The sequence below is a fragment of the Mus caroli genome, unplaced genomic scaffold (genome assembly GCF_978045245.1).
Source record: "Mus caroli unplaced genomic scaffold, Mus_caroli_1 scaffold_18, whole genome shotgun sequence".
Taxonomy (NCBI): Eukaryota; Metazoa; Chordata; class Mammalia; order Rodentia; family Muridae; genus Mus; species Mus caroli.
Window position 1 is genome coordinate 74,042,703 of NW_028227273.1, and position 63,335 is coordinate 74,106,037.

The 63,335-nt window shown below is 40.2% G+C and overlaps 1 protein-coding gene across 1 annotated transcript; it reads left to right on the forward strand.

Annotated features, from left to right (window-relative positions):
- The first annotated feature begins 31,555 nt into the window (after window positions 1–31,555).
- Window positions 31,556–59,274, forward strand: LOC110288782 (vomeronasal type-2 receptor 116-like). The gene is made up of 6 exons (XM_085832732.1): window positions 31,556–31,885; window positions 37,031–37,325; window positions 37,652–38,443; window positions 39,148–39,363; window positions 48,814–48,937; window positions 56,810–59,274. Exons 1-6 carry the CDS (start codon window positions 31,593–31,595, stop codon window positions 57,736–57,738), a joined length of 2,649 nt encoding a protein of 882 aa, XP_085688858.1. The 5' UTR covers window positions 31,556–31,592; the 3' UTR covers window positions 57,739–59,274.
- Window positions 59,275–63,335: the final 4,061 nt, after the last annotated feature.

The window sequence follows — 63,335 nt, forward strand, 5'->3', positions numbered from 1 at the left end:
CGTAATTCTTCATAATATTGGGGGGTCTGAATTAAGGCAGCGGTCCCTGTACCTACTCCCACTGCTACTCCCAATCCTAAAAGTACTGCCAGAGTTAAGGTAATGGGTTCTCTTTTCCAGCGGACCCGATGATCAAACTTGTCTAAAAAGGAGCTATCATCATGATACAGGAGTCTAGGAATAAGTTGAACTAAAATGCAGAAATCTTTGGAACTATTAAAAACAGATATAGATACACAAGGATTGAGACCGGTATTGCAAGCCCATACTGTATCTATGGGGGGCACCAGATACTGACCACTTTTGCTAGACTGGATGTTCTGGGTCTGATTACAAAGGTGCCGTTTATCCTGAGGCGCCTGGCCTAAACAGAGCCCACTTCCTGAAACTGCTGCCAGAGTCAGCTTTCTGTTTTCCCCCCAAAGGCATTGAGAATGATCTGAAGTAGTATTATAAGTCCTGATCTGAGCAATTCCTTCATAATAAGGGGGCCTAGAGGCATAGCATAACCAACATGATTGAGTCATATTAGGATTAGTCCTATTCAACACCAAAAAAGCTCCTTGGACTAGACTGACCAGACGGCTCTCTGTGTCTAGGGGCGATGGGGAAACTAAGGTCGTCCTCATGAGGGAAGTATTAGTCCCTAGGGAAGGTCTTGCTGTGTTGGGCTGTGGAGTTGGTGGAGCTGGTACAGCCGGGACTTGTGGGGGAGCTGGTACTATTGGGGGGCCCTGTTCTGTAAGGACTTTGTTGGGCCCTATGGGGGTTACCGCTAGGTCTCTCACTGTTAATCTGATCGTGAAAATGAACCCAGGGTCTCTTGGTGGAATGTATATGCGCAAACCCCACCTATTTCCTTTAAACCAACTCAAACAATTTTGTTTCCCTTTTTCGGTGAATTTTATAAGTAAGGGGTTGCAGTATTTACCCTTGCATGGTCCTGGGGGGCTGTTTTTAAGAGCGCACCCACTCTCTGGATATTTATAGGAGTTCCTTTCTCCTTGGTCTGGCCTATCATAACCACTACCTCGTTTTACCGTGATTAGGTCCCAGTCAGAGGAAGGTTTCCAGTAGGCTTCCCCTGTCGTTTCACATGTCCATTTACCACAAAAATAATCTGATGCCCCTCCACATTCTTGTTGAAGCCTTCCGCTCCGACCCTGACCAGGGCAATCATAAAAATGTGCAGCTCTAAGATTAGCTCGGTAGAACTGCCCTGAACATCCATAGTTGCTCCCTATCCCACTCGGAACGCACTGCTGTTCAGGGGGAGGTTTAACAAGATCAGTATGATCGGGGAGGTCCCAATTGGGAGATCCTGCTGCTAATCTACAGATGTCGGGTGTGAGATCAGGCCACCAAGTCCAAAGGGGAAGGACTGCAGTGATTGCCCACACAATGTTTCCCTTTTCATTAAGCACTTCCCAAGACTGTTGAATTGGGGCATGAGGGTTGTGGTTCCCTAGGCTTAGGGTGGCCCATACGACACAAGCGAAGTTTAAGAGGATTGTCAGTAGTTGCCACCGTCCAGTTGTCTTCATGGTTGTCTCTACCCTGGCTAGGAGCCTTCTTGACGTGGGAGGCGTGGATCCAGGCGGCGATTCCGTCTACTTTTACTGCCGTTGGAGTTGTTAACAGTACCAGATATGGTCCTTTCCACCGAGGTTCAAGAGTGCCAGTGCAATGTCGTCTGACGAGGACCGAATCTCCAACCTGGAACCCGTGGGGCACTGCCGTGGTCCCCGGTGCATAAGCTTCTTTGATCTGGTCCCAGATCTGTGTTCTGACAACTTCTAAGGACTTTAAATGAGTAAATAGAGCAGAGGGTGAGGAAGAGTCAACACAGGGATCCAATATCCCGTCAGACTCAGTTAAGGGGGGCGGTCCCCCATGCAGGATTTCATAAGGGGTGAGACCGAAACGTCCAGGTGTGTTTCGGACTCTAAGGAGCGCAAAGGGAAGGAGGGTCACCCAGTCTTTACCGCCGGTCTCAATAGCTAATTTAGTTAGGGTCTCTTTTAGAGTCCTATTCATTCTTTCTACCTGTCCTGAGCTTTGGGGTCTATAAGCACAGTGTAATTTCCAATCAGTCCCCAATTGTGTGGCCAATCCCTGACTTACCTGGGCAACAAATGCGGGCCCGTTGTCTGAGCCAATTACCTTAGGGATCCCAAACCGGGCTAGGATTTCTTCAAGGATCTTCTTGGTTACTACCTGAGCAGCTTCAGACTTAGTGGGAAAGGCCTCTACCCACCCTGAAAAAGTGTCTATAAATACCAGCAGGTACTTGTTACCATACATTCCTGGTTTAATTTCAGTGAAATCCACTTCCCAGTAAACTCCGGGGCGATCCCCTCGTTGTCTCTTTCCTTGTTCTTTATAAGGTCGGGAAGCGTTAGTGAGCGCACAAGCCCGACAGGACTCCACTACCTGTTGTACCACCGTATTCAATCCTTGGATCTGATATCTGGAATTTCTAATAAGTTTCAAGAGTTTGTCAACCCCTAGATGAGTGAATTGGTGTAGTTTCCGGACAAACTCTCTTCCCTCTTTAGCAGGTAGCTTGATATGCTCTTGGGAAAAATAGGGGAGCCGGTCCGCAGTCCAGATGAGCTCCCTGATATCATATTCTTCTTTTTGGTCCTGGCGTGCTACTTGATGTGGTCCTGGCGTGGGCTCGCCTCCCTCCACCAAGACTGCTGTTTCTAGAGCAGCTTGCTTCTGGCAGAATATACAATTAGGATGAGTCACTGGTGAGGGTCCTGACGAGGGCCCACTTTTTCCTGCCAAAGCCATCACCCCCTGGGCTGCCTGCTTTGCTGCTACATCAGCCATCTGATTTCCTTGGGCCACAGGATCCTGACCTTTTTGGTGGCCCGGACAATGGATAATAGCCACTTTCTTTGGCATATGTATAGCTTCTAGGAGGGCTAGAATTTCTTCTTTGTTTTTAATGTCTTTACCTGCCGAGGTAAGTAGCCCCCTCTGTTGGTAGATGGCCCCATGGATATGGGCTGTAGCGAAAGCATAACGGCTGTCAGTGTAAATGTTGATCGCCTTACCTTCAGCCAACCGCAGGGCTTGGGTTAGTGCCATAAGTTCAGCCTTCTGAGCCGAAGTTCCTTCTGGAAGACCACTCGCCCAGATTACCTGCTTTCCATCTACTACTGCCGCTCCTTTTTCCCTCCACCACAAAGCTGCTGCCATCTGTGTACCAGGCAGGCACACCCGGCCAAGGCTGATCAGTTAGATCTCTCCTTGTTCCAGTTTCCTCAGCCAGGACATCAGCACATTGATGTACAGGAGTGGGGTCGTCCGCCAAGGGGAGAAGGGTAGCAGGATTGAGGATGGCAGGTGGAGCAAAAGTTACTCGATCATTTAGCAACAAACTCTGGTAGTGGGTCATCCGGGCATTAGTCATCCACCGGTCAGGGGGCTGACGTACAATACTCTCCAGAGCATGGGGGGCGATTACAGTCACATGCTGCCCCAGAGTGAGCTTGTCAGCGTCTTTAACAAGCAGGGCTACTGCAGCAATGGCTTTCAGGCAGGAGGGCCAGCCGCTGGCAACTGGGTCGAGCTTTTTAGATAGGTAGGCCACTGGCCGCTTCCAGGGCCCCAGAGTCTGAGTCAAGACCCCACGGGCTATTCCAGCCCGCTCATCAACATATAGGGTAAAAGGCTTAGTCAAATCTGGCAAAGCCAGGGCGGGGGCTGCAAGCAAGGCTGCCTTTATGCTGTCAAAGGCTTTTTGGTGTTCCTCAGTCCAGGTGAATGGGACTTTTTCCTTAGTAAGTGGATATAGAGGGGCTGCCAATGTTGCGAACCCTGGTATCCAGAGTCTGCAAAAGCCCGCCGTCCCCAGAAACTCACGTACTTGGCGCGGGGTGGTAGGGGTTGGGATCAGCATCACAGTCTGTTTTCTGGCCTCGGTGAGCCACCGCTTTCCTTCCCGAAGGGTGTACCCTAGGTAGGTCACCTCAGTGCGACATAGCTGGGCTTTCTTAGCCCATACCCGGTACCCCAACTCACCCAGTTCATTCAGGAGCCTCTTGGTTCCTTCAAGGCACAGTTCCTGAGTTGAGGCTGCAACCAGTAAGTCATCTACATACTGTAAGAGAGAAATTTGAGGGTTTTTCGCTCTGAAAGGCGCAAGGTCACGGTGGACCGCTTCATCAAAAAGAGTAGGGGAGTTCTTGAATCCTTGGGGTAACCTTGTCCAGGTTAGCTGGCCCGTATATCCTCCTTCTGGGTCCCTCCACTCAAAAGCGAACAGTGGCTGGCTATTAGGGTGTAATCGAAGGCAGAAAAAAGCATCTTTTAAGTCTAAAACAGTGTACCAAGTCCGCTCTGGCGGGAGGGAACTTAGTAGGTTGTAAGGATTTGGAACCGTAGGGTGAATGTCCTGCACCCTCTTGTTAACTTCTCTTAAATCTTGCACTGGTCGATAATCATTAGTCCCAGGCTTCCGTACTGGCAGGAGAGGAGTGTTCCAAGGGGATTGGCAAGGCACTAGAATTCCTTGCTCTATCAGTCTCTGAATATGTGGCCGGATGTCTTCTTTAGCTTCCTTACTCATAGGGTACTGTTTGACCGAGACTGGGGAGGCATCGGCTTTTAATTCTACCACGACCGGAGGCACTTGTTTAGCTAATCCCATCCCTGCCTGCTCAGCCCAAACTCCAGAAAAAGCGGATAGCCATTCAGGGTCTGGCAATTGTTTGGGACCCTGCTCATGGAGGCGATACTCTTCTTCTAAATTTAAAACCAAACATGCTATAGGGGTCTCTCCCCAGGTGATTTCTGGTCCCTTTGAGGTGAACTGGACTTGAGCTTTAAGTTTGGTCAACAAGTCTCGTCCCAGAAGGGGCGCAGGGCATTCAGGAATCACAAGAAAAGAGTGAGTTACTTGATTTTTTCCTACTTCCAAAACTCTCTTAGTAGTCCAGGGGTAAAATTTACTGCCAGTAGCTCCTATTACCATCGTCTTTTTACTTCCTAATTGTCCTAACAGTTTAGTCAAAACTGAGTGTTCTGCTCCTGTGTCTATTAAAAAATTAACAGGAGTCCCCTCCACAGAAAGTGTTACCCTAGGCTCAGGGAGGGGATCCGAGCCCCGACTTCCCTAGTCTTCCTTCATAGTCAACACCTTGGGTTCTTTTAGCTTCCTTTTGGGGCAGTTTCTGGCCCAATGTCCTCTTTCTTTACAGTATGCACACTGGTCTCTTTCAAGTAGAGGTTTCTGTTCTCCTGGAGGTCTTCTTGCCCTGTTGCCCAGGTACCCTGACTGTCCTTTTTCTAACCTTCTTTCTCCTACTACTGTGGCCAAAATTCTAGTTAAGTTTTTCTCCTGGCGGTGATCACGCCGATTTTCTCTCTCTTCCATCTCTTTCTTTTCTCTCTCTTGCTTTTCCTCTTCTGTCTCTCTCTTGTGATACTTTTTCAGCTTCCTTTACTAAATCCTGCAAAGTATAATCTTGGAGCCCCTCTAGTCTCTGTAACCTTTTCTTGATATCAGAGGCAGACTGACCAATGAAAGCCATAGCCACGGCTGCTTTTTGACCCTCTGAAGAGGGATCAAACGGTGTATATCTCCTGTAAGCCTCCATAAGTCGTTCTAGGAAAACAGAGGGCGGCTCCACTGGTCCCTGAAGGACCTCTCTTACCTTGGCCAAATTAGTAGGTCGCCGTGCGGCCCCTTTGAGCCCCGCCACTAGAGTCCGTGAGACGCTCCCTACCTTCCGCAGTGTTATAGTCCCAGTTAGGGCGAGTCAAGGGGAAGGATTCATCTATGAGATTGGGGAGATTAGTGGGGGTCCCATCTTGTCCCAGGACATTCTTCCTGGCTTCCAGCAGAATTCTTTCTCTCTCCTCCGTGGTGAAGAGGACCTGCAAAAGCTGCTGACAATCATCCCAAGTGGGTTGATGGGAGAACATAAGTGATTCAAGGAGCCCAATAAGCCCAGAGGGGTTTTCTGAGAAAGGAGAGTGGTTAGTTTTCCAATTATATAAATCAGAAGAAGAAAAAGGCCAGTACTGCAAAGGAATGAGATCATTAGGTCCTGGCGCTGGCCCTCCCACATGTGCTCTAAGTGGCAAGGCGACTGTTGAATCCGGTCCCCCCTCTTCCCCTGGGCTTCGGCCTCGGCGGCTCCTAGTTCCCCCCGCTGGTCCCTGAGCCCCTCTCGCTATTGGTCCCTGCGGCGGGGCAGCTGCAGGCAGCTGCTGGGGTGGGGGGTAAGGGGGAGGTTGGGAGTCCATCCAGAGGAGGTCGTCAACCTCTGGATAAATCTTGGGGGTGCTGAGGGACTGGATTTTTCGGCTGCATCGGACTGGACAACCGCGACCGTCAGTTTCAAAGAATTTGGAATCCAAGGCTTGACCCATGGAGGTGGGAACTGAACAAGATTCTGCCAAGTCACAATGTAGGGGATCTGATCAGGGTGACCTCCTTCTTCCTGGAAAACAATTTTCCTGACGGCGGCGATTAGTGACAAGTCAAAAGCACCCTCTGGTGGCCAGCCCACTCCAAATGTCGGCCACTCGGAGGTACAGAAGGTCTGCCAAGGACCCTTTCTAACCTCCACCGACTGGTTGTGAGCCCTGTCTCTCACCTCTCCCCAATGCTCCAGGGTTAGAGACAGGGGAGAGGAGGCAGATTGTCCCATTTCTAGAATAATAGCAGACACAACAAGAGCAGACACGAGACTAAGACAACAAAGAAACCAAAAACGGCGGCGACTTCGCGTCGCCCACAGGCAACTTACAGAATCAGATGGCCTTCCAAAGGCCGACAGATTGAGACCTACCTGGTCTCCAGAGGGGTCCACTAAGCGTCCTTGGTCCTCCCCTTGTCTTCCTGGGGCGTCCCCCAGGGCGAGCGGACGGTGGACACCTGGACACGTCTACCCTTATCCACCCCGCGCTCCTACCCGGAGCACGGTCTCAGGTACTCGTACCGAGCACTGAGCGTCGCGCAAAACCGAAACTGCGATCGCACCAGATACAGAACGGCCTACCTGGCCTCCAGATTGAGACCTACCTGGTCTCCAGAAACAGAACACAGACACCAGACCAAGACAGAACAGAAAATCCTACCTCTGAGTGAGTCCAGGACTTCTGGGTGGTCGCGCTGTTTCCCGGCCAATGCACCAAATGAAAGACCCCACGACTCCCCAAAGGGAGACACTCACTCAAGCCTCGGGTCAGCCGCGCACCCAAGAAGACACTGAGACAGAACTCAAGACGTAGAGAGTAAGATTTTATAAAGCAACAGCAAGCAAGCACATGAAGCACATGTACCAGAGCTCTGGGGTCGAAACTCATACACCAAGCAAGGTGCAGAGGAGAATCGACAACCGGCCCAAATTTTCACAGGCTTTTATGGGAGAAAAGGCTAGGGGGGAGCAGGGCAGGGAAAGTACAAATTTACGTCACTAAGGGGTTCTGCCAAGGGTTATTTCAAGGGATTTTCCAAGGGGCTTACGTAACCAAGGGGTCGTGTCCTATATTTTGGCAATGTACTTGATTTATTGGAACATTCTGAGGTTCGTTCAAACCCTTATCTCAAAAATGTTCCTGGCACAGTCCTCAGTTGGGAGGGGTTGGACTGGGTTTGTTCCAGGAGACCCTTATCTAAAAAATGTTCTTGGAACAGTTTTCAATTGGGAGGGGGTCGGACTCTGGGGTGAAGAGTTCAGAAATGTACTCTGGGGTGAGAAGTTTAGGAGTGTTCCGGGAACAATCTCCAGATGGGAGGGGTAAGAGGACTTTGAGCTGAAGAGTTCATGGAGAGTTCAGTAATTTTCTTCTTTCATTCCCCCCTTCTTCTAGTGAGTAGCTCTAATCTTAGAGTGAGGTTTCGGCCTCTTGGAGGACCCGATATTGTTGCCTTAGTACCATAACTTGCACTGCATTAATTCTTTCTCTAACAAAAGCTACTAACTTATTAAGAATGCAGGGGCCAAAAGTGAGCAAAAGCATAAGTGTAATTAAGGGTCCTGCTATGGTGGAGAGGAGAGTGGTGAGCCAAGGGGACTTATTAAACCAGCTTTCGAACCATCCTTGTTGGCTTTCTCTTTCCTTTTTACGCATATCTAGGCGTTCTCTAAGTTTGGCCATAGAGTCTTTGATTACTCCTGAATGATCAACATAAAAACAACATTCTTCTTTTAGGGCAGCACAAAGTCCTCCTTCTTTAAGGAATAATAAGTCTAATCCTCTCCTGTTTTGCAGCACTACTTCAGACAGGGAAGTTAAAGATTCTTCTAATTTATTTATAGACTGTTCTATAGTTCTAAGATCAATATCCATAGCTGTACGTAATTCTTCATAATATTGGGGGGTCTGAATTAAGGCAGCGGTCCCTGTACCTACTCCCACTGCTACTCCCAATCCTAAAAGTACTGCCAGAGTTAAGGTAATGGGTTCTCTTTTCCAGCGGACCCGATGATCAAACTTGTCTAAAAAGGAGCTATCATCATGATACAGGAGTCTAGGAATAAGTTGAACTAAAATGCAGAAATCTTTGGAACTATTAAAAACAGATATAGATACACAAGGATTGAGACCGGTATTGCAAGCCCATACTGTATCTATGGGGGGCACCAGATACTGACCACTTTTGCTAGACTGGATGTTCTGGGTCTGATTACAAAGGTGCCGTTTATCCTGAGGCGCCTGGCCTAAACAGAGCCCACTTCCTGAAACTGCTGCCAGAGTCAGCTTTCTGTTTTCCCCCCAAAGGCATTGAGAATGATCTGAAGTAGTATTATAAGTCCTGATCTGAGCAATTCCTTCATAATAAGGGGGCCTAGAGGCATAGCATAACCAACATGATTGAGTCATATTAGGATTAGTCCTATTCAACACCAAAAAAGCTCCTTGGACTAGACTGACCAGACGGCTCTCTGTGTCTAGGGGCGATGGGGAAACTAAGGTCGTCCTCATGAGGGAAGTATTAGTCCCTAGGGAAGGTCTTGCTGTGTTGGGCTGTGGAGTTGGTGGAGCTGGTACAGCCGGGACTTGTGGGGGAGCTGGTACTATTGGGGGGCCCTGTTCTGTAAGGACTTTGTTGGGCCCTATGGGGGTTACCGCTAGGTCTCTCACTGTTAATCTGATCGTGAAAATGAACCCAGGGTCTCTTGGTGGAATGTATATGCGCAAACCCCACCTATTTCCTTTAAACCAACTCAAACAATTTTGTTTCCCTTTTTCGGTGAATTTTATAAGTAAGGGGTTGCAGTATTTACCCTTGCATGGTCCTGGGGGGCTGTTTTTAAGAGCGCACCCACTCTCTGGATATTTATAGGAGTTCCTTTCTCCTTGGTCTGGCCTATCATAACCACTACCTCGTTTTACCGTGATTAGGTCCCAGTCAGAGGAAGGTTTCCAGTAGGCTTCCCCTGTCGTTTCACATGTCCATTTACCACAAAAATAATCTGATGCCCCTCCACATTCTTGTTGAAGCCTTCCGCTCCGACCCTGACCAGGGCAATCATAAAAATGTGCAGCTCTAAGATTAGCTCGGTAGAACTGCCCTGAACATCCATAGTTGCTCCCTATCCCACTCGGAACGCACTGCTGTTCAGGGGGAGGTTTAACAAGATCAGTATGATCGGGGAGGTCCCAATTGGGAGATCCTGCTGCTAATCTACAGATGTCGGGTGTGAGATCAGGCCACCAAGTCCAAAGGGGAAGGACTGCAGTGATTGCCCACACAATGTTTCCCTTTTCATTAAGCACTTCCCAAGACTGTTGAATTGGGGCATGAGGGTTGTGGTTCCCTAGGCTTAGGGTGGCCCATACGACACAAGCGAAGTTTAAGAGGATTGTCAGTAGTTGCCACCGTCCAGTTGTCTTCATGGTTGTCTCTACCCTGGCTAGGAGCCTTCTTGACGTGGGAGGCGTGGATCCAGGCGGCGATTCCGTCTACTTTTACTGCCGTTGGAGTTGTTAACAGTACCAGATATGGTCCTTTCCACCGAGGTTCAAGAGTGCCAGTGCAATGTCGTCTGACGAGGACCGAATCTCCAACCTGGAACCCGTGGGGCACTGCCGTGGTCCCCGGTGCATAAGCTTCTTTGATCTGGTCCCAGATCTGTGTTCTGACAACTTCTAAGGACTTTAAATGAGTAAATAGAGCAGAGGGTGAGGAAGAGTCAACACAGGGATCCAATATCCCGTCAGACTCAGTTAAGGGGGGCGGTCCCCCATGCAGGATTTCATAAGGGGTGAGACCGAAACGTCCAGGTGTGTTTCGGACTCTAAGGAGCGCAAAGGGAAGGAGGGTCACCCAGTCTTTACCGCCGGTCTCAATAGCTAATTTAGTTAGGGTCTCTTTTAGAGTCCTATTCATTCTTTCTACCTGTCCTGAGCTTTGGGGTCTATAAGCACAGTGTAATTTCCAATCAGTCCCCAATTGTGTGGCCAATCCCTGACTTACCTGGGCAACAAATGCGGGCCCGTTGTCTGAGCCAATTACCTTAGGGATCCCAAACCGGGCTAGGATTTCTTCAAGGATCTTCTTGGTTACTACCTGAGCAGCTTCAGACTTAGTGGGAAAGGCCTCTACCCACCCTGAAAAAGTGTCTATAAATACCAGCAGGTACTTGTTACCATACATTCCTGGTTTAATTTCAGTGAAATCCACTTCCCAGTAAACTCCGGGGCGATCCCCTCGTTGTCTCTTTCCTTGTTCTTTATAAGGTCGGGAAGCGTTAGTGAGCGCACAAGCCCGACAGGACTCCACTACCTGTTGTACCACCGTATTCAATCCTTGGATCTGATATCTGGAATTTCTAATAAGTTTCAAGAGTTTGTCAACCCCTAGATGAGTGAATTGGTGTAGTTTCCGGACAAACTCTCTTCCCTCTTTAGCAGGTAGCTTGATATGCTCTTGGGAAAAATAGGGGAGCCGGTCCGCAGTCCAGATGAGCTCCCTGATATCATATTCTTCTTTTTGGTCCTGGCGTGCTACTTGATGTGGTCCTGGCGTGGGCTCGCCTCCCTCCACCAAGACTGCTGTTTCTAGAGCAGCTTGCTTCTGGCAGAATATACAATTAGGATGAGTCACTGGTGAGGGTCCTGACGAGGGCCCACTTTTTCCTGCCAAAGCCATCACCCCCTGGGCTGCCTGCTTTGCTGCTACATCAGCCATCTGATTTCCTTGGGCCACAGGATCCTGACCTTTTTGGTGGCCCGGACAATGGATAATAGCCACTTTCTTTGGCATATGTATAGCTTCTAGGAGGGCTAGAATTTCTTCTTTGTTTTTAATGTCTTTACCTGCCGAGGTAAGTAGCCCCCTCTGTTGGTAGATGGCCCCATGGATATGGGCTGTAGCGAAAGCATAACGGCTGTCAGTGTAAATGTTGATCGCCTTACCTTCAGCCAACCGCAGGGCTTGGGTTAGTGCCATAAGTTCAGCCTTCTGAGCCGAAGTTCCTTCTGGAAGACCACTCGCCCAGATTACCTGCTTTCCATCTACTACTGCCGCTCCTTTTTCCCTCCACCACAAAGCTGCTGCCATCTGTGTACCAGGCAGGCACACCCGGCCAAGGCTGATCAGTTAGATCTCTCCTTGTTCCAGTTTCCTCAGCCAGGACATCAGCACATTGATGTACAGGAGTGGGGTCGTCCGCCAAGGGGAGAAGGGTAGCAGGATTGAGGATGGCAGGTGGAGCAAAAGTTACTCGATCATTTAGCAACAAACTCTGGTAGTGGGTCATCCGGGCATTAGTCATCCACCGGTCAGGGGGCTGACGTACAATACTCTCCAGAGCATGGGGGGCGATTACAGTCACATGCTGCCCCAGAGTGAGCTTGTCAGCGTCTTTAACAAGCAGGGCTACTGCAGCAATGGCTTTCAGGCAGGAGGGCCAGCCGCTGGCAACTGGGTCGAGCTTTTTAGATAGGTAGGCCACTGGCCGCTTCCAGGGCCCCAGAGTCTGAGTCAAGACCCCACGGGCTATTCCAGCCCGCTCATCAACATATAGGGTAAAAGGCTTAGTCAAATCTGGCAAAGCCAGGGCGGGGGCTGCAAGCAAGGCTGCCTTTATGCTGTCAAAGGCTTTTTGGTGTTCCTCAGTCCAGGTGAATGGGACTTTTTCCTTAGTAAGTGGATATAGAGGGGCTGCCAATGTTGCGAACCCTGGTATCCAGAGTCTGCAAAAGCCCGCCGTCCCCAGAAACTCACGTACTTGGCGCGGGGTGGTAGGGGTTGGGATCAGCATCACAGTCTGTTTTCTGGCCTCGGTGAGCCACCGCTTTCCTTCCCGAAGGGTGTACCCTAGGTAGGTCACCTCAGTGCGACATAGCTGGGCTTTCTTAGCCCATACCCGGTACCCCAACTCACCCAGTTCATTCAGGAGCCTCTTGGTTCCTTCAAGGCACAGTTCCTGAGTTGAGGCTGCAACCAGTAAGTCATCTACATACTGTAAGAGAGAAATTTGAGGGTTTTTCGCTCTGAAAGGCGCAAGGTCACGGTGGACCGCTTCATCAAAAAGAGTAGGGGAGTTCTTGAATCCTTGGGGTAACCTTGTCCAGGTTAGCTGGCCCGTATATCCTCCTTCTGGGTCCCTCCACTCAAAAGCGAACAGTGGCTGGCTATTAGGGTGTAATCGAAGGCAGAAAAAAGCATCTTTTAAGTCTAAAACAGTGTACCAAGTCCGCTCTGGCGGGAGGGAACTTAGTAGGTTGTAAGGATTTGGAACCGTAGGGTGAATGTCCTGCACCCTCTTGTTAACTTCTCTTAAATCTTGCACTGGTCGATAATCATTAGTCCCAGGCTTCCGTACTGGCAGGAGAGGAGTGTTCCAAGGGGATTGGCAAGGCACTAGAATTCCTTGCTCTATCAGTCTCTGAATATGTGGCCGGATGTCTTCTTTAGCTTCCTTACTCATAGGGTACTGTTTGACCGAGACTGGGGAGGCATCGGCTTTTAATTCTACCACGACCGGAGGCACTTGTTTAGCTAATCCCATCCCTGCCTGCTCAGCCCAAACTCCAGAAAAAGCGGATAGCCATTCAGGGTCTGGCAATTGTTTGGGACCCTGCTCATGGAGGCGATACTCTTCTTCTAAATTTAAAACCAAACATGCTATAGGGGTCTCTCCCCAGGTGATTTCTGGTCCCTTTGAGGTGAACTGGACTTGAGCTTTAAGTTTGGTCAACAAGTCTCGTCCCAGAAGGGGCGCAGGGCATTCAGGAATCACAAGAAAAGAGTGAGTTACTTGATTTTTTCCTACTTCCAAAACTCTCTTAGTAGTCCAGGGGTAAAATTTACTGCCAGTAGCTCCTATTACCATCGTCTTTTTACTTCCTAATTGTCCTAACAGTTTAGTCAAAACTGAGTGTTCTGCTCCTGTGTCTATTAAAAAATTAACAGGAGTCCCCTCCACAGAAAGTGTTACCCTAGGCTCAGGGAGGGGATCCGAGCCCCGACTTCCCTAGTCTTCCTTCATAGTCAACACCTTGGGTTCTTTTAGCTTCCTTTTGGGGCAGTTTCTGGCCCAATGTCCTCTTTCTTTACAGTATGCACACTGGTCTCTTTCAAGTAGAGGTTTCTGTTCTCCTGGAGGTCTTCTTGCCCTGTTGCCCAGGTACCCTGACTGTCCTTTTTCTAACCTTCTTTCTCCTACTACTGTGGCCAAAATTCTAGTTAAGTTTTTCTCCTGGCGGTGATCACGCCGATTTTCTCTCTCTTCCATCTCTTTCTTTTCTCTCTCTTGCTTTTCCTCTTCTGTCTCTCTCTTGTGATACTTTTTCAGCTTCCTTTACTAAATCCTGCAAAGTATAATCTTGGAGCCCCTCTAGTCTCTGTAACCTTTTCTTGATATCAGAGGCAGACTGACCAATGAAAGCCATAGCCACGGCTGCTTTTTGACCCTCTGAAGAGGGATCAAACGGTGTATATCTCCTGTAAGCCTCCATAAGTCGTTCTAGGAAAACAGAGGGCGGCTCCACTGGTCCCTGAAGGACCTCTCTTACCTTGGCCAAATTAGTAGGTCGCCGTGCGGCCCCTTTGAGCCCCGCCACTAGAGTCCGTGAGACGCTCCCTACCTTCCGCAGTGTTATAGTCCCAGTTAGGGCGAGTCAAGGGGAAGGATTCATCTATGAGATTGGGGAGATTAGTGGGGGTCCCATCTTGTCCCAGGACATTCTTCCTGGCTTCCAGCAGAATTCTTTCTCTCTCCTCCGTGGTGAAGAGGACCTGCAAAAGCTGCTGACAATCATCCCAAGTGGGTTGATGGGAGAACATAAGTGATTCAAGGAGCCCAATAAGCCCAGAGGGGTTTTCTGAGAAAGGAGAGTGGTTAGTTTTCCAATTATATAAATCAGAAGAAGAAAAAGGCCAGTACTGCAAAGGAATGAGATCATTAGGTCCTGGCGCTGGCCCTCCCACATGTGCTCTAAGTGGCAAGGCGACTGTTGAATCCGGTCCCCCCTCTTCCCCTGGGCTTCGGCCTCGGCGGCTCCTAGTTCCCCCCGCTGGTCCCTGAGCCCCTCTCGCTATTGGTCCCTGCGGCGGGGCAGCTGCAGGCAGCTGCTGGGGTGGGGGGTAAGGGGGAGGTTGGGAGTCCATCCAGAGGAGGTCGTCAACCTCTGGATAAATCTTGGGGGTGCTGAGGGACTGGATTTTTCGGCTGCATCGGACTGGACAACCGCGACCGTCAGTTTCAAAGAATTTGGAATCCAAGGCTTGACCCATGGAGGTGGGAACTGAACAAGATTCTGCCAAGTCACAATGTAGGGGATCTGATCAGGGTGACCTCCTTCTTCCTGGAAAACAATTTTCCTGACGGCGGCGATTAGTGACAAGTCAAAAGCACCCTCTGGTGGCCAGCCCACTCCAAATGTCGGCCACTCGGAGGTACAGAAGGTCTGCCAAGGACCCTTTCTAACCTCCACCGACTGGTTGTGAGCCCTGTCTCTCACCTCTCCCCAATGCTCCAGGGTTAGAGACAGGGGAGAGGAGGCAGATTGTCCCATTTCTAGAATAATAGCAGACACAACAAGAGCAGACACGAGACTAAGACAACAAAGAAACCAAAAACGGCGGCGACTTCGCGTCGCCCACAGGCAACTTACAGAATCAGATGGCCTTCCAAAGGCCGACAGATTGAGACCTACCTGGTCTCCAGAGGGGTCCACTAAGCGTCCTTGGTCCTCCCCTTGTCTTCCTGGGGCGTCCCCCAGGGCGAGCGGACGGTGGACACCTGGACACGTCTACCCTTATCCACCCCGCGCTCCTACCCGGAGCACGGTCTCAGGTACTCGTACCGAGCACTGAGCGTCGCGCAAAACCGAAACTGCGATCGCACCAGATACAGAACGGCCTACCTGGCCTCCAGATTGAGACCTACCTGGTCTCCAGAAACAGAACACAGACACCAGACCAAGACAGAACAGAAAATCCTACCTCTGAGTGAGTCCAGGACTTCTGGGTGGTCGCGCTGTTTCCCGGCCAATGCACCAAATGAAAGACCCCACGACTCCCCAAAGGGAGACACTCACTCAAGCCTCGGGTCAGCCGCGCACCCAAGAAGACACTGAGACAGAACTCAAGACGTAGAGAGTAAGATTTTATAAAGCAACAGCAAGCAAGCACATGAAGCACATGTACCAGAGCTCTGGGGTCGAAACTCATACACCAAGCAAGGTGCAGAGGAGAATCGACAACCGGCCCAAATTTTCACAGGCTTTTATGGGAGAAAAGGCTAGGGGGGAGCAGGGCAGGGAAAGTACAAATTTACGTCACTAAGGGGTTCTGCCAAGGGTTATTTCAAGGGATTTTCCAAGGGGCTTTACGTAACCAAGGGGTCGTGTCCTATATTTTGGCAATGTACTTGATTTATTGGAACATTCTGAGGTTCGTTCAAACCCTTATCTCAAAAATGTTCCTGGCACAGTCCTCAGTTGGGAGGGGTTGGACTGGGTTTGTTCCAGGAGACCCTTATCTAAAAAATGTTCTTGGAACAGTTTTCAATTGGGAGGGGGTCGGACTCTGGGGTGAAGAGTTCAGAAATGTACTCTGGGGTGAGAAGTTTAGGAGTGTTCCGGGAACAATCTCCAGATGGGAGGGGTAAGAGGACTTTGAGCTGAAGAGTTCATGGAGAGTTCAGTAATTTTCTTCTTTCACCAGCATCATTTGTTGAAGATGCTTTCTTTTCTTCCTTGTATATTTATAGCTTCTTTGTCAAGAAATTCAAGTGTCCCTAGGTATAAGGGATTATTTCTGGGTCTTCACATCAATTTTATTTGTCAATGTATCTTTGTCTATACCAATACAATGTAATTTTTAAAATTATTGCTCTGTAATACAGCTTGATATCTGGATGGTGATAGCTCTAAAAGGTCTTTTATTGTCCAGTAATGTTGTACCTGTCCTGAGTTATTTGTTCTACAATATGAAACTGAATTTTTTTCTTTCAAGCTATATAATAAGTTGTGCTGGAATTTTGATGAGAATTGAATTGAATCTGTAGATTGCTTTCAGTAGGATGACAATTATTTCTGTTAATCCTTGCAAACCGTGACAAGGGATCTTTACATATTCTGATATCATTACTTTCTTCAATGACTTGAAGATCTTGTCACACTGGACTTACACTTCCTTGGTTAGGGTTACAACTAGGTATTTTTATATTATTTGTAGCGATTGTGAAGGGTGTTGTTTCATTGATACCTTTTACAACCCATTAATCATTTATATAAAGGAGCGCTACTAATAATTTTGACATAACTTTGTATTAGTATACTGCACTGAAAAGGTTTTTCATATGTGGTAGATCCCTAGTGGAATTTTACTTTTGCCCATTTATATTATTATATCATCAGCAACTTGCTGTATTTTGACTCATTTTTTAAAAATAATTTTATTCCTCTTGTCCTATTGCTCTAGCTAAAACAAAAAGTATTATATCAAATATACATTGAGTAAACAGTCTTTTTTTATCCCTAATTTTGATGGATTTCCTTTAAATTTCTCTTCCTTTAATTGATATTGGCTATTGGCTTATTATATATTGCTCTTACATAGACTATGTATGTACATTTTATCACTAATATCTCCAAGAAGTTTCTGATCAAGTAGATTTGATTTTTCAAAACCTTTTTCAGCATCTAATATAGTTGTCATTTTCTCCAGGTTATTTATATGATAGATTACATTGACACATTTTTTTTTCAAACCTGCATTTCTGGTATGAGGAACTATATCAATTATGGTAGATAATCTTTTCTATATGTTCCTAGTTTCAGGTTGTCAGTTTTTTATTGAACATTTTTGCATCAATATTCATGTGGACAATTGATCTTAAATCCCACATTTCTTCACTTAGTCTTTGTTTTGTTTAGATATCAGTGTAACTATGCTCTCATAAAATTAATTTGAAAAAATGTTGTTTCTATTTTATGCAATCATTTGTGGGTTATGTTATTAGGGTTTCTTTGAAATATAGAAGAATTGTGAGATAAAAACATATGACCTGGGATTTTCTTGGATATATGACTTTCAAAGGCTGTTTCCATTTTTTATGAGTTATAGGTCTATGTAGGTGGCTTATTTAGTATTGATTTAAATTTGGTAAATAGTATCGTCTAAGTTTGGGTTTTTCTGCTTTACACAGACACTAAGAACAAGGCCAAGGAACACTTATAAAAATATTTGATAGGTACTGAATAATAAGTTCAGAGTTCCAGTCCATTATCATAAAGGCAGGAACATGACAGCATCTAGGCAGGCAGAGTTGAGGGTTCTACATATTCATCTGAAGTTTACTATCAGAATACTGGCTTCCAGAATGTTTGGACTAGGATAACAATGGACAAAAGGGACTTTATAAAATTGTAAAATTTCTGAAAAGCAAAAAACACGGTCAATAGGACAAAATATCAACCAACAGTTTGTGAGAAAGTCTTTCAATCTAACATCACATAGAGGAGCAATATCCAACATATACAAGGAATTCAAGGTGATATAATCCTGAGAATCAAATAACCCTATTAAAAGATGGGGTACAGAGGTAAAGGAAGAATTTTCCACTGAGGAATATCAAATGGTCAAGAAGCACCTAAAGTAATGTACAACATCCATAGTCATCAGGAAATGCAAATCAAAACAACCCTGAGATTCTACATCACACCGTTCAGTATGTCTAAAACCAAAAACTCAGGTGACAGCAGATGCTGGTGAGGATGCAGAGAAAGAGGAACATTCCTCCATTGCTGGTGAGATTGCAAGCTGGAACAACCACTCTGGAAATCAATTTAGCAGTTCCTCAGAAAATTGGACATAGTACTCCTGGAGGAACCAACTATACCACTCCTGGGCATATATCTCACAGATGCTACAGCTTGTAATAAGGACATATGTTCTACCATGTTCATAGCAGCCTTCTTTATAATAGAAAGAAACTGGAAAGAGTCCAGATATCCTTCAAAAGCAGAATGGATGCGGAATATATAGCATTTTTACACAATGGAGTGCTAATCTGATATTAAAAATTATGACTTCATGAAATTCACAGGCAAATGGATGGAACTAGAAAATATCACTCTGAGTGAGGTAACTCAATCACAATAGAATACACATGGTATTCACTTACTGATGAGTTGATATTAGCCCAAAAGCTCCAAATACCCAAGATACACATTAAAGACCATATGAAGCTCAAGATGAAGAAAGACCAAAGTGTACGTCCTTTGATCCTTCTTAGTAGGAGAACATAATACACATAGGAACAAATATGAAGATAAACTGTAGAGTAGTGACTGAAGGAAAAGGCATTCAGAGACTGTCCTACCTAAGGACTCATCCCATATACAGTTACCAAACCCAGACACTATTGTGGATACCAAGAAGTGCATGCTGAAAGGAGCCTGAAATGGCTGTCTCCTAAGAGGTCCTACAAGAACCTTACAAATACAGAGGTGGCTGCTTGAAGCCAAGGATTGGGAGAGGTGCTGGTTCCCTAATATAGGAGTTAGAAAAAGGAGTGGAGGATTTGAAGGGGTTTGCAACCCCATAGGAAGAACAACAATATTAATAAACCAGATGCCCCCTCCAGAGTTCCCAGGGACTAATCGATCAACCAAGGAGTACACATGGCTCCAGCTGAATACATCCTCACAGAAGCAGGTGGAAGGACGATGGAATAGGTGGTTTCCAGGAGGGAGGGAAACCAGGAATGGGGATAGAATGGAATAACACTTGAAATGTAAATAAATAAAATATCCAATAAAAATTAAAGCCCAAAACTTCAGTGACACACCTAGTCTAACAAATCCACACCTCCTAATAATGCCAGTCTCTGGGACAAGGATATTCAAAGCATCCCATTCCACTCACTGATCCCAATGGGCTTGTTCAAATATGAGTGTATGAGGGCCATACCTAAGCATAGCTGAATGCATTATTCATTTAGTCTATCTTAAAAGTCACCAGAGTCTATAGCAGTCTCAACAATGTAAAAAGTCCAAAGTTCAAAGTCGTTTCTGAGACGTATCCAGTCACTGTAATACCCAAATAAAGACAACAAACTGGCTGGACAAACTCCAAACTCTGCATCTCTATGTCTGGTGTTAAAGTAGTCTTTAGGTCTCCAACTCCTTTTTCATCTTTAATGAGTGCAACAAACTTCATTCTTCTAGGGTAGTTCCACACCCTGTTAGCAGCTTTCTTTTGCAGATAGTCCATTTCTCTGGGATTTCTAACATCTTGGGGTCTCCAATGCAACTACAAAGTTCCAGATTCTTGTTTCAAGGTCAGGGATCCACATATGAACTTCTGAGCTCCACTAAACGGCTAGCATCTTTACTCCAACTCTGTCTTCTGTAGTGCTCTAAGCTTATGTTGATCCACTTATCATTTCCTGCTTTCTTGGTGATCATCATATAGTACTGTCATCTAAAATACACTGAAGCCTTCTCCTATAACTATGCTTAACCATTAACCTCTCATAAGCTCCCTTCATAGTAACAAACTTCAAGTTCTTTGCATTATCCCTTCATTCCTGGAACATCAACTCTAACAGAGGCTGCACCTTCAAAAATGGTCTTCCATGGTCTCTCAAAGTGCAGATCCTCAGCTCCTCTTCATGGCTCCTTCATGCCTTCAAAGCATGTACCACTGGGACGAAACTTACACAGTACCATGTATAGCTGCAACATAAGGTACAACTTTGGCTTTTTCTGGGACACAGCTTTATGCAATCAGAAAATTCCTCCCAGAAGACTTCACCACATGAATGCTGGTCTCTTCTAAAATCATGACTAATTTCTTTTTTTTTTAATTAGATATTTCCTTTATGTACATTTCAAATGTTATCCCGAAAGTTCACTATACCCTCCCCCCTGCCCTGCTCCCCGATCCAACCACTCCAGCTTCTTGGCACTGGCATTCCCCTGTAGGGGGCATATAAAGTTTGCAATACCAAGGGACCTCTCTTTCCCATGATGGCCAACTGGGCCATGTTCTGCTACATATGCAGGTAGAGACATGAGCTCTGGAGGTACTGGTTACTTCATATTGTTGTTCTACCTGTTGTGTTGCAGACTACTTCAGCTCCTGGGTGCTTTCTCTAGATTCTCCATTGGGGGCCCCGTGTTCCATTTTACAGATGACAGTGACCATCCACTTCTGTATTTGCTAGGCACTGGCATTGCCTCATACGAGACAGCTATAACAGGCTGCTAAAATCATGACTAATATCTTCAGCAAAATCTTTCTGGCATATGCAATAGTGTCTGGGTTTGGTGGCTGATTATGTGATGGATTCCCGGGTGGGGTACTTTCTGGATAGTCCATCCTTTCATCTTAGCTCCAAACTTTGTCTCTGTAACTCCTTTCATGGGTATTTTTTCCCTATTCTAAGGAGGAATGAAGTATCCACCCATTGGTCTTCCTCTTCTTAAATTTCTAGTGTTTTGGAAATTGTATCTTGGGTGTTCTATGTTTCTGGGCTAATATCCACTTATAAGTGAGTGCATATCTAATGACTTCTTTTGTGCATTATTTTGTGCAAAGAAAATCTTGGACAAATACATCCATTTGTCCAAGATTTTCATAAATCCATTGTTTTAAATAACTGAGTAGTACTCCATTGTGTAAATGTACCATATTTTCTGTATCCATTCTGTTGATGGACATCTGGGTCCTTTCCAGCTTCTGCCTATTATAAATAATGCTGCAATGAAAATAGTGGAGCATGTGTTCTTATTACCAGTTGGAACATCTTCTGGGTATATGCCCAGGAGAGGGATTGCTGGATCTTCCAGGAGTATTATGGCCAATTTTCTGAGGAACATGCAGACTGACTTCCAGAGTGGTTGTACAAGCTTGCAATCCCAACAGCAGTGGAGGAGTGTTTCTCTTTCCCATATCCTCTTCAGCATCTGCTGACACATGAATTTTTGATCTTAGCCATACTGACTGGTGTGAGGTGGAATCTCAGGGTTGTTTTGATTTGCATTTCGTTGATGATTAAGGATGCTGAACATTTTTTCAGGTGCTTCTCAGCCATTCGGTATTCCTCAGTTGAGAATCCTTTGTTTAGATCTGAACCCATTTTTAATGGGGTTATTTGAATTTCTGGAGTCCAGCTTCTTGAGCTCTTTGTATATATTGGATATCAGTCCCCTATCAGACTTAGGAGTGGTAAAAATCCTTTCCCAATCTGTTGGTGGAGTTTTTGTTTCATTGACAGTTTCTTTTGCCTTACAGAAGCTTAACAATTTTATGAGGTCCCATTTGTCAATTCTTGATCTTGCAGTGCAAGCCATTGCTGTTCTGTTTAGGAATTTCCCTCCTGTACCAATATGTTCAAAGCTTTTCCCTACTCCATCCTCTATTAATTTCAGTGTCTCTGGTCTTATGTAGAGGTCTTTGAACCACTTAGACTTGAGCTTTGTACAATGAGGTAAGAATGGATCAATTCTCATTCTTTTACATGATTACCGCCACTTGTGCCAGCACCATTTCTTGAAAATGCTCTGTTTTTCCACTGGATAGTTTTAGTTCCCTTGTGAAAGATCAAGTGACCATAGCTGTGTGGATTCATTTCTGGGTCTTCAGTTCTATTCCATTGATCTCCTTGTCTGTCACTGTACCAGTTCCATGAAGTTTTAATCACAATTGTTTTGTAGTACAGCTTAATATCAGGCATGGTGATTCACCAGAGGTTCTTTTATTGTTGAGAAGAGTTTTTGCTATCCTAGGTTTTTTATTTTTCCAGATGAATTTGCAAATTGCCCTTTCTATCTCAGTGAAGGATTAGGTAGGAATTTTGATGGGGATTGCATTGAATCTGTAGATTGCTTTTGGCAGAATAGCCATTTTTATTATATTAATACTGCCAATCCATGAGCATGGGAAATATTTCTTCAAAGACTTGAAGTTCTTATCATACAGATCTTTCACTTCCTTAGTTAGAATCGCACCAAGGTATTTTATATTATTTGTGACTATTGTGAAAGGTGTTGTTTCCATAATTTATTTCTCAGTCCGTTTAGAGAAAGGCCATTGATTTATTTGAGTTAATTTTATATCCAGCTACTGCACTGAAGCTGTTTATCAGGTTTAGGAGTTCTGTGGTGGAATTTTTGAGGTCCCTTATATGTACTATCATATCATCTGCAAATGGTGATATTTTGACTTTTTCCTTTCCAATTTGTATCTCCTTGATGTCTTTTTGTTGTGGAATTGCTCTGTCTAGGTCTTCAAGTACTATATTGAACAGGTAGGGAGAAAGTGGACATCCTTGTCTACTCCCTGATTTTTGTGGGCTTGCTTTGAGTTTCTCTTCATTTAGTTACATGTTGGCTACTGGTTTGCTGTAGATTGCTTTTATTATGTTTAGGTATGGGCCTTGAATTCCTGATCTTTCCAAAACTTTTATCATGAAGGGGTGTTAGATTTTGTCAAATGCTTTCTCAGCATCTAACGAATGATCATATACTTTTTTGACTTAGAGTTTGATTATATAGTGGATTATGTTGCTGGATTTCCATATATAAAACCATCTCTGCATCCCTGGGATGAAGCCTACTTGGTCATGATGGATGATCATTTTGATGTGTTCTTGGATTCGGTTTGCAAGGATTTTATTGAGTATTTTTGCATTGATATTTATAAGGGAAATTGGTCTGAAATTCTCTTTCTTTATTGGATCTTTGTGTAATTTAGGTATCAGAGTAATTTTGGCTTAATAGAATGAATTGTGTAAAGTATCTTCTGTTTCTATTCTGTGGAATAGTTTGAGAAGAGTTGGACTTAAGTCTTCTTTGAAGGTCTGATAGAACTCTGCACTAAACACATCTGTTCTGGCCTATTTTTTTTTGTTTGGGAGACTATTGATGACTGCTTCTATTTCTTTAGGGGAAATCTGATTTAATCTGATCCTGATTTGACTTTAGTACCTGGAATCTGTCTAGGAAGTTGTCCATTTCATCCAGGTCTTCCTGTTTTGTTGAGTAGCCTTTTGTAGTAGGATCTGATGATGTTTTGGATTTCTTCAGGTTCTGCTGTTATGCCGACTTTTTCATTTTTGATTTTGTTAATTAGGATACTGTCCTTGTACCCTCTAGTGAGTCTTCTTAAGGGTTTATCTATCTTGTTGATTTTCTCAAAGAACCATCTACAGGTGTGGTTGATTCTTTGAATAGTTCTTTTTGTTTTCACTTGCTTGATTTCAGTCCTGAGTTTGATTATTTCCTGCCGTCTACTCCTCTTGGGTGAATTTGCTTCCTTTAGTTCTAGAGCTTCTAGGTGTGCTGTCACTCTCCTAGTGAATTCTCTCTCTAATTTCTTTTTGGAGGCGCTCAGAGCTATAAGTTTTTCTTTTAGGACTGCTTTCATTGTGTCCCATAAGTTTGGGTATGTTGTGGCTTTATTTTCATTAAACTCTAAAAAGTCTTTAATTTCTTTCTTTATTTCATCCTTGACCAAGGTATCATTGTGGAGAGTGTTGTTCAGTTTCCACATTAATGTTGCCTTTCTATTATTTCTGTTGTTATTGAAGATCAGCCTTACTCCGTGGTGATCCGATAGAATGCATGGGATAATTTCAATATTTTTGTATCTGTTGAGGCCTGTTTTTTGACCAATTATATGATCAGTTTTTGAGGAGGTACCATGTGGTGATGAGAGGAAGGAATATCCTTTTGTTTTAGGATAAAACGTTCTGTAGATATCAATTAAATCCATTTGTTTCATAACCTCTGTTAGTGTCCATGTGTCTGTTTAGTTTAGTTTCTGAGGATCTGTCCATTGGTGAGAGTGGGGTGTTGAAGTCTTCCACTATTTTTGTTTGAGGTGCATTGTGTGCTTTGGTCTTTACTAAAGTTTCTTTAATGAACGTGGCTGCCCATTTATTTGGAGCATAGATATTCAGAATTGAGTGTTCATCTTGGTAGATTTTACCTTGATGAGCATGAAGTGCCCCTCCTTGTCTTTTTTGATAACTTTGGTTTGGAAATCAATTTTATTCGAAATAAGAATGGCTACTCCAGCTTGTTCCTTCAGACCATTTTCTTTGAAAATTGTTTTCCTGCCTTTCACTCTGAAGTGGTTCTGTCCTTTTCCCTGAGTTGGGTTTCCTGTACGCAATAAAGTCTTGGGTCCTGTTTGTGTAGCCAGTCTATTAGTCTATGTCATTTTATTGGGGAATTGAGTCCATTGATGTTAAGAAAAGTAATTGTTGCTTCCTGTTATTTTTGTTGTTAAAGTTGGGATTCTGTTCTTGAGGCTGTCTTCTTTTAGGTTTGTTGAAGGATTACTTTCTTGCTTTTTCTAGGGTGTAGTTTCCATCCTTGTGTTTGTGTTTTCACTTTATTATCTTTTGAAGAGCTGGATTCATGGAAAGAGATTGTATGAATTTGTTTTTATCATGGAATTTTTTTTTCTCCATCTATGGCAATTGAGAGTTTTGTTGGGTATAGCAGACTGGGCTGGTATTTGTGCTCTCTTTGGGTCTGCATAACATCTGTCCAGGATCTCCTGGCTTTCATAGTCTCTGGTGAGAAGTCTGGTATAATTCTAATAGGTATGCCTTTATATGTTACTTGACCTTTTTCCCTTACTGCTTTTAATATTCTATCTTTAATTAGTTCGTTTGTTGTTCTGATTATTATTTTTTGGGAGGAATTTCTTTTCTGGTCCAGGCTATTTGGAGTTCTGTAGGCTTGTTGTATGTTCATGGGCATCTCTTTCTTTAGGTTTGGAAAGTTTTGGTGTGTAATTTTATTGAAGATATTTGCTGGCTCTTTAAGTTGAAAATCTTCATTCTCATCTACTATTAACTGTAGGTTTGGTCTTCTCATTGTGTCCTGGAATTCCTGCATATTTTGAGTTAGGATCTTTTTACATTTTGCATTTTCTTTGATTGTTGTGCTCATGTTCTCTATGAAATCTTCTGTACCTGAGATTCTCTCTTCCATCTCTTGTATTCTGTTGCTGATGCTCGCATCTATGTTTCCAGATTTCTTTCCTAGGGTTTCTATCTCCAGTGTTGTCTCACTTTGGGTTTTCTTATTGTGTCTACTTCCCTTTTTAGGTCTTGTATGGTTTTGTTCAATTCCATCACCTGTTTGGTTGTGCTTTCCTGTATTTCTTTAAGACTTCCACCTCTTTATCAGTGTTCTCCTGTATTTCTTTAAGTAAGTTATTAAAGTCCTTCTTGATGTCCTTTACCAGCATCAAGAGATATGATTTTAAATCTGAGTCTTGCATTTCAGGTGTGTTGGGATATCCAGGACAGTTGAGGTGGGAGTACTGGGTTCTGATGAAGGTGAGTGGTCTTGATTTCTGTTAGTAAGATTCTTACATTTGTCTTTTGCTATCTGGTAATCTCTAGTGTTTGTTGTTATAATTGTTTCTGTTTGGAGCTTGTTCCTCCTGTGATTCTGGTAGCCTCTGTTAGCAGACCTTGGAGTATAGCTCTCTCCTAAGTTTCAGTGATCAGAGTACTCTCTGTAGGCAAGATCTCCTCTTGCAGGGAAGGCTCACAGATATCTAATGCTTTGACCTACCTTATGGTTGAAGATGAAGGCCCGAAACAGGGCCTGTCCCAGAAGCTGTGTAGCTTCTATAGTCTGCACTCTCACCTGCACAGACTAGTCTCTGAGGGATCTGGGACACAAGATTGTTCCTCAGGTGCTTAGTAACAGAGACCTCCCAGGTGGTGTAGACACCTCTTCTTGGGGGGGGGAGGTGTCCATATGTCTGGATTCCAAAATGGGGTCTGTTCCAGAAGCTGTGTCGCTCTGTAGTCTACACTCTCAACTGTGCAGACTAGTCACTGAGGGATTCGGGACCCAAGATGGCTCCCCAAGGTACTCAGAGGCAGAGCCCTCCTGGGTAAAGCAGACAACTCTCTTCTGGCAGGGAAGTTGCACAAAAAGGGGTCTGTCCCAGAAGCTGTGTAGCTTCTGTAGTCTGCACACTCATCTGTGCAGACTAGTCACTGAGGGATCCAGGACCCAAGATCCTAATTTCTTAGCTCCAGCTAACCAGCAGTGACTGTCCCATTGGTCTCTTTCTTCTCTTGATGATGAAGTCAGAGGCAATTGACCAAAACTGCTGAGTTCTTCTGCTTCCTGGGGCTGGAACATGTTATATTACATTATCATTAGCTTTATGTTTTCCAACTCCTTCTCTGTGTAAGCTTTGCTATCCTGCAACTTGCTCTGTAGACTGAATCTGAACTCATGCCTGTAATATAAGTGCTTTGATTAAAGGTGTATAACACGACCTATGAATCTAAAACTTGCTTTGTCCCAGGGTGACATTGAACTCAGATATGCTTTTCTCAGCCTCCTAGAATTAAGGGCATGTACTACCACCCCTTCTCTTGAACTTACCTGGGTGAGATCTTGTCCCATGGTTACCACTCCCTTACTTCAGTTCACTATGCTTGAACACAGGATTCAGGTCCATTTTATTTCCTGGGGTCTTTTTAATACTTGAACCATATATTTTGTATTTTTCTTTCTCAGCTTGCTATGCTTATCCAAAATGCTCTTCATTAGGCTTAAGGAGAAAACAATCTTTCTGCTGGGCTTTTTTGAGATTTCCTTTGTCAATGAAATTAATATAAATCTCTTCACCTTAGTCTCAGCAGACTCCTCAGACAAGGGCAGAAAGTAGCCAAATTCTTCAACACAATACCACAAAAACAGTCACTGGGTCACATATGAAATTCTTTTTTCCTTTTTTTTTTTTTTTTTTTTTTTGTTACTCGAGACAGGGTTTCTCTGTGTAGCCCTGGCTGTCCTGGCACTCACTTTGTAGACCAGGCTGGCCTCGAACTCAGAAATCCAGTTGCCTCTGCCTCCCGAGTGCTGGGATTAAAGGCATGCGCCACCACGCCCGGCACATATGAAATTCTTATCCACTATACCCTCTTGTGTGAGATCTGAATCATTGAAATCAAACTCTACAAGAAAATCTTTCATAGTCTTACTTGGATAGCCCGTCAATCCCCACTTAAGTACTCCACAGCTTTGAAATACAAAGTTCCCAAATTCACATTTCCAGACAAAAGCATAGTCTTGCCTATGTCAGCAGTACCCTAGTGGATGTGGCGAAGGAGGAACACTCCTCCATTGTTGGTGGGATTGCAAACTTGTACAACTACTCTGGAAGTCAGTCTCGGGGTTCCTTAGAAAATTAGACACAATACTACTGGAAGATCCAGTAATACCTCTCCTGGTAAGAACGACACATGCTCCACTACGTTCATAATTACACATGGTCCACTATGTTCATAGCAGCCTTATTTATTATAGCCAGAAGCTGGAACGAACCCAGATGTCCCTCAACAGAGGAATGGATACAGAAAATGTGGTACATTTATATAATGGAGTACTACTCAGCTATTAAAAACAATGAATTTATGAAATTCTTGGACAAATGGATGTATCTGGAAGATATTATCCTTAGTGAGGTAACCCAATCACAAAAGAAGTCATTAGGTATGCACTCACTGATTAGTGGATATTAGCCCAGAAAATTAAAATACCCAAGATACTATTTGCAAAACACAAGAAAATCAAGAAGAGGCAAGACCAATGGGTGGATACTTCATTCCTCCTTAGAATAGGGAACAAAATAGGTAAAAATAGAGAAAGGAGTTACAGAGACAAGTTTGGAGCTAAGACAAAAGGATGGAATATCCTGAGACTACCCCACCCAGTGATCCATCCCATAATCAGTCACCAAACCCAGACACTATTGTGTATGCCAGCAAGATTTTGCTGAAGGGACCCTGGTATAGCTGTTTTTTATGAGGCTATGCCAGTGCCTGGAAAATACAGAAGTGGTTGCTCAAAATCATCTATAAGATGGAACACAGGGAACCCAATGGAGAATCTAGAGAAAGCACCCAAGGAGCTGAAGGGGTCTGCAAACCTATAGGTGGAAAATCAATATGAACTAACCAGTACCCCCAGAGCTCGTGTCTCTAGACGCATATGTAGCAGAAGATGGTCTAGTTGGCCATCACTCGCAAGAGAGGTCCCTTGGTATTTTGAACTTTATATGCCCCAGTACAGGGGAATGCCAGGGCCCAGAAGTAAGAGTGTGTGGGTTGGGGAGCAGGGCAGGAGGAGGGTATAGGGAACTTTCAGATAGCATTTGAAATGTAAATAAGAAAATATTTAAGAAAAACAATAAAATAAAAAGGAATACTTAGCTTGGACATTTCATTATATGTTGTATATGTGAAACACTCTATGATATAGATGTTGAAACTGTTTTCTCTCATTCCATAGGCTGCTTAGTCTTTATGGAACAGTTTCATTTGCTGTTGATAACTAATTTCATGTAGTTTTATTTGTTTATACTTTGAAGTTCATTCACTATTTGCTAAAATCTTTTTCAGAGAGTTTGTATCTAAAACTTCATTCATTGTTATTTCTCATAGATATTTCAGTGTTTCATATATTATGTGAACACCTCTACTCTGATTTGAATTAATCTATGTACTGGTTGAAAGAAAGATTCATTCATCAGGCAGAGGAATAGTTTTGTCAGTGATTCTTGAACAAAGAGTGCTGTCGCCAAGGTATGTTTTATATTTCTTCCAAATAATGGAAACTGTAAATGTTCATGTGAATTTTGGGAAAGGGTCTCTCATTATAGCTTGGACTAATGAGATCTTCCCTGTTGTCTACAAGGCACAACTTTGAGAAGTGTGAAACTTTGACTTTGGAGAGGAGAAACAGATTCCTAGAAGTCTAGAAATCTGTATCTCATAACAATACATCATGGTGGGTTCTAAACAGTATGAAATATTTTTCCTCTTTCATAGCAAGTGGAAGGAAGCATTCAAGGAAGAGGCTTAAATCTCTATTTGGGACTCTGAGCCACATGAACACTTAAAAAGCTGTATTCGAGGAAACAGTTATAGCATTGCAGACATATTTAGGAGAAGAGGGATAACATCATTCAGAAGGACGATTATTTTTAGAATCCATATTATTCTTAAAATAAACAAAGGTTGAGAAGACAGCTTCAAAGATGCTAGCCATAGGTATTCCAGCCTCAATGACAGAACCAGGTAGGCCTGTAGCTTTCTGGTCACAGATGGTCCCAAAAGGCTTATACACTGAATGAAAGAACCAACTCTCCCAAGACTTGGACTATGTTCCTCTTTATTTTGTATTTCCAAACATGTTGTTGCCTCCACCCAAAAGGAAGCTTTCTGTAGAAAATAAATCTCTCATTCCTGTGAGATGTGTGGTGGGTGGTTGCTGTTGCCACTTTTTGGTCATATAGGAAGATTGATTGAAGTTTGTTGATGGTCAAGGATGAAAACAAATGTATTCAGAGATCTCTTTTTCTCTCTACACTCTCCTTTATCTTCTGTGTAGTATTAGGGAATGAAACTATGAGTAATTATTTGGTGAAAAGGAAAAGAAGGGTAGAATATTGTATCTCCTTTTAGAATACAAAAGTGACAAAAGTTTGGAATATCTTATTGTGATGAGGATTTTTGGAAAATTATTGAAAAAATTCTTATTTTAAATTTCTACACTTATGAAGCTACTCTTATAAAATATTTGTAATGACTAAGAAATTCACATTGGAAGTCAGTCACCTTAAAGATGATCAAATCCTTTAGTGCATTCAGAAATTCCACTGTAGCCATGCTCAGAATTGATACTCTTAATAATGAGAATAAGCCCATCATTGTCTGTTGTATACGTTTTGCAACTTAAGCTTAGGATGACTAACAAGAAACAAGCAATTTTTTTTAGATAGACTTTAGACATATAGGTTGTTCTTACACACTTCAGAGACCTTGAGAATGTGATATTTAAGATATTTTAATTTTAAAAAGTTTTTTTGTGAGTAAGGTAACACTCTGAATCTCCTCAAAAGAAGATGATGGGCAAAAAATAAATCTTCATCTAGAGTATGTTACAATGTGTGAAAACTGGTTACTAGGCTATAAAGTGCCCTTTACCCTGACTGATGACAGAACAGAGTACATACTCTTGACAAGCAGGATTCTGGATAGGCAATGACACCACATTTCCTAGACAAGGTGGAAGATTCCCCGAAATTTCTCTTTCACAGTCAGGTCTCTCACAACTTCTGGGCATGGCTGCCAAAATCAATGTATCCACTGATGCAGATACATTTTTGGATAACTGTCACAGGATTCAGTATAATTTTATTTAAAACAGAGGCTACTTGGTCGGCACATCAGGTAAAAATATTCCATTTCAGGTATTTTATGGGTTTCAAAAGTTGATTAATGGTGGGCATTCCTAAGTCCAATGCTGAACATTAATCAGCAAAGTTCTGATAATATTACCTTAGTCACAAACCGAAAAACTAACATTTCCTTAGGTTGCCTTCTAAGTATAAACTTTAAATGCACTTTTCATTGTAGTAATTTGAAAAAAAAAAACCCTTACAAAACTTTGGAATAAATAAGATACAAGGAATTTGTTGAAAATTGTTAAATACAAATGAACTGAACATTGTAATAGTAATTCTTACTGTGATATTTCTCATAAGCTTTCATATTGTATAAAGTTTACAGATATTAAAAATAAAATCCATTATTGGACTAAAAATAGAAGATGTTGAGATCACTTACATCAATGCATATTGTAAAAACTGACTTGTAAGATTTTTTTCCATAACTCACACTTGTCAGCTTCCACTAAAAGCTCTAAAATACATGAATTTTGAGTGGTTATTCCTGAAATGCTTTCTTTTTAGCCTTTTTCTTTTCACTTAGTTGATCAGCTCTAATGTAAACAGTGGGGATCTGTCTAAATCATTTTTCATATTGAAAGTTTCTTGCATCATATGCTCAGCCAATTCATCCCAAGAGAAGATAAATCCAGAGTTCTTGCTGTTTGTAGACTTTGATGAAGTCATAGTGCCTTTGGCAAGTGAAGAATATGAACAATCATAATTCTCAACATGTTTTTCACATGAATAGAGGGCCTCAGCATCAGAGTCTGAAGGAAAGAATAGTTTTAAAATTCCCAATAACATTTTTAATCCCTTAGAGTGATTTGTGTGACAGACTGAGTCATGAACAAGTTCAAAACATACATGGTCACAAAACATGAACCGAGCATATATGTACTGGACAGTGTGTGATTTGCATCAAGCTGACCCATGTATTAATAGGATGTTCTCCTGGATTTTTTTCGCATGGCTCTTGCAGAATCACAAAGTTTGCTCTGATACAATTCATGTCACTAAAAATTTTAGTGCATGTTACTACTTAATTAGTGAAGAGTTTCACCATGAAGGAGATGTGATGATTGGTGCATTTTTCCCTCTTCATACTTTGTACACTGAAAAGAAAAAGCCACATTCAACTAAGCCATATGTATACTTGGACTATTATATACAGTAAGTACAATTATTTCCTTTTGAGTTCAGAATTCGTATGATTTATAGGGTGTTGTCATTAAAATGTTTTATGTGTTTGTTTTTTTTACTTTGACAAATTCACTCTTAGAGTTTCTAAAATCTTTTCATCATTTTATTTCCTTTTAGATTATTTTCCTCACTTGGGGGGAAAGAAAGTGAAAACATTGACTATTTTCACTTTAATTGCCTGGTTGGATTGTTAACAGTAATCTTTTATTTGACATTCTTGTTATGCCACAATGTCTGAATAGATTTTACTCTTATGATTTCAAAGAGGAATGATTTATTCTAAGCCTGACCTTGTTTACTTAGCATTTTGGAACTCCTGTTTGTGCCTGTGATATTAGATGATGTCACTCTTTTGTGCTCCTTAAATATTTCTTCTACCTCATGTTTTATTATAAATGTTTCTTTGATAATTTAATTTTTATTCTCAGACAGCTTTCCTGTGTTTATCTGTTTACTCTATTGGTTTGCAGTATTTATTATTATTTTAGTATATGTGTCTACCAAAACATAGTGACTATGATAGTTTCACCTTGGTGCTGTTTATTACATTGAGTTAAATAATCCAAGTTAATGGATAGTATCAGACAGTTATTGCTGATTTGGACAGAAATATTCATGTATGTTTCTTAATAAAGTAAATAATATGATTGTATCCAAACCAGACCTTCCTTTCACAAGAATACCTTCAAATATCTGTATGGATATAGACAGTAGTTCATGGAAATAGAAGAATAACACTTATAATTCCCTGTGAATACATGAAGAAATGTGTTAGATATCAACAAGCAGAAAATGATCAAAAGATATAGATGAAAGATTTTGGAATCCCTACAAATAATTTTGTCAAAATAATAATTTAAAAAAAACAAAGAAGGTGTTAAGGTGAATTTTGCTCAATGAGACAATATTCTGTGCTTGGGTAAATCTTAGGAGGTAGTAGAGCAATAAATCAAAGAGAGGTGAAAAAGTTTTAGATATAAATTAAAAGTTAATGGATTATTTTTTCACAAATTTATATTGAATTTTTAAACCATATCAAACATGATCAAATAAAATTTGTTATTTGGATAAAATATTCCATGTTTTCTTTTCTACATTTTTTTTAAAGGGAATCATGTGTTGACTCAAAGGGAATCATAATATTTTCTCATAGGCATAGTAGATGGGGCAACTTTGGTTGTTGGGTGGAACCTCTTCTATTTCATTATTTCCTCTCAGCTGTTCAGGTACTAATGTTTATGGGTGTGTGTTTCGCTTTATTTTGTGTAGCAGCAAACCATTCACCGCAAAGACTCTACTTCCAGAGATATGTGAGCAAATAATGTCTGGTTTAATCATTATAAATAAGAGGATTGATTCCTATGAAAAACATTGAATTTGTATAACATCATGAAAACATAAGCTAAATTAATGGCAAAATTCAGTGTCTTTTATTATAATGTATTAAAAGCATTTGTTGTATAGAGTTTTACTTATGAGTATGGAAAAATGTTAACAGAAAAGTGACTTGCTTTATAGTCACATTCATGGAACAGTCGTTATAAAGTTATTATCACATTCATTATTTGCAAGTGTGGACATACTTTTGATGTAGAATACATTTGCAGGTGAAGGTAAAACTGTTTGAAAAAATTTTCTCATCCTACATTGTGTGTATTAAGATCAAGATCAGGGATCCAGGTCCAGCAATAGGATCCTGCAATGCACAAGTTATATTATCAGCCAATATGTTCAATCCTTTAGTTGGCATATCTTGAATCTTTCCAAGTCTAACTGAGACTTTTCTCTATGGGTTTATGATAGTGAAATACTTTCCTTCACATCAAGTAAAATTTGTGTTTGAACATGTGTATCAAAATTAATTTGATCAAATATATATTCCTTTTGACTATTCATTGCTTGATAAAATTGATGTATCACAAAAATTTAATTCTAGACAATTTTGTTTTTAATAAACTCAATTTTACTGGAGTTATGCACCATTCTGCAAAATTCTATATATTAAAAGATAAGCCAATTTTCTAGAACATTTCTCATGTGGATAATGTCATTCTGGATTCTTTCTACCATGTTTTCCTTCATATATATTAGTAGTGAATATGGCTCCATTCCTAACTATATTGTGATTCTGAGATGGTGTTATAATTGATCTCACTCTTTCTTTGAATTTCAGCAATGCAGTTTTTCAGTACAAAACATTAACTGGATTTTGAATGCAAACACTGTTCCTTCGCCCCCCCCCCCTTTGATTCCTTTTTTTTTTTTTTATTGTCATATACTTTCTTTATTCACTTTTCAAATGTTATCCCCTTTCCTGGTTTCCCCTCTGAAACCTTCCAGTCCAGTCCACCCTCCCCATGTTCAACAACCCCCACACTCCTGTTTCCTGGCCCTGGCATTCCCCTACACTGGGGATTACAGCCTTCAGAGGACCAACAGTCTCTCCTTCCATTGATGACCACTTAAGACATCCTCTGCTTTATATGCAGCTGGAGCCATGAGTTCCACCATGTCTATTCTTTGTTGGTGCTTTAGTTCCTAAGAGCTCTGGGGGTACTGGATGGTTCATATTGTTGTTACCCTATGGGGTTGCAAACCCTTTTACTTTTTTGGGTACTTTGTCTAGGTCCTTCATTGGGGATACTGTGCTCTGTGCAATGGTTGGCTGTGAGCATCCACTTCTCATTTGAATTAACTACAAAAGTCCTTCATTGGTGCCTACCCTGTTGTAACTATTGACCTTCATTCATCCCATTTGCACTTTTCATTGACAGTAATGTCTTTTCAATGAGCTCTCTTTTTCTGTGTTTATTCTAAGGTATACATAATCTGCTGAGTTATATTTGATCAAATTTAAAAATACAAATAATATCAACCCATAGCATATACTGTAGGCTATGTGGCAGAAGTTTCTTTGACAAGTTCACACTGTAGTATCAACTGATGGACCTTTGTGCCAGCAACTTAAGGACTATCTTACCATTCATCTTCTAGAGGTGGATGTGTTTGTCCAAATAAAACATACTCATTCTGCTACTAATGAGACAAGTATCAACTGTTTTTTTTTTTTTTTTTTTTTTTTGTAAAATTTTCCTGAGGAAAATTATAACCTTTCCTAAGGAAGAATATTATACCTGGGTAAACTATTTAATAGCATTCCTTAGTTACCTGCAATTTTGTGTGTTTGTGTGTGTGTTGTATAAGTTTAAGCCCTTCTGGGCAATTAATCAAAGTTGAGTTCATGAAATTAAAATGAGACGGGAAATTCATAAGAATTTGTTTAGAGAGGATGTAAGAGGGAAATGATACAATCATTGCATAGTCTCAAGAAAAAATCAAAGGAAATAATTTTCATTTTCAAAATATACCTATAATAAATCATGTACTTTAAAATTAGATGTACAAAAGAGAGTGTTCAAATCTGTTTTATTGAAGTTGCCCATGATCAATGTTGTGTGACTATAGACTTTGTGTTCTTTTGCTTTAATAGTAGTGATTATTACCTAATTTCTCACAGGTATGGTACCCTTAAAAATAATATGTATCTTTTAATTGTATATGTATTTGCATGAATATATAATATTTATTCATGGGAAAATGTCATTGATCTCATTCCTCAAATTAAAAATAGTACTTATCAATATTTTCCTTTGGATTATATTACTTCATTTATACTACTGCCTGCCTGTTTTTCTTTAAAATTAATATTTGATGTGAGATCATATATATAACTTCTCTATTGTCTTGAGAATTCATTGTTTCCCTGAGATTATTATTAACATCTAGTTGTTAGTTTCTTTCCCACTGCTTTTGACCTAAATAGTTGAGCAATGGTGGAGAAGAAAAATATATACAGTGAAATCTTAATGAAGTCTTTTTTTTTCTGTGTTCAACTCACTTTGACTGAGAAATTCAGTGCAAGTCTTTTGTCAGTGTGGATTTGGTGCCTTTCAAAGTTATATATATATATATGTGTGTGTGTGTGTGTGTGTGTGTGTGTATTATTCTACAAAAGTTTTTATTAAACTTATGAAGAGATATTTCATAGAGTAAAACACAACAAGTGTGAGAAACTGAGTTCATACCTCCCAAAAGAATGTGAGTACATGCCTGTAATCCATATAGAGGCTAGGAGAGAGAAAGAAGAGAATTTCTACAAGTTTGGTGTGTAGAGATCCAGGCATATGTGATAAGAAAATAAAGAATTTCAGCAGACAGATATATTGGTGCAAGACTTTATTCCCAGCAGTCTAGAAAAGAGACAGATGGGTAATTCTGAGTTCAAGATCTCCCCGATATGCAGAACAACTCACAGTCAAGTCATAGACACTGTTATTGAGTAAAGCAAGGAAGCAACTGAGCACTAAATGAATGAAAAACATAAATGCATAAATACATAAAATGTAAATAAGATGAATATTTAAGAATCAACTTTGGGTTTTCTTGACTTGAATTTGTTCTTTCTGAACTCCATATAACTACACATACTAAGAGTCATGCATGCATACAGACATAACATAAAATCAACATAAATAGACATAATGATAAACATTCAAAGGGCATGGAGCTGCCTTAATTTAATCTCACCTATTAGATACAGAATCATGATTTTCTATGATTGTTCTATGACATGAGGAATTCCATGCTGCCGTATTCCAAAAATTATATCAGAGAAATAGCTACAATGGCTGCATGCAAGGAAATGAACTTCAGAATGTCATTTAATTAAGATACTGTATTTAAAATGTCATTGGTTTGACAGTAAAATAGTGGGTTTTCATATGTGGAGACCCCAGAAGGCCAAATATATACATTCCAACAGATATGCTCTGTGTGGTAAAATGATTCCTGACTTGTAAACAGAATGTGTAAAGAATCAACCTATGAAATATAAATAATATATGCTTGAAGTTCCATAAATAATGGGCAGTAATACCAAACGATCTTGCCTAAACCTAACATTTATCTAATTGAGTTCATCTGTTCATGGTGAAGAAATTAAATTACATGTTTTATATAATCAATGTTGAAGTATAAAATTTATTGTACTAAATATGTAGATGGTTTTTGCTGTATATGATCATCTGCTTACATGTTTCTATGCGATTTACATAGGTATAACTTTAAGAACTACCAGTATATTCTGGCTCTGCTATTTGCCATTGAGGAGATCAACAGGAACCCCAATATATTACCCAACATATCTCTTGGATTTGATTTCTACAATAATGAATACACTGAAAGGAACATTCTTAGGTTTACTTGTCGTTGGCTTACAGCCCATGTAAAGAGAGCAATGATACCTAATTACACTTGTAAAAAGAAAAATCTCATTGCTGCACTTACAGGATCATCATGGATAACATCTGCCCAAATTGGGACATTGCTTCAACTCTTTAAATTTCCACAGGTGAGAAAATTTTGATTGTGGGAACTGACAGTCAGTTCTCTTAGTTCATATTATAGGTGAATTTAAACTGAAAGTTTGATTTGTCAATTATCCAAACATTAAAATAATACACGGAGATCAATTCAGAAATCTCTTGCTTGTAAGAGAAAGGATGATGTAGTAAATAAAACAAAGTAAGTCCTTGAAACTTATAGGAATAACAGAAATTTCTGTAAAAGGTTATAAAGAGAATGTTCCTTTAAAATTTTCTCCTGTTATCATCTATTGCTTCAGAAATGAAATTTTGTTTGATGTTAATTCTTCCTCTTCTTTCCAATTTGCTTCAGATTACTTTTGGACCTTATGAGCCAACCTTGACTGACAATGGTCAGTATTCTTCTCTCTACCAGATGGCCCCCAAGGACACTTCTCTTTCCCTTGCCATTGTTTCTTTCATGGTTCATTTTAGTTGGTCTTGGATTGGCCTCATCCTCCCTGATAACCACAAAGGAAATAAAATTCTATCAGAATTTAGGGAGGAGATGGAGAGAAACAAAATCTGCATAGCCTTTTTAAAAATGATCCCAGCCACATGGACTTCATATTTTACTAGATTCTGGGAAAATATGGATGAGACAAATGTAATAATTATTTATGGTGACATTGATTCTCTAGAAATTCTTATGCAAATTATTGGGCAAAGGTTATTGACATGGAACATCTGGATCATGAACAATGAACCCCATATTATTGAACTTAGTGATTATTTCATGTTAGACTCATTCCATGGAAGTTTCATTTTTAGACACAATTACATAGACAATATTGAGTTTACCAAATTTATTCAAAGAGTTAATCCATATAAATACCCTGAAGACATTTATCTTCCTAAGTTGTGGAATTTTTTCTTCAAGTGCTCATTTTCTGACATTAATTGTCATGTTTTAGACAACTGTAAATCCAATGCTTCTTTGGATCTATTACCTAGTTTCATATTCGATGTTGTCATGAGTGAAGAGAGCACAAACATTTACAATGGTGTATATGCTCTGGCTCACAGCCTCCATCAGATGAGACTTCAGCTACTTCAAATGCAACCATTTGAAAATGGAGAAGGGATGGTGTTCTTTCCATGGCAGGTAATAATCTTTCTACTGTATTTTATTGTCAGCACTCTTATATATGGACTTTGCAACAACATCAATTAAGAACTGTAAGATTCAGTTTATCTTGTCCACAATCAAAGAATTGTTTGTGTTTCTAAGCTTACGTAGAAGACAAGATAGTTTCAAGTGTATGATGTTGTGAGCTGTAAGATACCATCAGTAAATATGCTTAGTCAAAATAAAGTTCATGTCTTCAATATTTAGCTGTACGATCTTTTTATGGTAATAGTTGCAGTTAAAAATCATTGATTAATATATTTGTTATAAGAGATATTAAAAAAGGAACACTTAAGAGAATCAATGATGGTTAGTATGGAGAATTGAATACTTTTAATTAATTTCTAGACATCAGGACACTCATTTTATACCCTGGAGTTCTGAATAGATTCTAAAATCCACTGGGTCTTGTTAGTTTTAAAAATGTTGAACTTTTCATAGAACAGTAGTGATTGATTGCTTACTTGAGCTTCTTTCAAAGATTTCACCTGAAGATCAATAATAATTCAGAAGTAGAATGGTATTCTGAATACTCAGGTTTTCACTTAGTCATCAGTAATGGAATCTTCATTATGTTGATGTTCACATAAAAAATTAAGAACAGTAAGACACATTCCAAAACCTCCATTTTGTTCTGCACGTTGGGCACAAGGTAATATAGAAGTATGTTTCTTTTTCAGCTTAACACATTCCTAAAGGACACTGAAGTGAAAGGCAAAAGGAATTTAGATTGGAAACAGACAATAGATACAGAATATGACATTCTTAACCTGTGGAATTTACCAAAGGGTCTTGGATTAAAAGTGAAAATAGGATCCTTTTCTGCAAGTGCTCCTCAGGGTCAACAGTTGTCATTATCTGAACAAATGATACAATGGCCAGAAATATTTTCGGAGGTCAGTTATTTGTTATCTATATGTTTTGTACTTATATTACTAACATAATTATGTTTTCTGATATAATGAAGCTTGACTCAAGTTACATTACAATTAAAGTATCAGTATAAAATACCATAAGGCAACATTAGTATACTGGCTTTTGATATTCCTTGATTCAAGTCAATAGAATTATACAGTGTTGAATAAGTCTCCCATTGTTAACTTCTATGAGAACTCGGTTTCCTCCATTTGTCACAAATTATGAATTGGGCATGTTGTAAGAGGAAATTTTCTCTCCAAATTACCCATGTTAATGCACTGAAGAAAAAAATCTCTCATTTGTATTTATATCATAAATATCAAATTTAATTTTTATTGTATGTTCAAAAACCATGACCAAGAAATGACTTTTTTAAGAAAGACTATATTTTATTCTATGGTTCTAGATGTATCATAGTCTCCCAATGATAAAATCATGACAGTATATATATATATATATATATATATATATATATATATATATATATACTGTCGACAGGCAAAGGTAGCAGAAAGAAAATGTCCACACGTATTAACAGTAAATACAATTAGAAACCTGGAATTGAGTTAGAATTTTAATTTTTCAATTCCCAATTACTTTGCCATAATTTTAACAGCAAGTCTGAATCCCCTATAGTTTCAATAACTTCTCATATAATGTCATCAGAAAGGACATAAGCACTCAAATGCTTTAGCCTTTATGGAAATTTTTCTTTCAAAGTATGATAATTCCATTAGTATCACTTAATTGTCCTTTGATTCCAATGTTTACAATGTTTAATAACAACTTGAAAGAACTTACTGAGCTATTTGTGGGTGTGGTGGATTATATTTGAAAATGCATGATTTTCACTTGTAAGAGGTTCTGATGATATAATATCCTCTGAACGCAGGGAGGAATGAATACTGCTGCCCTCTTCTATCTTGTCTGCAGTTGTGACTTTTGTACAATAAGTAATGGCATTTAAATTTTTTTTAACTTTTATTTATTTATTTATTTATTTATTTAATATTTTTATTACATATTTTCCTCAATTACGTTTCCAATGCTATCCCAAAAGTCCCCCATAACGCCCCCCACTTCCCTACCCACCCATTCCCATTCTTTTGGCCCTGGCATTCCCCTAAATTGGGGCATATAAAGTTTGCAAGTCCAATGGGCCTCTCTTTCCATTGATGGCTGACTAGGCCATCTTTCGATACATATGCAGCTAGAGACAAGAGCTCCGGGGTTCTGGTTAGTACATCATGTTGTTCAAACAATAGGGTTGCAGATCCCTTTAGCTCCTTGGGTACCTTCTCTAGCTTCTCCATTGGGAGCCCTGTGATACATCCAATAGCTGACTGTGAACATCCACTCCTGTGTTTGCTAGGCCCCAGCATCGTCTCACAAGAGACAGCTATATTTGGGTCCTTTCAGCAAAATCTTGCTAGTGTATGCAATGGTGTCAGCGTTTAGAAGTTGGTTATGGGATGGATCCCTGGATACGGCAGTCTCTAAATGGTCCATCCTTTCATCACCGCTACGAACTTTGTCTCTGTAACTCCTTCCCTGGGTGTTTTGTTCCCAATTCTAAGAAGGTGTACAGTGTCCACACTTTGGTCTTCATTCTTCTTGAGTTTCATGCGTTTAGCAAATTGTATCTTAAATCTTGGGTATCCTAAGTTTTGGGCTAATATCCACTTATCAGTGAATACATATTGTGTGAGTTCTTTTGTGATTGTGTTACTTCACTCAAGATGATGCCCTCCAGGTCCATCCATTTGGCTAGGAATTTCATAAATTCATTCTTTTTAATAGCTGAGTAGTACTCCATTGTGTAAATGTACCATAATTTCTGTATCCATTCCTCTGTTGAGGGACATCTGGGTTCTTTCCAGCTTCTGGCTATTATAAATAGGGCTGCTATGAACATAGTGGAGCATGTGTCCTACTTACCGGTTGGGACATCTTCTGGATATATGCCCAGGAGAGGTATTGCTGGATCCTCCGGTAGTACTATGTCCAATTTTCTGAGGAACCGCCAGACTGATTTCCAGAGTAGTTGTACAAGCTTGCAATCCCACCAACAATGGAGGAGTGTTCGTCTTTCTCCACATCCTCGCCAGCAACTGCTGTCACCTGAATTTTTGATCTTAGCCATTCTGACTGGTGTGAGGTGGAATCTCAGGGTTGTTTTGATTTGCATTTCCCTGATGATTAAGGATGTTGAACATTTTTTCAGGTGTTTCTCTGCCATTCGGTATTCCTCAGGTGAGAATTCTTTGTTCAGTTCTGAGCCCCATTTTTTAATGGGGTTATTTGACTTTCTGGAGTCCACCTTCTTGAGTTCTTTATATATATTGGATATTAGTCCCTTATCTGATTTAGGATAGGTGAAGATCCTTTCCCAATCTGTTGGTGGTTTTTTTGTCTTATTGATGGTGTCTTTAGCCTTGCAGAAGCTTTGTAGTTTCATGAGGTCCCACTTGTCAATTCTCGATCTTACAGCACAAGCCATTACTGTTCTATTCAGGAATTTTTCCCCTGTGCCCATATCTTCAAGGCTTTCCCCCACTTTCTCCTCTATAAGTTTCAGTGTCTCTGGTTTTATGTGAAGTTCCTTGATCCACTTAGACTTGACCTTAGTACAAGGAGATAGGAATGGATCGATTCGCATTCTTCTACATGTTAACAACCAGTTGTGCCAGCACCATTTGTTGAAAATGCTGTCTTTCTTCCAAAGGATGTTTTTAGCTCCCTTGTCGAAGATCAAGTGACCATAGGTGTGTGGGTTCATTTCTGGGTCTTCAATTCTATTCCATTGGTCTATTTGTCTGTCACTATACCAGTACCATGCAGTTTTTATCACAATTGCTCTGTAGTAGAGCTTTAGGTCCGGCATGGTGATTCCACCAGAGGTTCTTTTATCCTTGAGAAGAGTTTTTGCTATCCTAGGTTTTTTGTTATTCCAGATGAATTTGCAGATTGCACTTTCTAATTCGTTGAAGAATTGATTTGGAATTTTGATGGGGATTGCATTGAATCTATAGATTGCTTTTGGCAAGATAGCCATTTTTACAATGTTGATCCTGCCAATCCATGAGCATGGGAGATCTTTCCATCTTCTGAGATCTTCTATAATTTCTTTCTTCAGAGACTTCAAGTTTTTATCATACAGATCTTTCACTTCCTTAGTTAGAGTCACGCCAAGATATTTTATATTATTTGTGACTATTGAGAAGGGTGTTGTTTCCCTAATTTCTTTCTCAGCCTGTTTATTCTTTGTGTAGAGAAAGGCCATTGATTTGTTTGAGTTAATTTTATATCCAGCTACTTCACCGAAGCTGTTTATCAGGCTTAGGAGTTCTCTGGTGGAATTTTTAGGGTCACTTATATATACTATCATATCATCTGCAAAAAGTGATATTTTGACTTCATCTTTTCCAATTTGTATCCCTTTGATCTCCTTTTGTTGTCGAATTGCTCTGGCTAGGACTTCAAGTACAATGTTGAATAGGTATGGAGAAAGTGGACAGCCTTGTCTAGTCCCTGATTTTAGAGGGATTGCTTCAAGCTTCTCACCATTTACTTTGATGTTGGCTACTGGTTTGCTGTAGATTGCTTTTATCATGTTTAGGTATGGGCCTTGAATTCCTGATCTTTCCAAGACTTTTATCATGAATGGGTGTTGGATCTTGTCAAATGCTTTTTCCGCATCTAACGAGATGACCATGTGATTTTTGTCTTTGAGTTTGTTTATATACTGGATTACGTTGATGGATTTCCGTATATTGAACCATCCCTGCATCCCTGGGATGAAACCTACTTGGTCAGGATGGATGATTGTTTTGATGTGTTCTTGGATTCGGTTAGCAAGAACTTTATTGAGGATTTTTGCATCAATATTCATAAGGGATATTGGTCTGAAGTTTTCTATCTTTGTTGGGTCTTTTTGTGGTTTAGGTATCAGAGTAATTGTGGCTTCATAGAATGAGTTGGGTAGAGTACCTTCTGTTTCTATTTTGTGGAATAGTTTGTGAAGAACTGGGATTAGATCTTCTTTGAAGGTCTGATAGAACTCTGCACTAAACCCATCTGGTCCTGGGCTTTTTTTGGTTGGGAGACTATTAATGACTGCTTCTATTTCTTTGGGGGATATAGGGCTGTTTAGATCATTAACCTGATCTTGATTCAACTTTGGTACCTGGTATCTGTCTAGGAACTTCTCCATTTCATCCAGGTTCTCCAGTTTTGTTGAGTATAGCCTTTGGTAGAAGGATCTGATGGTGTTTTGGATGTCTTCAGGATCTGTTGTTATGTCTCCTTTTTCATTTCTGATTTTGTTAATTAGGATGCTTTCCCTGTGCCCTCTAGTGAGTCTGGCTAAGGGTTTATCTATCTTGTTGATTTTCTCAAAGAACCAGCTCCTTGATTGGTTGATTCTTTGAATAGTTTTTCTTGTTTCCACTTGGTTGATTTCACCCCTGAGTTTGATTATTTCCTGCCGTCTACTCCTCTTGGGTGAATTTGCTTCCTTTTGTTCTAGTGCTTTTAGGTGTGTTGTCAAGCTGCTAATGTGTGCTCTTTCTAGTTTCCTTTTGGAGGCACTCAGAGCTATGAGTTTTCCTCTTAGAAATGCTTTCATTGCGTCCCATAAGTTTGGGTATGTTGTGGCTTCATTTTCATTGAACTCTAAAAAGTCCTTAATTTCTTTCTTTATTCCTTCCTTGACCAAGGTATCATTGAGAAGAGTGTTGTTCAGTTTCCACGTGAAGGTTGGCTTTCTATTATTTATTTTGTTATTGAAGATCAGCTTTAGTCCATGGTGATCTGATAGGATGCATGGGACAATTTCAATGTTTTTGTATCTGTTGAGTCCTGTTTTGTGCACAATTACGTGGTCAATTTTGGAGAAGGTACCATGAGGTGCTGAGAAGAAGGTGTATCCTTTTGTTTTAGGGTAAAATGTTCTGTAGATATCTGCCAGATCCATTTGATCCATAACTTCTGTTAGTTTCACTGTGTCCCTGTTTAGTTTCTGTTTCCATGATCTGTCCATTGGTGAAAGTGGTGTGTTGAAGTCTCCCACTATTATTGTATGAGGTGCAATGTATGCTTTGAGATTTACTAAAGTTTCTTTAATGAATGAGGCTGCCTTTGTATTTGGAGCATAGATATTCAGGATTGATAGTTCCTCTTGGAGGATTTTACCTTTGATGAGTATGAAGTGCCCCTCCCTGTCTTTTTTGATGACTTTGGGTTGGAAGTCAATCTTATCTGATATTAGAATGGCTGCTCCAGCTTGTTTCTTCAGACCATTTGCTTGGAAAATGGTTTTCCAGCCTTTCATTCTGAGGTAGTGTCTATCTTTTTCTCTGAGATGAGTTTCTTGTAAGCAGCAAAATGTTGGGTCTTGTTTGTGTAGCCAGTTTGTTAGTCTATGTCTTTTTATCAGGGAGTTGAGTCCATTGATATTAAGAGATATTAAGGAAAAGTAATTGTTGTTTCCTGTTATTTTTGTTGTTAAAGTTGGCATTCTGTTCTTGTGGCTGTCTTCTTTTAGGTTTGTTGAGGGATTACCTTCTTTTTGTTTCTAGGGCGTGGTTCCTGTCCTTGTATTGGTTTTTTTCTGTTATTATCCTTTGAAGGGCTGGATTCGTGGAGAGATAATGTGTGAATTTGGTTTTGTCGTGGAATACTTTGGTTTCTCCATCTATGTTAATTGAGAGTTTGGCTGGGTATAGTAGCCTGGGCTGGAATTTGTGTTCTTTTAGTGTCTGTATAACATCTGTCCAGGATCTTCTGGCTTTCATAGTCTCTGGTGAAAAATCTGGTGTAATTCTGATAGGCTTGCCTTTATATTTTACTTGGCCTTTTTCTCTTACTGCTTTTAGTATTCTATCTTTATTTAGTGCATTTGTTGTTCTGATTATTATGTGTCGGGAGGTATTTCTTTTCTGGTCCAGCCTATTTGGAGTTCTGTAGGCTTCTTGTATGTTCATGGGCATCTCTTTCTTTAGATGTAGGAAGTTTTCTTCTATAATTTTGTTGAAGATGTTTGCTGGTCCTTTGAGTTGAAAATCTTCATTCTCACCCACTCCTATTATCCGTAGGTTTGGTCTTCTCATTGTGTCCTGTATTTCCTGGATGTTTTGAGTTAGGATCTTTTTGCATTTTCCATTTTCCTTGATTGTTGTGCCCATGTTCTCTATGGAATCTTCTGCACCTGAGATTCTCTCTTCCATCTCTTGTATTCTGTTGCTGATGCTTGCATCTATGGTTCCAGATTTCTTTCCTAGGGTTTCTATCTCCAGTGTTGCCTCATTTTGGGTTTTCTTTATTGTGTCTACTTCCCTTTTTAGGTCTAGTATGGTTTTGTTCATTTCCATCATCTGATTGGATGTGTTTTCCTGTTTCTCTTTAAGGACTTCTACCAGTTTGGTTGTGTTTTCCTGTTTTTCTTTAAGGACTTGTAACTCTTTAGCCAAGTTCTCCTGTAGTTCTTTAAAGTCCTTCTTGATGTCCTCTACCATCATCATGAGATATGCTTTTAAATCCAGGTCTAGTTTTTCAGGTGTGTTGGGGTGCCCTGGACTGGGCGAAGTGGGAGTGCTGGGTCCTGATGATGGTGAGTGGTCTTGGTTTCTGTTAGTAAGATTCTTACCTTTACCTCTCGCCATCTGGTAATCTCTGGAGTTGTTATAGTTGTCTCTGTTCAGAGGTTGTTCTTCTGGGGATTCTGAGTATCCTCTGTCAGCAGACCTGGGAGACAGGCTCTCTCCTCTGAGTTTCAGTGGTTAGAGCACTCCCTGCTGACAAGCTTTCCTCTTAAAGGGAAGGTGTACAGATATCTGGGGTTTGGACCTCCTCCTGGCTGAAGAAGAAGGCGGAAAACAGGACCTTTCCCAGATGCTGTGTTGCTTTGGCAGGTCACAGAAGCTGTAGGCTTCTGTGGTACACACTCTCAGCTGTGCAGACTAAGTTCCTAAGTTCAGTGGAGTCCTGGATCCAAGATGTGCTCCCTGCTCCTGAGGCAGAGGGCTCCTGAGGCAGAGGGCTCCTGTGCAGGGCAGACCACTGTCTTCCAGCTAGGAGGGTGCCGGATGTCTGTGGCCCCAAAAGGGTGCTGCCTCAGCGGCTCTGTGGCTCCCGCCTGTCCCAGAAGCTGTCTGCCTCTGTGGTCCTCAGTCTTACCTGTACAGACTAAGTTAGGCGGAGTCCCGGAGCCAAGATGGCGCTCCCTGCAGGGCAGGTCACTGTCCTCCGACTGGGAGGGTGCCGGATGTCTGCGGCCCCTAAAGGGTGCTGCCTCAGCAGCTCTGTGGCTCCCGCCTGTCCCAGAAGCCGTCTGCCCCCGTGGTCCCCACTCTGACCTGTACAGACTAAGCTCGGCGGAGTCCCGGAGCCAAGATGGCCCTCCCTGCAGGGCAGGTCACTGTCCTCCGACTGGGAGGGTGCCGGAAGTCTGCGTCCCCAAAAGGGTGCTGCCTCAGCGGCTCTGTGGCTCCTGCCTGTCCCAGAAGCTGTCTGCCTCTGTGGTCCTCACTCTAACCTGTAGACTAAGTTCGGCGGAGTCCCGGAGCCAAGATGGCGCTCTCTGCAGGGCAGGTCTCTGTCCTCCGGCTGGGAGGGTGCCGGAGGTCTGCGGCCCCAAAAGGGTGCTGCCTCAGCGGCTCTGTGGCTCCCGCCTGTCCCAGAAGCTGTCTGCCTCTGTGGTCCCCACTCTGACCTGTACAGACTAAGTTCGGCGGAGTCCCGGAGCCAAGATGGCGCTCCCTGCAGGGCAGGTCACTGTCCTCCGACTGGGAGGGTGCCGGATGTCTGCGGCCCCAAAAGGGTGCTGCCTCAGCGGCTCTGTGGCTCCTGCCTGTCCCAGAAGCTGTCTGCCTCTGTGGTCCTCACTCTAACCTGTAGACTAAGTTCGGCGGAGTCCCGGAGCCAAGATGGCGCTCTCTGCAGGGCAGGTCTCTGTCCTCCGGCTGGGAGGGTGCCGGAAGTCTGCGGCCCCAAAAGGGTGCTGCCTCAGCGGCTCTGTGGCTCCTGCCTGTCCCAGAAGCTGTCTGCCTCTGTGGTCCCCACTCTGACCTGTACAGACTCGGCATTTAAATTTTAATGGAACCTTTTCAAGTTAGCTAACTTTTTTGGTATATTTCTTCCTACAGATATATGGTTATTTGCTTCCATGATAATTATAAATCCTCTCAAGTTGATATTCACAAGTCACAATAATGGTGGAAGCTGAGATGCTCAACACAGGTGTCAGAAAGTAAAAAGATATTGTTAGACTAAATGGACCGCATGGACTCCTATATCTTGTTCCTAATCACTAATGATTCACAAACTTGTACTTAACTCATTAAGATTCCAAATGCTTTAACACTATGATAATTCTTAGAGTAAAATTTTAAACACATTTGCCTTCTCAAGGACATGATGCTTTCTTTCTTTTATTTAAAATTTCTTTTTAAAAAATTTTTATTGAATATTGTATTTATTTGCATTTCAAATGTTATACCCTCCCTGTTTCCAATCTGCAAACTCCTTATCCCATCCCCCACCTTGGCTTCTATGCTTGTCTCAATCCTTACCCACTCCTGCTTCATTGCCCTAGCTAGCATTCCCCTATGCTGGGCATCAAATCATCAGAGGACCAAGGTCTTCCCCTCCCATTGATGCCATACATGGCCATCCTCTGCTACTTATGCTGCTGGAGCCATGGATCCCAATATGTGCATTCTTTGGTTGGTGGTTTAGTCCCTGGGAGCTCTGGGGTTTCTGTTGCTTGATATTGTTGTTCTTACTATGGGGTTGCTAATCCCTTCATCCCTTTCAGTCCTTTCACTAACTCCTCCATTGTGGTCCCTGTGCTCAGTGAGATGTTTGGCTGTAAACATCCTCATTTGTATTGGTAAGGCACTGGCAGATTCTCTCAGGAGACATATATATCTGGTTCATGTCAGCAAGCCTTTCTTAGAATCCACAATAGTGTCTGTGTTTGGAGAATTGATATGGGATGGATCCCCAGGTAGGAAAATCTTTGGATAAATGTCCTTCAGTCTCCACACCATTCTTTTTCCTTTCCTTTTCTTTAGATAGGATCAATTCTGGGTTAATATTATTGAAATGGGTGGGTGGCCCCATCCCTCAAGCAGGGACCTTGCCTAACCTATGAATATGGTCTCTATAACTTTTCTTTCCCATTTTTGGTTATTTCAGCTAAAATCATCCCCAATGGATCCTGAGAGTCTCTTGCTTTTCTGACATCTGTGACTTTCTGGTCACTACCCCTAGTTCCCCATGCCCCATTATAAAAAATAATCTTTTAAATAACTCTTGGTGTTAAAAAGAGTATTTCACCCTTCATTGTTAAGACCTTAAAAAAAACTGTTTGTACGATTTTTCATAAAACCCTAAGCATCTGATAACATTCATTTCATTTTTTTCAGGTCCCTCAGTCTGTATGCAGTGAGAGTTGTAGGCCTGGATTCAGGAAAGTATCCCTGGATGATAAGGCCATCTGCTGCTACAACTGCACTCCTTGTGCTGACAATGAGATATCTAATGAGACAGGTAAATGCAGTTCTATGGAAAACTTCCCATTTCTCCACTGAATTCCACAATGTGGTAGCAAATGACAAAGATTTGAGTAGAAATCATATATGAACATTTTATTTCATTTTAAAGGGAATTTAAATGTCATAGCTCATCACTATTCCCTTGAAATACCTCAACACGGCCATTACAAATCATTCTTGATTTATATTTTTAATCCAGTGCAAATATTACTATTGGAAGATAAAATATATTCCCCTGTACTTTTCATTGTTTTCATTTCACAGTGCCTTTAACAACATGTATTAATACAGTATCAAAGATAGATTTTCAAAACATATTTCATTGATTTTTAAGAAGCATCTAAGACTCATCTCTGTTGCACCTTCATGGGGATTATTAACAGCTCATTTCTCATTTTTAGTTGTTTGATGATTTCATAAAATGTGTTTTCACCACATTCATCAATCTCACTACTCCCAGATTTAATTTCCTTTTTCCTCACTCCCAACATTTTTAATTAAACTATCTAATACAGTTCATGATACTCGTGTATACTTACATGTGTTCTTGTCACTTAAAAATTGCTTACCAACCAGGTGTTGCACACTGAAAAATAACACTGATTCACCTTCCAGTAGGTATGAATACCTATTACCTCATTTTTCTGAAAAAGGGAGTGTCTTCATCACTACCTTCAATATCTATGCTGAAATTTGTCTAAATTAAGTTTTACTGCATCTAACACATTTTGTCATGTGTTATGAATTATGGGAACAATTTCTGTGTGTTCATAAAATAGTATTATTTTGTAGTCTTCTGTACACTGAAGATCTTGCTAACTTTCTGGCTTCTCTTGGATTAGAGTTTTACAGAACACTTATTTTATTACTGAACCTATTAGGAAAGATTAGAGGTTTTGGCCTTTTAGGGGGAGGTATCATGCTAGAGGCTGGCTTTAGGTTTAAAAAAGTCCCTGAGACATCTCTACTTTTTTCTGCTTCTGCCTTCAAATCAGGATTTAAGCATTTAACTTGTGTTCCAGTGTGATCTATCCCTGACTCTCTCTATGCTTCCTGCTATTATGGAAATGAACAAATACTCTAAATATATAAGCACACACCACATTTAATGAATTCATTTATTTATTTACAATAAAGTCATGGAGTGCACTTTGTGGCCACCATCCCACAGTTCCTTATCCCATTACTTCACCAGCCCCTGTCTTGGCCCTTATGCTTCTTAAAGTTCTTAAACTCTGTGGGTCGTGTCCTAGGTACTCTGTGATTTTTGGCTAATATCAACTTATTAGTGGCTACATATGATGTATTTTTTTACCATATTTTTAACATTTACTATATTACCTCACTCAGGGTGATATTTTATAGTTTCCTTCATTTTCCTTCAAAACCCATGATGCCCTTGAACTTAATAACCTAGTAGTATTCCATTTTGTAAATATGCCACATATTCTGTATTCATTCTTCTGTTGTAAGATATTTACGTTGCTTCCAGCTTTTGCTATTACAAATGAAGCCACTATGAACATATTCTAGCATGTTTTCCTGTGATATGATGTGGCATTTTGTGGGTATATGCCTAAAAGTGGTATTGCTGGGTCTTCAAGTACGTTTATTTCCAATGTTATGATGAACTGCCAGAATGATTTCAAGAGTGGTTGTACCAGTTTGCAATCCCAAAAGGAATAGAGGATTGTTTCACTTTCTCCACATCCTTGACAGCATGTGCTCTCACCTGAGGTTTTACCTCAGCCATTCTAATTGGTGTAAGGTGGAATCTTTAGGTCATTTTGATTTCCATTTCACTGATCACTAAGGAATTTAGTTTTTAAATGCTTTTTAACCATTAGAGATTCCTCTATTGTGCATTATTTGGTTCATTGTGAGTTCCTTGATCCTCTTGGACTTGAGTTTTCTGAAAGGTGCTACATATGGAACTATGTTTATATTTCTAAATACAAACTGTTAATTAAACCAGCACCATTCATTGAATATGCTTTCTTTTTTGATTGTATGCTTTATGCTCTTTGTCAAATAGTGTCCATGTATATGTGGGCTTATTTGTGGGTCTTCAGTTCTATTCCATTGATTGAGGTGTCTATATATGTAAAGGTACAATGTGGATTTTAACACTATTGCTCTGTAGTACAGTCCAAGATTAGGGATGGTAATTCCTCCAGAAGTTCTTTTCATTTTAAGTAGTGTTAATGCTATGCTGGGTTTTTTGTTTATTCTATATGAAATTAATAATTGCTTTTTCATTGCTTGTAAAGAACTGTGTTGGAATCTTGATGGGGATTACATTGAACATCCTCTGCTACAGATGTAGCTGGAGTCAGGTGTACTCCTTTGTTGATGGCTTAGTCCTTAGGAGTTCTGGGGTGTCTGGTTGGTTGATATTGTTCTTCCTATGTGGTTGCAAGCCCCTTCCACTCCTTCAAGCCTTTATCTAACTCCTCTGTTGGGGACCGCACACTAGCTCCAATGGTTGGCTACGAACACCTACCTTTGTATTTGTAAGGCTCTGGCAGGGTCTCTCAGGAAACAGCCCTATCAGGCTCCTTTCAGCATGCACTTTTTGGCATCCACAATAATATCTGTGTTTGGTAACTGTATATGGGTGAATTCCCAGGTGGGACAGTTTCTGCATGGCCATTCCTTCAGTCTCTGCTCCACAGTTTGTCTTTGTAATTCCTTCCATTGGTAATTTCTTCCCTCTTCAAAGGGCCAAAGTGTCCATACTTTGGTCTTTCTTCTTCTTGAGATTCATGTGGTTTGTGAAAAAATACTGTTCACAATGAACACAAATAACATCAACTTCATGTAGCTCTAACCAAGTAAGTGAAAAATCTGTATGACACAAATATCATGTCTCTGAAGACAGAATTTGAGGAGGATATAAGAAAGTAAAAACATCTTCCTTGGTTGTAGATCAGTGGATTTAAAATAGTGCAAAAGGCTATCTAACCAAAAGCAATGTCTAAATTCAATGTAATCCCCATCAAAATTCCAACACAATTCTTCACAAATTTTCAAACAACAATATGGAGGCTTCTGACTGTTAAAAAGTGTCCACACTCTCTTCTTTTAATATAAACTTTCAATAATAATAAATTTTACTATCAATATTTCACCCACATGAAATCATTATAAACACAAACACACACACAAAACCAAACAAAACATATGAATATCTAAAATGAATTTTTGAATGTATCCTGTGTATGTATAAAAAGAGCCATTCAAACAGTAAGGGCAAATCTGGCCAGTGTTTGTTCATTAATTATATTGTAAAACAATATGCAACTCAAAGAAATGCTAAACAGTGTAAATTTGAAATTATTGCTGATAGAAAGTTGAACAGTAAGTTTATAATTTCTTTTATATGTTAAAATATCAGTTCAATATTATTAATGTAATAAAATTGACACTTTGGTTATCAACTATATTTTGGGAAATATAGAAATATTGTGTAATACAGTGTCTTAGTTAGTTTTTTTTTACTGCTGTGAGCAAACACCATAACAAAGACTACTCCTATATGGCAGCATTTAATTGGGGCTGGCTTACCAGTTCAGATGTCCAGTCAATTATCTTCAAGGTAGGAGCATGGAATCATCCTGTAAGGCATGAAGTAGAGGAGCTGAGAATTCTACATCTTCATTTGAAGGCTGCTAGTAAAAGACTGGCTACTTAGCACATAAGACAAGGTTTTTAAAGCCCATGCCCATAATGATACATTTACTTCAAAAAGGCCACAACTACAAATAGTGTTTCTCCCTGTATCAAGCAAATTGAAACAAGGACTTTCTACTCCCTGGGTCCCATAGGGCTGTTTAATGATTTGACACTATGGAGGCAATACCTAATAATAGCATTATAAAAGAGTACATTTTGTCTAAATTACAACATCCATATATTTTATAACAGTTTCAACAATGTTAAAAATACAAGTTCTAAGTCTGTTCTTATATTCATTCAAATAATTCAATGTAATTGCCAAAGCAAGACATGAACCAGTTGGGCAAATTACAAACTGTGGAACTCCATATCTGATGTCAAGGAGCTCTTCAGCTCTCCACTACTTTTTCATCTTCATTGACAGAAAAAAAAAACTTCTTTCTCCTGGGATGCTTCCAATCACTGCTATTAGCTTTCCTCAGCAGATTTCTTATGGCTCTGGAATCTTGAACATTTTTGGGTTTCCAATAAACTTTAGCTTTATTGTTTCTCCTTCTAATGTCTGGAATTTATGTCTGGATCTTCTAGGTTTCTCCAAAGGTCTTGCATTATTTTTCCTGCTCTTCTATGTATAGAGCTCTAGGCTCTGGTTGACTTCACTCTAATTTTGCTGGGGGTTTTAGTGATCATCCCATGCCAGTGTCATCTCCAGTATACTGGGGTCTGCACTTCAGCAACACTTCCCCAATAGCATATCATAGGCTCTCCTCATGGTGCTAAGCCTCAACTTCGTTGCCTGATCCCTCTACTTCTGGACCATCAACTGTAACGGAGGCTTTACTTTCAAAAATGCCATTTCCTGGTTTCTCACATTGTCTAGCCTCAGCTACATTCCAGGAACTCTTAATACTTTCAAACCCACTACCACCTGTGTGACTCTAACACCAAGTTAATCTGCAGGTCCATGTAAATCCTTGGCTACCTCTGGAACAGAACATCTTTTTCACTCAGAAAACACTTCCCAGATGATTTCACCTCAGTGATGCTGATCTATTCTTACTCATTGCTAATATTTTAGCTCCAGCTAACCAGTTTCAATTGTTCTGATATTCTCCTTCCCTTACTTACTAATATGTAAGAGCCACATGGCCAATGCTCCCAAGTTTAGCTGCTTACTCGGGCTGTAATATGTCTTCCCCTTATTCTAGTACAAGCCTTTGTTTCACAACTCTGTGACTGCTTAATTTTTGCTCTCCTTGAACTTGCGCCTTAAATTGACCTTGAAATGAAAAATCTGCATGGCTTTGTCTCCAGAATGCTGAGATGTAATGCAAGTACACTTGGATTTAAGCTTTTCTCTACTTGGACCTTACTCTGTCACAGGCTCACCTTACACTCAGGGATATGCTTGTCTTTGTCTCCTGGGATTAAAGGAGTGTACCAACAAGCCTTGGGCTAAGCTTCTCATGGCCACTGTTTTCCATGATCAGGGTCAAATGCCTGTGTCTTCCAGCCCCAAGATCTGGACTACAAGTTTTCCCACTATTTCTGGATTCTTGATCATTCCATATTAAATCTCCTATGTATCCCCTTTTCAACTCCAAATACAAAGTATAGTTTGATTGGATAAAATCTCACACAGAGATCAACTATTCTCTTAACTCCTTTTCTCCTTGCAACTAGCATTTAGCTTCATTTCACTTCATAAGTGCCCCTTTATTTTTACTTGAAATATATTTTTCCTTTCTAAGCTTGCTATGCGTGTATGAAAATTCTCTTCATGCACTTCATGAAACTTAACAAGAGATCAAAGTCTCTGTTCAGCTTTTGGGACTTCCTAATAAATTCAGTTAATACAAACCCCTTTATCTTACCCTCAGGTAGGCTCTTAGACAAGGGCAAAAGGGAACCACATACTTTACCAAAATATCACACGAGCATTGCCATATAAATATTCTCCTCAGAAACATCTAGAACAGGGATTCCCCAGTTCAAACCTTCAAACAGAGGTTTCTGTATTAGTACAAGGTTGTCCCATTAAGCCCCATTTAAAACATTCTACTGCTTTCCAAATCCAAAAAGTGAAATTCCACATTCTTCCAACCAAAAACATGGTCAGGTATATTACAGAAATAACAGACTACAGGTACTAACTTATGTCTTAGGTTTTTATTGCCGTAAACAATCACTTTGACAAAGTCACCTTTTATAAGGACAACGTTTATTTGGGACTGACTTACTGGTTCAGAAGTTTAGTATATTGTCCTCAAGATGAGATAATGACAGCATTCAGGCAGTCGTGGCACAAGAGGTTCTTAGAGTTATACTTTTTCAGGTGAAATCCTCTAGGAAGTGAATGAACTCCAAGTATCTATGATTAGATTATTAAAGTCCAATTCCATAGTGGCATACTTCTAGGATCCTGCTCAAGGGGAGGTCTTGATGCCTGAAACTATTACTAAGGCTATGGAGCACTCACAAAAAGGGACTTATCATGACTGCCCCTCCCAAAAGACCCAACAAGCAGTTGACATAATCAGATGCAGATATTTGTACCCAAAAAATAAACATAATCATTTGACCCCTGTTGTTGAATTAGGGAAAAAGCTGAGGGGAAGCACAGTCCTGTAGTAGGACCAGCAGTCTCAATTAATTAGGATCCACAAGATCTCTCAAACATTGGACCACCAAACAGGCACCATACACCAGCTGATATGAGGTCCCCAACACACATATAGTAGAGGACTGAGGGTTCTGTATTCATTCAGAGATGATGTACATAATCCTCAAGGGACTTGAGTCCTGAGGGAGTTTAGAGGTCAGATGGGGTGGGAGTGGAGACATCCATATGGCGATAGGTGGGTGGGGAGGACATATGCGATGTCAAAATTTCAGAAGGTGGATAGGAGGATAAAATATGGAGTGAAAAATATAAATAAAATAATAAAAATATGAGGGATTACAAAAAATATAATACATTGCTCTGGAATTTTTTAAAATTTTTATAAATGTTATTATTAACATAAAGTAGATGCTCCAAAAATTTAAAATTACAATATGTTGGTACAGAAGTGTGAATGTGCTTGGCCCAGAAAGTGGTACTATTTTGAAATGTGGCCTTGTTGACCTTCTTTTTCTCTGGCCCTTCTTTACTTCCATCCCTGTAATTATTTCAGAAAGGAACAATTATGGGTCAGAAATTTGACTGCAGAATAATAACCCATCCCTCTTTTGATGTCCTATGTTCCTGCTGAAGGTGTGCACTATAAGATTACCCTACCTATTGTTGGGTTTTTTCCAAGAATATTCTATCTCCATGAAAGTATATGCTTGCTTTAAATCTTGGAAAACATATTACTGGGTGAATTTTGAGCAGTATCTCATGTAATAGGGTCTATTTCATAACATCTAGAAGAGAATAAACAGAATTTGAAAGCACAAGGAATTTTAGGGAGAAAAGTAAATTTAGGATTCACATATAAGAAAGCATTATCTGAAAAAAAATGCAAAAAAATTCCACTAATCTAGATTTTCCATATTTAAGTAAAAAGTATCTATTTATTATGAATACTATCAGAGCCACAGTAAATTTTTGCAATGTAATTTAATATCCTACTTATTTTAAAAGAGGCACAGCATTTTTGGTAATGCAGACAAATATTGTATGAAAAGAGAATATAGGCATTCAGGTAGCACAACTTAAATTGCAAATATGAAGATGGTAAAGGAATTTACTGGAAGTTGGTAAGTACCTGGAAAGAAACAATACTATTCTTTAAAAAGGTAGGGCTTGAAAGTCTACATATTTTCCCACTGAAGCCATTCCTAGCTCTACATACACTGGCTTTCCTGAATTTAATGAGTGACTATTAAAATGTAAAAGATATAGAGAGCACAAGGAGTTGTGATTAAAACTTAGGGAAGGGAAAGAGTGTGATGATAGTAATTAAAAAAAGATTGCATTAAAATATTTTATATTTGAACATAAATTTGGAAAGAAATATGTTAGGAAAAAGGTGCCGTTTATAAATCTAGAATTATACATGCCAGTGTACTAATAACTTTTTTTCCTGAGGAAAAAATGTACAGTGACTTTTGTGATAGTCCCTATAGTTAGAAATGTCTCATAATAAAAGAAATTGCTATAGATTGGACACCTGATCTCATTTAAGCCTATATTTCTGATCAGATGTAGACCAGTGTATGAAGTGTCCAGAGAGTCATTATGCAAATACAGAGAAGAACAACTGCTTCCAAAAATCTGTAAGCTTTCTGGCCTATGAAGACCCCTTGGGGATGGCATTAGCAAGCATAGCTTTGTGCTTATCTGCACTCACAGTCTTTGTTATTGGCATCTTTGTGAAGCACAGAGACACTCCTATTGTCAAGGCCAATAATCGGGCTTTAAGTTACATTTTGCTCATCACACTCACCTTCTGTTTCTTATGTTCTTTGAACTTCATTGGTCAGCCCAACACAGCTGCCTGCATCCTTCAGCAGACCACCTTTGCAGTTGCTTTCACTATGGCTCTTGCCACTGTGTTGGCTAAAGCTATTACTGTGGTCCTTGCCTTTAAGGTCAGTTTTCCAGGGAGAATGTTAAGGTGGCTAATGATATCAAGGGGTCCAAGATACATCATCCCTATCTGCACCCTGATCCAGCTTCTTCTTTGTGGAATATGGATGGCAACTTCTCCACCATTCATTGACCAAGATGCGCATACTGAAGATGGATACATAATCATTTTGTGCAACAAGGGCTCAGCTGTTGCCTTCCATTCAGTCCTGGGATACCTCTGTTTCTTGGCCCTTGGGAGTTATATCATGGCCTTCTTGTCGAGAAATTTGCCTGATACATTCAATGAATCCAAATTTCTGTCATTCAGTATGCTGGTGTTCTTCTGTGTCTGGGTCACCTTTCTTCCTGTCTACCACAGCACTAAAGGGAAGGTTATGGTAGCCATGGAAGTATTCTCAATCTTGGCCTCCAGCACAGCACTCCTTGCCTTCATATTTGGACCCAAATGTTACATTATCTTGTTAAGACCAGAAAAGAATTCATTTAATCACATCAGGAAGAAAACACATTCTAGAAGGAAGAAATCTCCTAAAATTTAGTTGATAAAAATAAATTTAGCTTTAAGTTAACAACATCATAAAGGGGATTATTCATATATCATTCTAAAATATGTTATAAAATTATAGTATGAATGCAATCTTATCAGTGGTTATTCCTTTATTCAACTAAATTATAGTGTTATAGTGTGAAAGCCATTAATTTTCCATGTTTGAAAACCACAACTTTTCTGGTGATTCAATATCTCCGAGTTGAAGACCTGATGCTTCCATTCCTGGATCATTTCAAATGTTCATATCCCCACTTGATAGAAATTCTTTCTTTCATTTATTATTTTTATATCATTTAACCTCATAAGTATTTTTCTTCTGCCTGAATTATTAAACATTTATTGTGGAAAGTCTATTGGAATATAATTTCTTAAGGTTTATTAATCATATAAAATCTTAATTGCCATTTAACTAGTTTTTAAAATATTTATCTATTTAATTTTCAACATATCAGTTTTGAACAAGAACATGGTATATGTAAAGCTGTCAAGGCACTTAATTACTTTATAATGGTCTGTTTGAATTAATTTGTTTATATGTAAAACCACAACCTGTCATAATTTAAATGAAAGGTTTAATAATGTAATAGCATTCTAGTTCCTGGCATTATGTTTGCATATTATCTTAGTTTGAAGGCTCATTAAGAAATGTATTTTATTACCCAAAGTGAAATATGAATCAAAGAGAATAATCCACTTAGAGCCCATATTCATCATTTGACAGAATTTATTACTTGTTCAGCTGTTTGAAAGTCAGATGACTACCCTCACATGTTTTAAATTTAGACATTTATACATACATTATGTAGTATTTACTTTTATGGTGCATGAAATCATCTGAGAATTGCTGGTTGTCACAGCTAGTTCATGTTGAATTTTTGTATTGTTCTTAAAATAAACTGTTTATTTGATTTTTATTCATTAAATTTTCTCAGTCTCATTTTCTATATATTGGTATAAAATAGTTATTTGAAATCTAAAATCACTCAGAGCCTTCCATTTTGTTACAACTGTTCCTCCATGATTCATTATTATTTTGAAAACATTGGATATTATACTTAAAACAATCTTCTTTTCTACCTACATTGTTATATGAAAGAAAAGAAATATAAAATTGTTAGAAAAATAGCCTATGACTTTTCTTTAACTCATGGTCTACCTTTCCTCTTAGTACTATATCCTTGGCTATACCCTTTAAATAATTTTGTCAACTTTCCTTTTTGTCTGATGACCAGTTCAACAAGAGGGTACCATGTCTTAATTGGAAATCTATTTTAGTCTATCCAGTTGTAGAAATACCAATACTTTGGAGGGAAACATACACCTCCCATATTACTAAGGTAACATTGGCACATTTATATATAATGGGAACTGTGAAATTCCATAAGCCGGCAAAGCTAATCCAATAAAACAGACCTCGACATTAAGATCATGATGAACTGTTTTTCACTTTTTCTACCAAAATATTGTTTGAAATTAGACTCAAACTAACTAAGAAACAATAAAATTTGATAAATATCTACTATAATGAATATTTAATTTTCTTCTTTTTTTTAATTAGGTATTTTCTTGATTTACATTTCAAATGCTACCCCCAAAGTGCCCCATAACCTCCTCCCCAATTCCCCTAACCACCCACTCACACATCTTGGCCCTGGGGTCCCTTGAACAGAGACATATAAAGTTTGCAAGACCAAGGGGCCTCTCTTCCCAATGATGGCCAACTAGGCCATCTTCTGCTACATATTGTTGCTTCACCTATAGGGTTGAAGACCCCTTTAGCTCCTTGTATAATTTCTCTAGTTCCTCCATTGGTGCCCTATGTTCGATTGAATAGCTGACTGTGAGCATCTGCTTCTGTGTTTGCCAGGAACCTACATAGCCTCACAAGAGGCAGCTATATCAGAGTCATTTCAGCAAAATCTTGCTGGAATATGCAATGGTGCAGCGTTTGGAGGCTGATTATAGGATGGATATCCCAGTTTGGCAGTCTCTAGATGGTCCATCCTTTCCTGTCACCTTCAAACTTTGTCTCTGTAACTCCTTCCATGGGTGTTTTTTTTTTTTCCCAGTTCTAAGAAGGGGCAAAGTGTCCTCACTTTGGTCTTCATTCTTCTTGAGTTTCATGTGATTTCCAAATTGTATCTTGCATCTTCGGTATTCTAAGTTTCTGCGCTAATATTCACTTATCAGTGAATGCATATTATGTGAGTTCTTTTGTGATTGGGTTACCTCCCTCAGGATGATGCCCTCCAGGTCCATCCATTTGCCTAGGAATTTCATAAATTCATTCTTTTTAATAGCTGAGTAGTACTCCATTGTGTAAATGTATCACATTTTCTGTATCCATTCCTCTCTTGAGGGACATCTGGGTTCTTTTCCAGCTTCTGGCTGTTGTAAATAAGGCTGCTATGAACATAGTGGAGCATGTGTACTTATTACATATTGGAACATCTTCTGGATATAGGCCCAGGAGACTTACTGCGGGATCCTCTGGTAGTACTATGTCCAATTTTCTGAGGATCGGCCAGACTGATTTCCAGAGTGGTTGTACAAGCTTGCAATCCCACCAACAATGGAGGAGTGTTCCTCTTTCTCCACATCCTCACCTTCATCTTCTGTTACTTGAATTTTTTATCTTAACCATTCTGACTGGTGTGAGGTGGAACAACAGGGTTGTTTTGATTTGCATTTTCCTGATGATTAAGGATGCTTAACATTTTTTCAGGTGCATCTCAGCCATTCGGTATTCCTCAGGTGAGAATTGTTTGTTTAGATATGAGCCCCATTTTTAATGGGGTTATTTGATTTTCTGGAGTCAACCTTCTTGAGTTCTTTATATATATTGGATATTAGTCCCCTATCTGATTTAGGATTGGCAAAGATCCTTTCTCACTCTGTTGGTGGCCTTTTTGTCTTATTGACAGTGTCTTTTGTCTTACAAAAGCTTTGCAATTTTTTTGAGGTCACATTTGTTGATTCTCGATCTTAGAGCACAAGCCATTGCTGTTCTATTCAGGAATTTTCCCCCTGTGCCTATATCTTCAAGGCTTATCTCTACTTTCCCCTTTATAATTTTCATTGTCTCTGGTTTTATGTGGAGTTCCTTGATCCAATTAGATTTGACTTTAGTAAAAGGAGATACGAATGGATCAATTTGCATTCTTCTACATGATAACCACCAGTTGTGCCAACACCAATTGCTGAAAATGCTGTTTTTTCCACTGGATGGTTTAGCTCCATTGTCAAAGATCAAGTGACCATAGGTGTGTGGGTTTATTTCTCTATCTTCAATACTATTCCATTGTTCTATTTGTCTGTTGCTATACCAGTAACATGCAGTTTTTTAATCACAATTGCTCTGTAGTACAGCTTTAGGTCAGGCATTGTAATTCCACCAGAGGTTCTTTTATCATTTAGAAGAATTTTTGCTATCCTAGGTTTTTTGTGATTCCAGATGAATTTGAAAATTGCCCTTTCTAACTGGGAGAAGAATTGAGTTGCAATTTTGATGGGGATTGTATTGAATCTTTAGTTGACTTTTGGCTAGATAGCCAGTTTTTTTTTTTTTTTTTTTTTTTTTTTTTTGGTTTTTCGAGACAGGGTTTCTCTGTGTAGCCCTGGCTGACCTGGCACTCACTTTGTAGACCAGGCTGGCCTCGAACTCAGAAATCCGCCTGCCTCTGCCTCCCAAGTGCTGGGATTAAAGGCGTGCGCCACCACGCCCGGCTGCCATTTTTACTAAATTGATCCTGCCAATCCATGAGCATGGGAGTTCTTTCCATCTTCTGAGATCTTCTTTGAATTCTTTCTTCAGAGGCTTGAGGTTCTTATCCTACAGATCTTTCACTTCCTTAGTTAGAGTCACACCAAGTATTTTATATTATTTGTGATTATTGTGAAGGGTGTTGTTTCCCTAATTTCTTTCTCAGCTTGTTTATTCTTTGAGTAGAGAAAGGCCATTGACTTCTTTGAGTTAATTTTATATCCAGCTAGTTCACTGAAGCTATTTATCAAGTATAGGAGTTCTCTGGTGGAATTTTTAGGGTCACTTATATATACTTATATATCTTCCTTTCCAATTTGGATCCCCTTGACCTTCTTTTGTTGTCTAATTGCTCTGGCTAGGAATTTAAATACTATATTGAATAGGTAGGGGGAAAGTGGGTAGTCCCTGATGTTAGTGGGATTGCTTCCAGCTTCTCACCATTTACTTTGATGTTGGCTACTGGTTTGCTGTAGATTGCTTTTATCATGTTTAGGTATGGGCCTTGAATTCCTGATCTTTCCAAGACTTTTATCATGAATGGGTGCTGGATTTTACCAAATGATTTCTCAGCATCTAAGGAGATGATCATGTCGTTTTTGTCTTTGAGTTTGTTTATATAGTGGATTAGGTTAATGGATTTCTGTATATTAAACCATCCCTGCATCCATGGAATGAAGCCTACTTGATCATGATCAATGATAGTTTTGATGTGTTCTTGGATTCGGTTAGCAAGAATTTTATTAAGTATTTTTGCATCAATATTCATAAGAAAAATTGGTCTGAAATTCTCTATATTGTTGGGTCTTTATGCTTTAGGTATCAGAGTAATTGTGTGTTCATAGAATGAATTGGGGAGAGTACCTTCTATTTCTGTTTTGTGGAATAGTTTGTGAAGAAGTGGAATTAAATCTTCTTTGAAGGTCTGATAGAACTCTGCACTAAACCCATCTGGTCCTGGGCCTTTTTGTTTGGGAGACTATTAATGACTGCTTCTATTCCTTTCGAGGATATAGTAGTGTTTAGATCATTAATCTGTTCCTGATTTAACTTTGGTACCTGGTATCTGTCTAGAAATTTGTCCATTTCATCCAGGTTTTCCAGTTTTGTTGAGTATAGCCTTTTGTAGAAGGATCTGATAGTGTTTTGGATTTCTTCAGGATCTGTTGTTATGTCTCCCATTTCATTTCTGATTATGTTAATTAGGATGCTGTCCCTGTGCCCTCTAGTGAGTCTGGCTAAGGGTTTTTCTTTCTTTCTGATTTTCTCAAAGAACCAGTTCCTTATTTGGTTGATTCTTTGAATACTTCTTTTTGTTTCCACTTGGTTGATTTCACCCCTGAGTTTGATTACTTCCTGCCATCTACTCCTCTTTGGTGAATTTGCTTCCTTTTGGTCTAGACCTTTTAAGTGTGTTGTCAAGCTGCTAGTGTGAACACTCTCTAGTTTCTTTTTGGAGGCGCTCAGAACTATGAGATTTGCTATTAGAAATGCTTTCATTGTGTCCCATAAGTTTGGGTATGTTGTGGCTTCATTTTCATTAAACTCTAAAAGGTCTTTAATGTCTTTCTTTATTTCTTCTTTTTCCAAGGTACCATTGAGGAGAGTTTTGTTCAATTTTCACATGAATGTTGGTTTTCTTTTATTTATATTGTCATTGAAGAACAGCCTTATTCTATGGTAATCTGATAGGATTCATGGGATAATTTGAATAAATTTGTATCTGTTGAGGCCTGTTTTGTGACCAATTCTATGGTCAGTTTTGGACAAGGTACCATGAGGTGCTGAGAAGAAGGTATATCCTTTTGTTTTAGGATAAAATG

Coding starts and splice junctions, on each gene's coding strand:
- LOC110288782 (XM_085832732.1), top strand. CDS start 31,593: ATGAACCGAGCATATATGTACTGGACAGTGTGTGATTTGCATCAAGCT. Junction 31,886..37,030: donor TACTTGGACTATTATATACA/GTAAGTACAATT, acceptor CGATTTACATAG/GTATAACTTTAAGAACTACC. Junction 37,326..37,651: donor AACTCTTTAAATTTCCACAG/GTGAGAAAATTT, acceptor AATTTGCTTCAG/ATTACTTTTGGACCTTATGA.